At 39.5% G+C, this 60,948-nt stretch overlaps 4 protein-coding genes across 4 annotated transcripts; 2 read left to right on the forward strand and 2 right to left on the reverse strand.

The window, feature by feature from the left end:
* Nucleotides 1-5,942: 5,942 nt before the first annotated feature.
* On the forward strand, nt 5,943-15,088 carry siae (sialic acid acetylesterase). Its single transcript, XM_073482873.1, has 10 exons — nt 5,943-6,156; nt 6,365-6,526; nt 9,927-10,081; nt 10,782-10,920; nt 11,114-11,282; nt 11,398-11,483; nt 11,831-11,964; nt 12,071-12,225; nt 13,312-13,498; nt 13,689-15,088. The coding sequence occupies exons 1-10, from the start codon at nt 6,045-6,047 to the stop codon at nt 13,953-13,955; spliced, it is 1,566 nt and encodes a 521-aa protein (XP_073338974.1). The 5' UTR covers nt 5,943-6,044; the 3' UTR covers nt 13,956-15,088.
* Nucleotides 14,966-40,075, reverse strand: tbrg1 (transforming growth factor beta regulator 1). Its single transcript, XM_073482863.1, is given in 33 exon segments — nt 14,966-15,616; nt 16,657-16,802; nt 17,327-17,437; nt 17,627-17,724; nt 18,662-18,808; nt 19,005-19,141; nt 19,241-19,482; nt 19,618-19,688; nt 19,780-20,016; nt 21,515-21,551; nt 21,749-21,831; nt 21,926-21,971; nt 22,437-22,595; nt 27,438-27,465; nt 30,319-30,422; nt 30,576-30,741; nt 30,837-30,961; nt 31,049-31,241; nt 31,562-31,723; nt 32,265-32,390; nt 32,566-32,714; nt 32,816-32,943; nt 33,057-33,173; nt 33,384-33,433; nt 35,142-35,245; nt 36,293-36,449; nt 36,669-36,811; nt 36,894-37,005; nt 37,099-37,260; nt 37,963-38,088; nt 38,234-38,382; nt 38,562-38,809; nt 39,956-40,075. Coding segments are annotated over 33 exon segments (4,272 nt in total). The 3' UTR covers nt 14,966-15,527.
* Nucleotides 40,076-40,666: 591 nt separating this feature from the next.
* Nucleotides 40,667-47,067, reverse strand: LOC141010080 (matrix metalloproteinase-20-like). Its single transcript, XM_073482886.1, has 10 exons — nt 46,933-47,067; nt 46,052-46,290; nt 45,251-45,399; nt 44,815-44,940; nt 44,579-44,737; nt 44,329-44,479; nt 43,190-43,323; nt 42,332-42,488; nt 41,641-41,744; nt 40,667-40,767 (listed from the first exon to the last, which is right to left on the reverse strand). The coding sequence occupies exons 1-10, from the start codon at nt 47,065-47,067 to the stop codon at nt 40,667-40,669; spliced, it is 1,455 nt and encodes a 484-aa protein (XP_073338987.1).
* Nucleotides 47,068-55,460: 8,393 nt separating this feature from the next.
* On the forward strand, nt 55,461-59,837 carry mmp13b (matrix metallopeptidase 13b). Its single transcript, XM_073488757.1, has 11 exons — nt 55,461-55,544; nt 55,705-55,815; nt 56,682-56,809; nt 56,899-57,047; nt 57,196-57,321; nt 57,409-57,564; nt 57,670-57,790; nt 58,509-58,642; nt 58,733-58,892; nt 59,503-59,606; nt 59,737-59,837. Exons 1-11 carry the CDS (start codon nt 55,461-55,463, stop codon nt 59,835-59,837), a joined length of 1,374 nt encoding a protein of 457 aa, XP_073344858.1.
* The last annotated feature ends 1,111 nt before the right edge of the window (nt 59,838-60,948 follow it).

Here is a 60,948-nt window from a genome sequence, read left to right on the forward strand (position 1 = left end):
GAAATTAGCTGTAAAATGTGATGGAACAGAGCAGAGCCCATTCCACGGATCACTAGAGGAGGGATAGGCATTTTCAACCCAATTTCTGCAATCTAATTTGAGGACTGGCTCGGACTCTGAAGTGGAGTGGTAATGTTGATGCATTACTCACATGGAAGTGCACTGTCACATCAGGTCGATGCCGTCTTGGTCGGCATGTACAGAAACAAGATAAGTAAATTACAGATGTGGAGGAGCTGATGATGACAAATTATTCCATTTTTGTTTCTCATTTTAGAGAGAAACTCGGAAATGTGTGTATCTCTATTGATCTATTGTGTGTGTATGTGTTCACTGGAAAAAGTTTGCATGCCTCTGTAATTGGTGAAGCGCTTGGCAAGGTATTGTTCTCTTTCAGTAACTCCGTCAGGAAATACAGGTAGCAGCCGTATGTGGAGGAAACAATGTTTTCTGTATTCCTTATGCCATTTGTCTTCTTGATGTGTGATATTACTTAGCAACCGTATTGAAGTGCAAGTGTTGCCCCGTATCGATGTTGATGTATCAGCTGCAAGTTATGTTTTATTGTGAAATGAGATTTTGTTGTTGTTGTTTTCACATGAAACAAAAATCTCCAAAACATCTGATCTCCTTTAACTTGTCCATAACACTTTCCAAATTATATTATTGATTCTTTTTGATTTTATTGTCTTGTTTCTGTGAAATACCTCTATTTTTACAGTTTTAAACAATGAGGCTGTTATATAACATGTTACTATTTACAGTTTCCCTACTGTCAATCAAATCCTAAATGAATGCTTGTATATTCGACCCCATGCAGGCCTACGTGAGAGGAAAAAGTCAAAGAAGAAGAGGAATGGATCATTTGGCATGGTAACTTTTGAGAGCAAAACCTTTGCTTTGCAATTGTGTGCACTTTTACAAAATTGTCTTCGCCTTTATAAATTATTTGAGATTCTATTTGTGTGCAATCGGAAAAATAATTAGAGTTTATTTGCAAAGTTTTAAGTTTGAATGCCTATTAAAAAAGACTGGAACGTTTTATAATCGCACAGAATGAATTCCAAAAATTTCCGAAAAATATTTCATTTATAATGCCTCTCTGCATTTACAAATTGCCTCAGCATGATTAGTTATTTTATGTTAATTCAAATTTTGACTTAATTCAGCTCACCTTCCCTCTGCAGGATGGTTCTTCTGAAACCGTTCAAGCTTAATGGACAGTGTGCCCTTTGTTTACAGAAATCATTGTAGAAAAGGAGGGGCGGCTGTAGCTCAGTGGGTAGAGCAGGTGACCAGTGACCAGAAGGCCACTGGCTCAAATCCCGGCTCCCCTGGGCGGAACCGAGCCACGTGCCGAAGCATCCTTGAGCAAGATACTGAACCCCGAAATTGCTCCTGACGCGCAGTTGGCACCTTGTGTGGCAGCCTCTGCCGTCAGAGGGCCCTGCGATGAGCTGGCGACTCGTCCAGGGATATACCCTGGCCTCCGCCCATAAGAAAACTGGATTTGGCCCCAGTAACCCCCACAACCCCCTGAAAGGGGGGGATAAAGCGGTAACATCTCCGCGACCCTCACGGACAAAGCGGTCAAGAAAATGAACTGAACTGAATTGTAGAAAAGAAAAGAAAAGAATCGGCCAATAACAGTTTTAATAGTACATGTAAAGTGCCTATGAGGTTTCCAAAAGGAAGAAAGATATTATTCTTGTTGAATTCAGTAAATGACTTTGGTAACTCACAGCAGCATTCAGTCAGAGTCAGTGAAGTTGATGTAGCCAACAGGAACAACATCATGTGCATTGTCCTCTGTCTCAATTATCTTAAACAGTCTTGGAGAGGGGCTTTGTAATATTTGTTGATCTGAAAGCCTCAGAGTTTAAGATCCGAATTTTAAAAATTGAATTACTCGTTTGAAAAATATGTTTTTGTGGAGCTGTAGGTCTCAATTGTGAAGGAGATAATGTAGTAAAATCTAAAATAATAAAGTCTGAAACTTACATAACATGATTTATGTTTGAGTTGTTGAAATGAAATGAAAGAAACCCTACAAGATTTATTTCCACATGAGTGTTTATGATTAAAGCAGTCAAGGTGTTTGTGTGGATACTAAAATGTAATTGCATATAAAAGGACTACAATCCCTATTTTACATCCTGAAGTGTAATTTTCAGACATATGCCTCCCAAACAGTCAGATCAGAGGCATAACTCCCATTCTGTTTCTTCCTCATCATGTCGAAAGTGGCATATAATTAACTACCCCTGAGCCTGGGGTTCATATTAAGATAAATGGGCAATTTCAATGCAATTTCAACTTTCAAATATTGTTACTGACCTTTGAAGGAGTCTGTAATTGACACAGTAGGTGCACACTGGCACTAATGCAAAGAGGAAATAATGTCATGAACCCCTTTGATTGTGGTATTGAAGCTACCCTACATCTCACTATAAATACACTCCACAAATACATTTCAATTCCTCACTTTGCAGTTCTCTCATTACCTTATGCTCCAACAGCTTTCTCATTCTCCTGCCCAGATCCATCACTTATCTCCACATAAGTGCTGAACGTTTGTGTTAAATAGCATGCCAACAGAACACAGCATGTTCATTTGTCTCTACTAAAGAAAAAAAAACACGTAAAATGCTTCAGTAAATAAACACCTGGCTGGTAAACTGTTGGATAATTAATGTTACACCTGATTTCATTTTTCATGCTGTTGTTTTAGTCCATAGATGTTAATTACTTTGGGCTCTCATAAGGATTCACCTCACAGTGGGAGGCTGCTTTTAAAGTTTCACAAGCACCCACTTTACTGTTCATTAAATGTGGGTGTGAGGAGAGAGGGAGTCGTGATACTGTTTGCTCTACAGGTCGTTAAAGCTCTTTGAAGATAATTTGTGATTTGGTGTTATATAAGTAGAAATGTACTTGGTTTGTTTTGTTTACCTTATCGTTGGTGTTTCCCCGAGTCTTATTCATTATGTGACTGACAGCGTAACATGGGCTTGCAGTTGAGCAGGTCGCTAAATTTGGAAAGTTTGTCCAATGAGTTTTATTTATTCAAAGTACATTTCAGAGAGTGTGCCAACATCTGACGTTGTTTGTGTTTGAGAGGATGACTCACTCAGATTAAAACAGAGACTTAAAAAAAGAGAAAAAGAAAAAAGCCCACAGTGGTTTACGGTAGAGGATGGTAACTCTTGAATAGCCGTTGCAACTGCTATTCTGGTACAGGACCTCACACAGCATTATAAGCATTTCTAATTACTAATAATTAATTACTTTCGGTTTGAGGGTAATCAAAATGTTCTCTGATTCTAGTTTAGCAGATTTTTTAAATCGGTTGAAGGACCATTTTTAACTAACACAATACTGTCTCCAGATTTTAGCTTTTTTTATAATAAAGGAAACCTGTTGTGCTTTTTCCATTTGTTTTCCCTTTTCTTCTGTGTTTTATACAGGCTCCTGTGCATGTAAAAGATCTTGAAAGTAGAAAAGGTCCACACCAACAGAAGCTCCTCTCTCCCACAGAAAATACTGCTCCTGAAACGCCTCATCTGTAGCCTCACCCATAATTCTGTGACTTTGTGACATCACACTATGTTACTCTGTCACACATTTGCATAATTAATGCCTAGGCTGGTTTGGTAAGTAAGAATTGATTTAGCACAGCTGCTCTGTAGTTCTTAGCGGGCATGTGTGAGCTGACCAATCAGAGGAGGCTGGATATTCAGGAGGGGGGACCTTAAAGAGACAGGATCTAAAACAGAGCGTTTCAGACAGAGGTTGAATACAGTGTTGCAGCACTGGACAGTATGAGAAAACTGATGTGTTTTTTGAGCACTAAAGCATTTAAACCTATTCTAGCAGTAACCCAAAATAAAATTACGAACCTAAAAATGAGCATAACTTGTCTCCTTTAAAAGTCTTGTTCTTAATTATGCATTGTTGGCCACTAGGACAGGAGGAACAGCGAACAACTTGATGTAATTACTATGTTTAATTACCTGACTACTACAGTTTGTGCTGTTGATGATGTCTACATTATGAAGTGATTTGTTTTACAACATTTGTAATTGTGTTAATGTCACTTGTGTATTTTTTGATTTAATGTTTTTTTCACTTTTTTAGAAAATCAACATCCCTCAACAATTGCGCTTTTTTTAATCATGAGTGCATGAGAAATGAATGCAGACAATTAAATTAAAGTCTTATTTTCACCTAATTAACAACAATGACTGCTTTGCCAAACCCTGCGGCCACAGTATCAGCATGCTGTCATGAGACAAGAATTAAATATATTGGGCTCCAGTACCTAAAGCAGTAATCACTGAACAGCAGAAGCGCCAAGAACAGCAGTATCTGCAGCATGCACTACTAGTTTCAGTTCAGTAACTGCAGGACAACACAACACAGAGGCGTTGTCACACTATAAAACATTTGTATTCATTAAAAAGGAAAATTCTCTTATATTCATACAAACGACATTAGGCACATTTCTTTTACCTTAAAGCTCCAACAATACATATTTTTTTATATAAACATTGAAATGACGACGGTGACATGAAAGGTGTCACTAGCCCTCAGTGTTATATTACAACTCTTTTGGCCTCAACACTGTCAGCCGCCTTGTTTACAGGAACAACGCATCAAAAACAATGACCGTACACTACCTGCTCAGCACCAAAAGGCAAAAAGATATTAACTGTAGTGAAAAAGTAGAACTTCAAGCAAGCTAGTGATTCAAATTTGGGAATTTGAGCTGCAAATGGAAGCTCATGTGGCGCTTACTGAGTTAAAAATTCTCTTTGTCTGTCTGTCATGTTGTTGTGGAGTTCTTCTGCCTCCAGGTGGTAACAAATAAATTCATGTCCCTTTAAAGAACAGGTTGGTTGATCCCATGTGAGGAGATTTTTTTTCTACCTCTGCTAATAACTCTTGAAATATATGTGCATGTGAGTATTTTTTGAATCCCTCGCCACTTCCACCTGCCAGCCCTCCATCCAATAGAATCGCCTCACCTGCTCACACTCTCCACTCACCTCCTTCCCATCACCTTATTAGCAATTCAGTGGATTTTTGCCTTAGCCTTACATGTTTTGTGTACCCTGCCTGGATTTTGGTATCCTTAGGCCTTTTCTCAAGGAAAGATTCTGAATCATTATCTCTGCCTCCATTATTATTATTGTTTTTGTAAGATTTAAGTGTATTCCCTTCAATATGACAGTGGCCCAGACACAGATATCTTTGATTAAATATTTTGTTATATTGTGAGGAGAGCCCAGACCAGCCCTGTGAGGAGTCAAATCTTATCACACTATCACAAACCAAAGCTTGCACCAGAATCTCGGACGCTCTTCCTCTTGGTATTCAATTCTGACCAGAAATTCGCTCTGGTCAAAAATAATTCTACAGCCTTGTTGTGATTTTCTGTCTACGCTGCACAGAGAATAAAACTTATCCCAACAATCCACAGAACTGGACCTGATTCCCCCCATGTTGTCATTAATTAAAAGTAAATTTACAGTTAATTAAACTTTAGTTAATCGTTATTTCACTGATAACATACAATGGGATTCTTAATGAAGCAATTGTTTATTGTAAAGTTGCAACTGATGCTTATAATATTGTGCAAACCATTACTGTGTAGTTCATGTGTAAACATTATTTGGATGATAAAGTTGCAACTGACGTTTATAAACCTTTACAATCGCTCAATTTGTAAAGCATTTCATTGTTTGTTAACCAAAGTTTAATTAACCATACATTTACCTGTTTTTAACAGCAGTTAATAGTTATTGTTTTTTTCAGTGTGATTAATAAGAGCCATCATTTGATTAGACACTTTTTTAGGATTTCTACCATTTTTGACACGCTTGCGCTTTTGTGCTTTTATTTTGAAGGCCCGCAGTCAGCTCATCTACTGGATGACGTCAGAGGAACAGTCGAAGTCCTCGGTTCTTCCTCGAGGTCGTGGAAATCCCGGCCAGCCGCTCAGCTGTGACATGGCCTGTCCCTGAGGAGTCACATTGCCTCTCATGACTTTGTCCGCCAGGGCTCTCCAGCTGTGTGTTCATGTGGGCTGTCTTCTCGTCATGGCGGTGACTCTGTGTGTTCTTCTCATACTTGTTGCCTCTGTTCAGTACTCTGGTGAGTAGGCTGCACTCAACTGTAACGGACACCAAAAGCCGCTCATGCATCTACTTTCAGTTCCCTGTTACACATTTTATGCTTTGAACATTGAATGGGACTTTCAAAATAATGGTTGCATGTTATAGAAGCACTGGGTCAATAGTAAAACTGTGTGTGTGTGTGTGTGTGTGTGTGTGTGTGTGTGTGTGTGTGTGTGTGTGTGTAGATGGGACCCTGCACTTCGCCTCCTACTACAGAGACCACATGGTGCTGCAGAAGTCTCCAGAGAAAGCTGTGCTGTGGGGCTACGGACCCGAGGGTGCTCAGGTCACCCTCCTCCTGTCAGGACCCATCAACCAGAGTAGCTCACCGGTCACTGTGACAAAAGGTGAGTGCAGCCAGGTGGGAAGTTTACTGCTGACATCAACAGGGTCCCTGAATGGAGGCAGAGGCCACACGGAGTGAATCCATACAGCGGCAGATATGGCAGGGACCCTTTTTGTGTATGGGAGCTTTTGCTTTGTGACCACTGTTTGAACACAGAATCAGCTTCTCAAACATTTTTCTTAATAGATTATAATTATGCATTATATTTACAAGCTACATGTTTCTGTGACACCACAGAATATGTTACTGTTTTGATTATGTAACACAAAGATGTCATAAATCTGTGTCAGTCAAGTCAGGTCCATTTTGTTTATACAGCCCAAAATCACAAATTTGCCCTGAAGGGGATTTATAGTCCGTACACACTTCACGCCCTGGTAGGGTTGCAGCGGTATTGTTACTGTTGTTAATGAGACTCGCCCATACGAACAGTACTTGAGTTAAATGTACTGTATCAAAAGTACTTTTCTGGTAGATAATTGTACTTATAATATCAAAAGTACAAGGCAAGGCAAGATATACGGTGGATATAAAAAGTCTACACACCCCTGTTAAAGTGACAGGTTTTTGTGATGTAAAAAAAATGAGACCAAGATAAATCAGAACTTTTTCCACCTTTAACGTGACCTGTAACCTGTACAACTCAATTGAAAAACAAACTGAAATCTTTTAGGGGGAAAAATAAAAACTAAAATAATGTGGTTGCATAAGTGTGCGCACCCTTAAACTAATACTTTGTTGAAGCACCAGCAGATTGTATTACAGCACTCAGTCTTTTTGGGTAGGAGTCTATCAGCATGGCACATCTTGACTTGGCAATATTTGCCCACTCCTGTTTGCAAAAACGCTCCAAATCCGTCAGACTGCGAGGGCATCTCCTGCGCACAGCCCTCTTCAGATCACCCCACAGATTTTCAATCGGATTCAGGTCTGGGCTCTGGCTGGGCCGTTCCAAAACTTTAATCTTCTTTTGGTGAAGCCATTCTTTTGTTGATTTGGATGTATGCTTTGGGTCGTTGTCGTGCTGAAAGATGAAGTTCCTCTTCTTCTTCAGCTTTCTAGCAGAAGCCTGAAGGTTTTGTGCCAACATTGATTGGTATTTGGAACTGTTCATAATTCCCTCCACCTTGACTAAGGCCCCAGTTCCAGCTGAAGAAAAACAGCCCTAAAGCATGATGCTGCCACCACCATGCTTCACTGTGGGTATGGTGTTCTTTTGGTGATATGCAGTGTTGTTTTTGTGCCAAACATACCTTTTGGAAATATGGCCAAAAAGGTCAGCCTTAGTCTCATCAGACCACAACACATTTTCCCACATGCTTTTGGGAGACTTCAAATGTGTTTTTGCTAAATTTAGCCGGGCTTGGATGTTTTTCTTCGTAAGAAAAGGCTTCTGTTTTGCCACCCTACCCCATAGCCCAGACGTATGAAGAATACGGGAGATTGTTGTCACATGTACTACACAGCCAGTACTTGCCAGAAATTCCTGCAGCTCTTTTAATGTTGCTGTAGGCCTCTCGGCAGCCTCCCTGACCAGTTTTCCTCTCGTCTTTTCATCAATTTTGGGGGGACGTCCTGTTCTTGGTATTGTCACTGTTGCGCCATATTTTCTCCACTTGATGATGACTGTCTTCACTGTGTTTCATGGTATATCTAATGACTTGGAAATTCTTTTGTACCCTACCCCTGACTGATACCTTTTGACAATGAGATCCCTCTGATGCTTTGGAAGCTCTCTGTGGACCATGGCTTTTGCTGTAAGATGCGACTAAGAAAATGTCAGGAAAAGCCTACTAGAGCAGCTGAACTTTATTTGGGGTTAATCAGAGGCACTTTAAATGATGGCAGGTGTGTACTGACTCCTATTTAACTTTGTTTGAATGTGATTGGTTAATTCTGAACACAGCCACATCCCCAGTTATAAGAGGGTGTGCACACTTGTGCAACCACATTATTTTAGTTTTCTATTTTTTAGTTTTCCCCCTAAAAGATTTTAGTTTGTTTTTCAATTGAGTTGTACAGGTTACAGGTCACATTAAAGGTGGAAAAAGTTCTGAAATGATTTATCTTGGTCTCATTTTAACAGGGGTGTGTAGACTTTTTATATCCACTGTACCTTTGTATATCTGATCAAGTACTGTACTTAAGTACAATTTCGTGCTGCTTGTACTCTACCTGAGTATTTCCATTTTCTGCTTCTTTGCTTACTTCCACTCCACTACATTTTGGAGGCAAAAATTGTACTTTTTACTCACTACACTAGATTACATTAGTTACTTTGCAGATTACATGTTGCATCAGAGCCAAAGCAGCACATTTTTAATTTAATTTATTTTATCGAAGGTCATATAAAAAACACACTGATAATGCTAATCACAAAAATGATGATTATCGGATCCCATAATTAGTCAGACCAATAATCAGTCGACCCATAGTATACAGTATATACATACATTTATATACAGTATACTACGGGTCGTATAAGTAAGTAAAGTAAAAGTACATTGTATGTGTTTACTTTTACGTGTACTTTTGACACTTCAGTACATTTAATAACAGATACTATTCGTATGGTTGCCTTACATCTTCCCCAAATAAATATTTTAACATAATATCTTTACTTCTACTCAAGAATGACATTTGGGTAGTTTATACAACACTGTGTATATATATTGTATATTATGGGTCGACTGTTTATCAGCCTGGCTGATAATCAGATCAGACATTATTGGAATCAGTAGTATTTCTTTTTTTTCTTTTTTATCCGATTGCCATCAAATAAAATCATTAAAAAATGCTCTGCTTTGGCTTTGATGCAGCATCTGGAAAGTAATGAGTACCTTAAGTTATCAAATAAATGTTGTGGAGTAAAGTCCAATATTTGCCTCTAAAATGCAGTGGGTTCGATGTGTAAAGTATGGCAGAAAATGGAAATACTCATGCAAAGAACCTCAAAATTGTACTTAAGTACAGTACTTGAGTAAATGTACTTAGTTACATTCCATCACTGGAATCCGTGGTATAAGAATTTGATGGTGATCATACCAGATACATTTACTTATCTACAGTATTGAATTCTATGGTTTAAGTGCAGTTAAAATATATATATTTCAAGTTTATAACAGTTTCATGTCTATCAGGACTTAATATCTTGTAAAAACCTTAATAAAGCATTTGTTCAACCAAAAAAACAATTCTGTTTATATTCCTTTAAGGGTCATTTTAACTGGTAATAATAACAACAATAATAATTGTGTTATATTGTGATACCATGATATATTCTGAGATAATTATCTTATTGTGAAAATCACATACCGTTTGCAAACCTAGTCCTCAGTCAAAAGCGCACAAATGAGATTAAAGTCTGTCTAAAGTCCATTTTTCAAACACTAACTTTCCAGGTATCTGGCGTGCCACTCTTGACCCTGTTGAAGCCGGCGGTCCCTACACTGTCACAGCGCTCATCCAGGGCGACAAAGCCACTCTGACAGATGTGCTGTTTGGAGATGTTTGGCTGTGTGGAGGGCAGAGCAACATGTACTTTAAAACATCTCAGGTAGGCCGAGCCAGGTGAACACCAGTCCATCTTTCTGATGAGCTCATATATGTTGTGTGCTGTATAGGGCTGCATAATTAATCATTAATATTATCTAAATCACAATATGGCCAAGTGCAATATTCAATCAGTGTAATCAATCAATGCAGAAAGGACCATATGGTGCAGCCATAATACTGTTCATACAAAATACTATATCTTAGCAAATTCATACATTATGTTCAGTACTGTGCAGTAGTGTTGCAACGGTATGAGATTTTGATGGTACAATATCTCAGAAAATATCACAGTCTCAGAGTATCACAGTATACATTACACAATTATTATAATTATTTTTATCGATTACAATGACCCATAACAAAATAAATACAAAAATATTTTTGGGGGTGAAGAAACATTTTTTTTAGAATTTCAAAAATATAATGTCCTCCTGACAGACACAAACTTGAACTTAATATGAACTTGAACTATTATTTTTCTAATCAAACTAATACACTATAAGTCAATACCGAACATAAGCAACTGAACACAGTATAACCATTGTCAATCTTCATACCACGGTATGCCTTGAAAACATTATATCACTGCACTATGAAGCATCCTATACAAAAAGACAATTTTTTTGCTGTGTATTTTTCTTTTTTTAAAGTTTATTGTTTAATGAATGCTCTTTATTTATGATTTATACATTCTCCAACAGATTTTCAATGCATTAGAGGAGCTGGCCCTCGCAGCAAAGTATCCTCATGTGAGGACTTTTATGGTGGCCTTGAACCAGAGTGAAACTGAGCTGACTGATTTGATTCAAGTGGAACTCCCTTGGTCTGTGCCTACAGCAAGTAAGTCAAGGTTTTATTTACTCAGAGTTATTTAAGGACTTTAAAGTTTGCAGCTAAATGTGTTGGTTTGGGGTATTGAACTGCAACTGAGATGTTATAAATGTACATATAGCATTATGCTGTTTGTTTATGGGCGTACTACCATCTATTTGCATGGTGCTGATGACTGATTAACAGACAGGTGTATTTCCAGGACATGTGGCAGGCTTCTCTGCAGTGTGCTGGCTCTTTGGACGTTACATGTACGAGAACCTGAAGTACCCCATAGGACTGGTGGAGTCCTGTTGGGGAGGCACCCCTGTCGAAGCCTGGTCATCTTCCAGGGCACTGCAGCAGTGTGGTCTAGAGCCAAGTCAAGACAGGTAAAGATAGTTGAGCTAAGCTGCAGCCTGATATGTATGGTAACTGATTTAGGGCACTTAACAATAACAATAACAAAAAAAACTTGGCATGCACTAACTGTGAACATCTTATCAGCCCTAAAGAGAGAAATTCTGTCTTGTGGAATGCGATGATCCACCCGCTGCTCAACATGACCATCAAAGGAGCCATCTGGTACCAAGGTAAGACTACCTGCACAGGTAGCAGATGTTTGGTATACCATGGATCCAAGTACCTTTTGTTCTTTTGAATTTCTTTTTAGAAACACGTATTAAAAACAAAACAAAAAAAAGAAGTAGGGCGCCCATTAGCTCAGTTGGTAGAGCGGGCGTCCCATGTACAGAGGCTTTGTCCTCAAGAGGTGGGGGCTTAACCGCACTTTAACCCAGGCTTAAGCAGCACCGTCTGGCAAACCTACATCTGACGGTCTTGTCTTGTAAATGACCACATCCGGTCAACAGACCAGGGGATCAAATGACTAAAAGATACACTGACCATCATGCATCTATAACTCTTGTCTCTCCTCCAGGTGAGGCAAATACAGTTTATCATCAAGATACATACAACTGCTCCTTCCCCACTATGATTGATGACTGGAGGATGGCGTTTCACCAGGGCTCAGGGTGGCAGACTGCTCACGACTTCCCCTTTGGATTTGTCCAGGTATGTTGGTATTATAGTTAAAATTTGCATAATGGAAAGAAGTACTGACAAAGAACTATCATTTGCAGTATTGTAGATGTAATCCATGATTTCCTTGTACTCGTAGCTGTCTACTTACAAAAAAGACTCCACAGACGACGGCTTTCCGAACATCCGCTGGCACCAGACAGCAGACATCGGCTTTGTCCCAAATCCCCGCATGCAGAAAACTTTCATGGCTGTGGCTATGGATTTACCAGATGAATCCTCCCCCTATGGCTCGTAAGGATCGTGTTTATGCATTCCTAACATTTGACCTCAATTTACGTAATTAACTATAACAATGTTAGGGCTCAAAAACAGATTGGTGTCTATTGTGGTAATATAAATGTCATTTTTGGCGATGCTGGATTGCTGCCAGACCGCCCGTTAATACTCGTTCATACCTACCTTTGTGAGCCGCAAGCAGGACAGAAAACTTTTTTTTGACCTCAGTGAAAAAGTCATTTTTTAAAAGGAGAAACACCAACCAATAACACCAACAATGCTCTGGAGTTCTTGGAAATGTCTAATTCTACATATAGTATAATACTGATGTCAGTGTAGCCTAATCTTTATATATAATACAGGTTAAAACAGAATGAATAGACGCACAAGAGAAAACTAACTGCGCAGCATTTGTGATTCCAATGGCACCGTTATGAATAAGCTTCAGACTGTACGATACAGCCGTGTGTTCAGGACATTCAGGTATAATGTGGGGGCACAATTTATACTGAGATACTGTGTGAAATAAACATTCAAATTACTGCTGTGCAACTCCTTCATGTAGATTTGATCAAGAATTCTTACATGTCAGAAGTCCATGTAAAACTAACTTTTATCTTGAGTGTTGCGGTGCAGGAAGCCAGTGCTATTTTTGACGACCGTGACAGGTTTGACCTGATTCCATTTATGTTGAGTATGTTTATAAAGAGTTTTGCCGGAAGACTTTTAATGGGAGCAAAGAGCTCAAATCACACCTGTTCAAATCTTTCTCGCTCTGGCTTCCAGTTAGTCTTTGGATGGATTTTAAGATCCTTATAAACATCCATAAAACTTTTTAATGGACTTGTGCCTGATATGCTGCCAAGGCACAGTAAGTCTCTGGCATAATTCTCATATCTACAGACTTCCTTAATGTACTGAAAGCTGAAAGACCAGCAGGGAAACAGCTTTCTGCTGTTTTTGTCTTTATTACATCTGATTATGTGATTATTTTCATTTCTAAGTGATAAGCTCTTTTTATTTTTTACTGTATTGACTTTCAACCTCCCTATCTGGTCTCACCATCTGTCTCATCATGGAGTGATTTTATTTTTCTTTCAGGATCCACCCCAGAGACAAGCAGGATGTAGCCCACAGACTGACACTAGGAGCTCGGGCAGTGGCCTATAATGAGCCGGACGTGCCCTTCCTTGGACCTTTCCCCAACCTCATCCTGTCCACTCCAGTGTATGTCAACATCACCTACGATCAGACCGTCTCTGTTACACCGTCTAAAGACATCTTTGAGGTAAGGCTGGTTAGTCAGTGCCAGTTGTGTCCCATATTAACGCACTGGCTTTGTTAACAAATGCTAACAGAAAACCACTATCAGATAACAGTTAGATGTAGTTGATGTTCGGTCTGATGATCAATAAACTAATTTCTTGCTAAACAAACAACACAAAACATCTATTTGTCTTTTGTCTTCTTTTAATAAGATCTGTTGCTCGAGGATTAAGGCTCCATGTGGGCGTAAATCTCGCTGGATTGAAGTTCCCATCATGCAGTGGGGTCGGACCACTGTCCAAGTATCTGCCAAAGTGTGTGAGCTTACTGATGAAGTAGCTGCCATCAGATATGCATGGAGAGACTGGCCCTGCAAGTTTAAAGCCTGTCCAATCTACAGCTCCAGTGGGATTTTACCTGCACCTCCTTTCATTATCAACCGCTACCCACCCAACGGAAACGTTTGGATAAGTTACTGAACCAGCAACTGTAAGAAGACAAATTGACAAAAGCAAGTGCCTTTTTTTTCTTCTTGAGATGGAAATACGCTGCTTGGATGGATGTCGCCAGATTTAAGACAATTGATGACAATGTAAAAGTGATGGTGAGATAACTAATGTTTGTGGGGTTTTTATTAATTCAACAGTTTGTTTTGGCTCCTGCATTGTCTTGAAAGTTTAACCACTCGGTTTTTAGTAATTACTAAATAAGTGTTACCAATCAGTCTCTGAGGAAACTATTTTTTCAAGATCAGCAGAGGTGGAAGTAACTAACTACAGCTACTCAAATTACTGTAAGTCATTTTTTAGGGCACTTGTATTGTGGAGTATTGTTTCAAGTCTGTGATTTTTAATCATACTTAAGTATGCATTACACCATGTAATCTACTTAGTTACTTTTATAATCAAAATTGAGTGCTGAGTATGATTTGAATTGATATCTAAACCTTTCATATACATTTTGTACCCAATAAGACTATCCAATCACAAACGGGCCAATGAAAACCCTGACATGCGGACAAAATAAACAAAACTGTGCAGCAGGCGCAGGTCCGAAGAGGTGACCATGACCACCGAGCAGAACAGAGCAGGAGTTGGGAGGAAGATTTAGAGAAACAGAAACCCTTTTGATTGACTGCTGCTATTGATAATGCATTAAACATCAACAGTTTAAAGTAACTAATACTCTGAGTAGCGTTTGAGAAGAATACTTTGCACTTTTACTCGAGTATTATTTTAATACCAGTAGTTAATAATTACCCTTTATTTGTAATTGAGTAATAATTCAGGAATGTAACTGTACTTGTACTTGAATACAGATTTTCAGTAATCTTTCATCCACTTATCATCAGTCTGCCTGGTACAACACAAAGCTTAATGGAGCTTAGAAAGGCAGATAGGTCTGTATATATAATTTTGGTTTCATGTGTTTATCCTGTATACAATCAGTGCTGTTACAACCACTGCTAATAATTGCTGGACTTCATGAATGTAGATAATTGTGACAAATGTGTTTTTATTTAAATGAAACTGTGGATTTTGAATTTTACAACACAAATGAGCCTTGAGTACAATTTTGCACAAATAAATGACAAAAGCAGCTGCTAAGTTTATGTGGGTGTGTTACATTCAAAGCTGATGCTTTTTATTTCAAAATAAAACAGATGGAAATGCGATGAAGTTATTATTAATCCACAATAATCTACTTGTTTCAACAACTGCAGCTTTAAATACCAACAGGATTACAGTGTGCCATGTACTGACACACCAATTAGTAAAAAATATTATACTAATTACATTTCAAACGTAATGTCACCCGACACAGGTGTTGGGTTTATGTTGCTATTGGCACATTAAGCACAAAGCTAACTAACCAACCACATCCAGTATATTAGCATCAACCATGCTAGCACATATCCCCGGTAATACAGTCTGGGATCGCTTGAAGATGACATACTGAGTTATTGAGCCAGGCAGGGAAAGGGGGGAAAAAACAACATTGTAAAAAAGAATGAAAGTTCACGAGGGTTGTGATCATGTTTGACCTCGATTTCAGCTGCTGTAATATGAGGTAGAGGGCTTCATGGTCGGGGAGGTCAGGTGGTGCTGATGAGAGGAGCTGGGAGACTGTGGTGTCTGTCCTGAGGAAAGACAGACGGATAAACAAGAGAAGACGAGTCACTAGCTGCATTTACATGAACCCTGATATAATATTCCACTAACAATCAGTAAAAATGGCTCATGATCAATCAGAAGAGACTGGTCCAATCCCCCCTGATGAGAATTAATTTTCAATCGAGCATCGAGGTTGAAACAAAGATACTGTTTGTGAACAGGTTTGCCCCAAGTGGGGGTGATATGAAAGAGTTCCTGGTATTTGCTGAATTTACAAGAATTCTGTGCTGAACTGTGAGTCATGTCACTGATGTGTACACTTACTGATAAGCAAAAAAATATAAAATGAAGATTTAAATGGGCACTTAGTGTGTCCCCTTGAAAAAGAACAAACCAAATTCCATTCAAAAATCTCGTCACTTTAAAGGTGGGTGTGTCTTGTCAGCAGATTAGATGCTTCAGAACATGTCAAAAACTTACATTGTGATAAAATGCTTTAGGGCATGTAAACACACATCTCGTCAGATCACTTATCATATTGCATTTAAACAGAGTCAGAATGATTTCAGTCTGGTTGAGGAAATACTGTCCATGCAGCTACTTTCAATGCTGTGGGATCATCATGTCAGAACTAGAAAATGCAAGAGATATCAAAAATGACAGAACTATGAAAGGTTTGGCAGTATGGCCACACTTTTGCTTTGAAATCCTCATGGCCTGATACTCTTGTAAGAGGAGTGCACTTACAGTTTTCAGCTAACCTAGACACTTTCATTTATGATATGTTATTTACAGCAAAGGCCTGGAGGAGCAGTTGCTGGGGTAAGGAAGGTAATTCACACACACTTGAGCAGAGAAAAGTATAACTGAGCAGCTTCACTTCGCTCACACATTTTGACAGCAGTTATCGAGGAACAAAACAGTTTTTACTTGTTTCCCCACCACGAGAACTCTTACCCAGCTGTTCAACCTAAGGCTCCACTGGTTTCTAAATGTTTGACACATTGATAAACAGTACCGCAAAGCTAGAAACATCTCCAGTATGGAAGAGTGATATTTAACCAACCTGTTATGTGCTCCGTCTTGATGTTCTCATCAAAGCCCTGGTGTCTCTGGTAGGCCTCAAAGTTGACTGAGGCATCGTCCTCCGATAGGCTGTGAGGAACCTGGCCGTCACCAGGGCGACACACCTCGAAACGTATCCATCGGTAGCTAAGGCAACAAAGTAAAAAAAGAAAAATCCCTGTTAATTTGATGCAATGTCAAAAAAGAAATTGAATTAATTGCAAAACTGTTTGAATATTTTTTTCTTTCTGCTTCAGTTTACTGCATAGAACTGGTTCAATACACACTAGATAGATCAGGTCATAACAAAATAAAATAGTGAAGTTCTAAATTATTTCATATTGTGGTATTATTGTCCATATCACCGAGAAATAACAAAATTTTATTCATCATCTGGGAACAACAGTTTGCAAAAATTGTCACAGTCTATAATAATTAATCCCTCATAGCTTAATGGTTACCACACTACCTACAGTAGCTTCTTGTTTAAATAATGTAAACTTTACATTACTAAGCACAGTAAGTCATCTGCTTTTCAAAATAAACAGTCCAAAAATCTAAAATGTTGTAAAAACATGGAAATACATCTCCTTCTTAATCTCAGAAGATTCTTAAAAGTCAGAAAAGTTGTGAAGTGCATGTCGTGTACTCAGTGAGAGCGGTGAATTTACTTGCTGCATTTGCGGGCTCCAGGACAACTCTGGATGAGATTCTGGATGGTTGGGTGTGAGAAGCCAAAGAAGTCAGCTCCTGACGGCACGATGGGCACCACAGACTTTGAACTAAGAGAAGGACGCATCAAAAGAGTTTTTCAAAGTGATCAAATACAGTTGACTTGGCTTTTATGAATTAGTCTGATAGTGGACTAACATCAAACCCTGAAGCACAAAGCCTTTTTGTTGTTTGTTAATTAAAACCAAATACCCCAATCAAACACAACCAATCCAAGCCTTTGTGGTGAACTTTGGTACCTGACAGATGCAATGGCCTTCAGTAGATTGGAGTGGCACGTCAGGGCAGAGGAGGCCACAATGGCATTCTGAGGATCGTCTTCAGGCACAATCTCGAACTGGAGGAATATTATAGAATAGCATGTTTAGTAAAGTTTACTCAAAACCATCGACTTTCAGTTTTCCTGCACCTTCCAACCTGTTTTGTGTCACTACAATGTTGGTAGAAAATGCAAATTAACAATTGTGAACCTGTGTCCATTTCGCCTGTACCCAGAACCCCCACTCTTCTGCCAGCAAAAATCTCTGGTTTTCTCTGGTCATGTGACACCAAGTTTAAAATATCTGCATCTTTCTACTGCATAGACAGCCCCGTTTGATGCAAGGGCCATCTTTCCAGTCGTTAAATACTTCTTTAAACATTGAATTCAAGGACTTTCCATGCCCAATTCCACCATATTCAAGGACCCAACACAGCATAGTTTGAGACACAGATCAAGGTTGATTAGTGTTGTTACAACACAGATGTTTTATAATTAATTAATAAAACCAGCAGGCTCTACAGAAGCTCTCAGACAAAACTTAAAAAGAGAGAGAGGGTGTGTGAATAGGTGAACATTTCTCAGTTGTGTTGCTGTGTTACAGTGACGGCAGAAAACAGTGGGAGACACACACAGACAGCGGGACATGACCTGTGCTAACATTAAGGTTAAAAAAGTACATCAAAAGAACTTAAACTCTATTCCTGCACAAAATATACAATTCAGGCACCAATGCAAGCATCAAATAACCATGTCTCTTCATATCTATTTTCAAATACTTTCAAGGCCTTGATTTTTTCCCCCCCTTCAAATTTACAAACTTGAAGGATTTCAAAAACCTGTGGGAATCCTGTCAATCACAGCATTACAAACTGAACCAAACTTAAACAACGAGGTTGAACACGGTACTTAAGTTGTGTTCACTTGTCAGAGAGGAGAATGATTTGGCAAACATGACTTCCACAAACAGTGTGTGTGTGTGTGTGTGTGTGTGTGTGTGTGTGTGTGTGTGTACCTGTGGACCTGTTCCCCCATCCTTGATTTGGCAGGTGTAGAGGCACTGCTGGTCGGGGTTTTTCATGCTGGCAAAGACTCGTGTGCTGCAGAATCCCACTGGGTAGATGGCACACTCATCGTGGAACAACATCCTGTCTGTGATGATCTGGAGATCAGACAAAAGGTTGCATTCAGCTCTCTATCAACATTTTGTTGTGTTACAGACTCCATATTTATTTATTGAACCACCACCTGATGGACAGTTTGACTTGTCACAGCATGACAAGAGCATGTGTGCCTGACAATATAAGTAACCATTTTGATAATAAAGCTACAACAAGTGAGTGAAGCCACACACTGACCTCTCCCAGACTGTAGACTGTTAAACCTCCTAGTACGATGGGGAAGACGGGACGACCAGACGAGTCCAGAGGTATTGGCTGCACCAGCTTCCGAGACCCGTCTGCCAACTTTCTCTTCTTAGACATCTTCTTTGGAACTGAGCAAACACAAGACAATAAAATAAAATAAATAATAATTGTACTCATGGCTTGTAAAATTAATTTCATGTTTCATGTTATCTTATTCCAGCACTCACGTTCCTCTTTTCCATTTTCCCTGCCTCGCTCTTTCCTTTCCTTCTTTGGTTTTTTAAGCGGTCCGTCTTCCCCTGTTGACACCATTGACACCAGGTTGTGCCCCCCGGACAGGCCCGAAGCCCCTGCAGGACCTGAGGTCAATGCCACAGGTGGCACAGGCGGATGGGAGCTCGAGCTAGGCGTTGGCAGTATCTCACCCTCTGACAACGACTGGTACTGCAACAGTGACTTCAGTAAAAACCTGCAAATGAAAAGGAATATTAATGTGATTCAATCATTTGGTTTTTGTGCAAAAAAACAGGCTAAAGTTGGATGAATGTGAAAGTCCTTGCTGGACACACCAGTTGTCCAATACCATTTTTACACGTCTACTCACCTCCGCTCCTCTTTCGCTCTTAGAAACTTTTCCTCTAAGTGGGCAACTTCATCACAGAGAGCTGCATTTTCCTGTGGGTATCAATCAATCTTTACAATATCACACTGAGTGAACCTACAAAAAAACTAGTCATAGCTTTAACAGAATGAATAGTTTGCTCACAAATATCATGGCCCGGGCAGTTTTGCGCAGTCTAAGGTACTTGAGTCTGTACTTTTCGTTCTGGTTTTTTCGCGGACCTCTCTTCATGTTGGTCTTACGCTCGGAGGAACTGGCGGGGGATGGGAAGGCAGGGGCCGAGGCACCTGAGCCAGAACTAGAGATGGTGTTCTGCTGCGGCGATCCGAGGAAAGACTGGGCGGTGAAGGCCTGCAGGGCCTGCTGCCTTTCCTCATCAGTCTGTGAGGGAACAGAGGAGCAGAGAAAGACAGAGATCTGTTCTTGGGTGCAACCACTGGAACCTGAGGCTAATGCTTGTGTTGCCTTCAGGATGATGGATGAGAATATACAGAACAAAATAACACTGATGGAGCTTACACTTAAACTGCTGTATGACAAACAGTGAAAGTTACGGAAAACAAAATGTGCACGAGGTCTTCAAAATGAAAGAAAATGAAATAAAGTAATTATTTGTGCACTGAATGTATCTATAGTAGGATTCCCTTTTTATCATCTTTTCAAACTGAAACACAGATCCACGAAAAAAATGTTGAATCCAGGTATGCATTAGTCAAAATGAGTCGTCTGATATGGCTCCAAGATCCCGCTGCTGACCAACATTTAACACAGGCCCGACACCAATCAACTATGAGCTCAGCTTTGATGGTGTAAAAGTAGTAAGATGTGTAGTGGTTATTCTAATTAGATATAAGGAGTGATAAATGATGTTGAAATCTAATTTTCTACATATATTGTGTCTTTTCTGATTAAACCAGGCAGTGATGTGTATCAAACTGCAGTTCCTGTGTGAATAGCAAAAGAGAAAAACAATTCTTGACTCTTAGATGCATTGTGATTCTCTTTTGAAAGATTATTTCTTCTTCTGCAAAACTGGGCTGAACGTTCCTCACAGTTGAACCAACTGGATGGTGAAACGTAACGGACATAAACATGTGCGTCATGTTTTTGTTGTAAGCTCGGCGACTTCTTGAGTTTAGGTGAGGATGGCTGATCGTGAGCAAAGATAATGGAAGTAATTTCATCTGTTTATTTTACATACGGATCATTACAAATATGTTTTTAAAGTAACAAGTGGTCATACCGTGAGGAAACAAATTTATTTTTTAATGTAATTTAAAAAATTCTGAAAGTTTTGATGCATCAATAGCCATATCAGAAGTGCATTGTAGCCCTCTAAATCAAATCATAATGTGCTGAGAAATTCCCACCCCTACCAGAATCCATGACCAGTAGTCAAATGCATTTTCAGTACTATATTCAGGTTTTGTGTGAAATTGGCATTAGTGTCCCATATAACTCACCAGCAGTGCAAAGACTCCGTTTCTGTTCTCAATCCTCTTGAATCTCCTGCTGCCTTTTTGTGTCTGAAACATAATGTGAGACTGATGCCAATGCATGGGCCTGGAAAAGCCAAATTTGACTGCCAAAAGCTGGGGGGAGTCAATTTAAATGAATTCTACTATTATCAGATATAGCAGCTATAAGGCCTCTGCGCCTGGGCACAGAGCAATCCTTTGTTGTGTCTCTTTTTAAAAATGTGAAATGAAGTCAAAGAAGCAGGATGGAAAACATGGAGAAAGAAAAGTAGTAAACAGAAATACAGATGAATGCATGTCCTGTGGCAACCTAACTCAACGCATGTGCGAAATGGAGATGCAGGCTTTTAAACTCAACAGCAGAGGTTGCTGTTAGACTGAGTCTTAAACATCCTCCTTACCTCACGGTACATGACAGCCTCCAGGCTTGACTTTGCACTGCCAATGAGAGAACAGCAAGATGAGCAAGGTATAAATGTAGATTCAGGAGTAAGTTTGCAGTCTACTTCAGAATTGAGACAAAACTGAGCCTTCAGCGAACACTTAGAAAATCCATCCTGACTGCTTCATAACCTGGCTTAACAAGTGAGCACACGAGCTCTTAGATGTATCGTAAACTGAGAGATTTGCTGTACTTCGACTGAACAAGTCCCCTGTCGATGATTCTCTGTTTTATCTCCTTTATGTGCATGGGACGTCCAGCTTCTTCCAACACAATCTGCATAAAAATAAGGAGAATAACACACACACTAAAAAACTTATTTTATGATAAACGGTAAATGTTATTAATAACACCAGAGTATGGCGGATACCTGTGCAGCATCGAGCCATGTGAGGTTGGGCTTCTCTGCAATTTCACTCTGTGGCTCACTGCAAATAGAAAGGATTTGTATAATCCAGTGTAACATTGATTTCCTACTTTTAGAGAACATATTCATCCATATTTTAGTAGTAAAACTGTACCAGGAAACTAAGAATGGCATGCAAATGAAACGTGGAAGGTATTGTGTTTATCGTTTGATACCAAATTGATCTTTAGTCACAAAAACATTAATGATAGAGTCCAGAATCGCCAAGAACTTTGCCACTGTTGATTAGGAGTGACATTTAATCATAGTATTAAATATGAGTTGCATTATAATTTCATTTCCTGTAAGCACTGTAAACACTACACCCATTGACAGAGATTTTCATTTGGGCACGTACAGATAGGATGTTCTTCTCTGTAGCAATCACACTCTGTAATCTAAATGAGTCATGGATTAAATCTTGCACAGTTTTCTATATATAAGCAGTGAGTGTACGCTTTCTAAAGTATGACACAGTAATAACATGTTTTAAAATGACAACCTCTCCAGAGTTTCAGCAGTCCCAGACAGACTTGCAATGCTGTCCAGAGCAGGAAACAGAGAGTAGTTCCCCTGCCCATCAGCCTCCATCTCAGACTCAAACGTGTTGAGTGACTCCATAGGAGACAGAGACCTGCAGAGAAACAGCAACAAAACATGTATTATCTTCTGCCTTCAAGAACCTCATACACTGAGCTACAATAACACCAGCAACGTGAGGCAACACACGCACGGATATCTGAATATTGTGTTATGGTGTAGTTAGCTAACACTTGCTAACTGTTAATAGCAGCTAAGACGTAATATATAAGAGTAACGTTTAGCTAGAAGCAAATACTTACACCTCAGTAAAACTGCAACAAACCAGCAACCCCACTTCTTCAGGTCGTGCTCCGGATTGTTTATTTCCGTGAGTCAACCGGAACCTTCGGTCGTCTTAATCGCATTGTTTACATACCGAGTGGCTAAATGCTAATGTTAACCACCAAGCAGCAGCCATGTCTGCGTTGAGCTATACTGTGGAGCTGTATACACAAAACAGGTAAGAAATATGGTTCAAAATGTGAGTTTCGACGGGAGAAATATACATGTATGTAAAAATAAATATAGACGATAAAGGAGATCGGTAAAGGAAGTGGTCGGACATTATAACTGAGCGCACCTTCAGCGGATATCTACGGAAGCCCTAAAGGGCCATGCATTCATACATTTTATTTCCTCCGTTTTCCCGTGATAACGAGTTAATTTCATTTGTTTTCTCGCGATCTCGAGTTATTATCTCGAAATAACAACTGCCGTTTTCCAGAGATAACAGGATCATTTTCTCGAGATCTCGAGATAACGAAACTTTGTTTTCCCGAGATAACGATATAATTAATTCGAGATCTTGAGAAAAACAAAACGATAGTGTAGTATATTAAATCATTGCAGGGAACATCATTCAGTGTAGCAATGTCAGAGGAGCAGGAGCATATCGATCACCGCGTCACATATCATTTCAATCAAGGCCTGACACAGGCTGAAATAGCATTATGCCTTGCTATTACAGATAATTATAATAATAATAATAATAATAAGATAATACAGATAATAATACAGATAATTAATAATATCTTATCTCTTATTATATTGTTTATTTTTTACTTTTTATTATTGTTTAAGTGTGACACTGTCCTTTGGCTGCTGTGACTAAGAAATTTCCCCATTTGCGGGACAAATAAAGGAATTCTGATTCTGATTCTGATTCTAATATACACATTAGTGTGCGTAATCTAAAAAGACGGTTGGCAAGGCTTCAGCTATATCGGCGGCTCAATCTAAGCCTGATGTCGTCGTTAACTACATAGCTGACCAGCTACGAGGTCCTGGGCGTCTCCATAATCTCAGGCCTATCATATCACAGTCATTATCTCGAGATCTCAAATTAATTATATCGTTATCTCGAGAAAATTATCCCATTATCTCGGCAAAATGGCAGTTGTTATTTCGAGATAATAACTCGAGATCGCGAGAAAACAAATGAAATTAACTTGTTATCACGGAAAACGGAGGAAATAAAATATATGAATGCATGGCCCTTTAGGGCTTCCATAAATGACTGCAATGATTTAATATAGTACACTATCGTTTTGTTTTCTCAAGATCTCGAATAAATTACATCGTTATCTCGGGAAAACAAAGTTTCGTTATCTCGAGATCTCGAGAAAATTATCCCGTTATCACGGGAAAACGGAGGAAATAAAATGTATGAATGCATGGCTCTTTAGGGCTTCCGTGGGATATCCGGTTTAGTTTGTTTTATTTTTGTATTTTTTTGTATTTCTTTTTTTTGTAACTTTATTGAACATTGAATTTTGAAGTGGTTTAAAGTTGTATTTGCCTTAAGTTTAGTCCCTGGTTTGGTCTCATTCGCTGACTTCCCTATCCATCCAACATCTGTTAAATAATAAGATATTATGTAAAAGGTAAAGTATATACAACTGTCAGAGTGGTTTCAGGAGAGGAAACACACTGTGGATCCAGCTTTGTGTTTAAAACATGAAATAAGGAAAACACAGATAAACAAAGAAAATGAAGTGGCCGTCTTTTTTGATATAGAGAAGGTGTATGAAATGATGTGGGGAGAAGGATTATTAGTCTGACTCAGTAAATAAGGTGTCAAAGGTTGAATATTTGGATGGATTAAGGACTTTTTACACAGGAGAGTAATACAAGTTAGAATGGGAAATGACCATTCAGAAAAATGTGGTGTTGAAAATTGAACACATCAGGGAAGCATAATCAACCCTTTATTATTTCACATAATGATAAATGATGTATTTATGGAAATGGAGTGTGGATGATTTAGAGAAATCTTTAATTTATTGTAAAGAAACTGCAGGGTGCCATTATGAAAACTGAGGAATGGTCGTATAAATGGGGTTTTAAATTTCCTGTTGACAAGACAAAGACAATATTCTTTACAAGCAAAAGAAGCGGAAATAACATAAAACCAAAGTTATATAATCAAGACACTAAAAGTTTTTGGGGTTGTGGTTTGATGAGAAAATTATATGGGCTATACATGTTCAGAAGGTGGTCGACAAGTTCATGAAAGTATTCAATTTAATGAGATTTCTTGTTGGAAGTGAACGGGGGACAGACAGAGCTGATCAACACAAGATTATGGCTGTGTGGTATATGGGTCAGCAGCAAGCACAACACTCAAAAAGTTGGAAACGAAACGTGTAAGTATCATAAACTTGTGTTTTCCACAGAGCTTATTTCTGCAATAATCCAAAATCCAATTCAAAGATCACATAAGCTTTTCATTAAGGGAACCAGAGCGATGCTAACTTCCAGATTACCCTACAAAATACATCATCCCCACAGCACTCTATTAGGGTTTATCGGGGACAGTTCTTACAGTTTTTAAGTCCCAAGAGGCAAGTGAGAAACAAAAATTTCTAAATAAGATTTTCTAAATCTGATCTTAATTGTTTTCTCTCCTGTGTTTTTGACTTAAGAGCGAATGAAAAGAAAGTTTGGCCAGGATAATCTTTCGAAATTCCTTCATTTTTTTTAAAAAAACAGGCCCGGTGAACAGAAAAGTTTTGCTGTATAATTGCAATAGTCAATAAACATTATCCAATTCTATATGATAGTTATGAATAATAACCATATTAAATTAAATTGACAAAGTCAAAATGTATTCCAAGTGCTTATTCTGTTTTGTATAGCTATCATTACATGTACCACATTATCCTATTCCCTTAGCAAGTATCCAAATATGCAAACATATTGTATTACAGTCATATCAGCATTCACCTAAACATGAACCCTTATTACGATGGACTCATAGCTGAAAATGTTTGAAATGAAAGACGCATGTACATAAACTTTCTCCAGGTCATGTGTATGATGTGGAAGCCAGGTGTCCAGTAATGCAGCTCAACATCTCTTGTGTCATTGATTTGTGCAATTTGAGATGTTACAATTGCCCTTGTAGGCACCAGTTTGTAACTTATGTGTAGTTAGTTTTACATTTGAGACTTTTGCATTGATCCAGTCACAAATCCAGCAATTTAATCAAAAATACAAGTAATCTTATAAACCTGGCACAGTGTCTGACAGACTCAAAGAACCCTCTGTTGCCAAAACAAATGTCTGTCAAGTGTAATGCAAATTTTCAGTTTTCACAAATATGTTTTGACCTGTTTCTTAAACCAAATGTAGATGGCAATGAGAAATTAGGTCAGTGCATATGGATGGGGTGATAATAGAGGCAGTTTGTATTTAGTCTCTTTTCTTCTCAGACAGTTAAAAGTAATTTATGGGAGGATTCTAGTGGTGGTTTTGAGAAAAAATGTAAATATTTGACATAAGAGAAAATAAGAGTGTGTTTTTCTGAGCTGGATGTTCGCTTGGATTTATCAAGAGGGCTAGTGCTGAACTCCAACACCGCCGAACAGGTAACGATGATGTTCAGTCAATAAAAGGCAGCTTACAGCTTACAGCTCTGTTTTCTGGATATACACTGATCCTAGAGCATCGATTTGAGCATATAGAAATCAGCCTGTCAAATGTACAAGACCTGCAGTCATTTGAGACCAGACAGTGAAAACACCTGTTTTCCACCAGTTAAAAAATTGGAAAATAAGCTGAAATAGAAGGTTAGGTTTAAAGGAGACAAGACTGAAGAGTAAAAGCATCATTGCTTCAATGAAAGGCAGTGGCAAACAGAAAGGTCTTCAGCCTTGATCTGAAAGAGGTGAGAGTTGGGGCAGACCTGCAGTTTTCTGGGAGTTTGTTCGAGATATGTGGTGCATAATAACTGAACGCTGCTTCTCCATGTTTAGTTTTGACTCTAGGGACTGAAAACAGACCTGTACCTGACGACCTCAGAGGTCTGGATGGTTCATAATGTAGCAGCAGATCAGAAATGTATTTTGGCCCAAAACCATTCAGTGCTTTATAAACCAACAGCAGGATTTTGAAATCTATTCTTTGACAGACAGGAAGCCTTCCAGTAGTGGTTGTAGCCATTTCATTGCTGTTGTCCACTGCTCTCTTTAAGTAAATGAATCGTTCCTCTTCAGATACCTGGAGTCAGAGCGCTTTAACAGTTCCTCTGAATTCTCTGTCATTCAGGTCACAGGATATCTGGAGGTACTAAGTACTAGCTCACACTTGTATAGACGGCTTCTGCCTCAGCAGTTGTTAACATAACTTGGTTTCCTGGAAAACTCTTTAGGGCTAAGATTACTGGGATCACATTCTGATTTTATTAGATCTTCTTTATTCCAAATGATATCTTTTCTCATCACTCATCATTGCAAAATGATTGACAGTATGTGGTACAGACCTAAAATGTTTGCGTGGTTGTTTTACGTGCAGAGAACAAAATAAGTTTACAAGGACATCTTGAGGAGCACAAATATGCCACACCTACAACCACAGCGCAACAAAAAGTCCTCTAAATTCATGGGTGACTGACAGAAATGAGGTCAAACTGATCTCATTGGCTGTTAACTGGAATGTCAACATCTGCAAACTAAATTACACTTGAGTTACTGCCTGATTTCTGTCACTTTGACGTGTTAGCAGGCAATAGAAGGTCTAGCCCTCCCTTCAATTTGATTTAAGCAGTTATCTCTTCTAATCAGTATTAAGACCACCAAAATGACTAAATAAAGGGTTGGTTCACCCAAATTACAATAAAGTATTTTCTCACTTACTCCTTGTGGTAAATAGCCATGCAGATAGTGTTGGTTGGTTGGTTTTCTCTGCTGACGTTGAGATTTCTGCCTCTTACAATGGAGGTGTAACTTTGTGAATTGTGTGGACAGTTTTCCACTGGAGTAATAGTCACAAAAACAAATGCTGACAGTGTGTTCTGGCTATTATCTGGAGTATGGGGACACATTCGGTAAAGAGATTTCGCTGTTGTGTAATCCTGCGACGATGACACTAATAAAGTCCTGTCACCTCCATTGTATTCAGGTAGAAGCAGAAATTCTAGTGATCGATATTTTAATACCTCAGTAAATAAAAACGAAATAATTGGATACCATTACAGGTAAGAGATGAAGTTAATTTGGCTGTAATTTGGGTGAACCAGCCCTTCAAAGCTCCCCTTTTCTTGTTCACCTCCTTGGTTTGTTTTGTGCCTCATCCGGGACTGTACTGCCTGGACGCATGCATCACTAAACTATAAAATCCTTATTTTAGCCACATTCATGAAAACAGTAGTGACTCAGCTCTCTTTCTTTATCGAGTCACCGCTCATGTGGCCAAAGTTGACCTAAAAAGCCCTGTGGTACTAGTTCTAAAATTGCAGCACCCACACAAAACACAGGAGTACTTCTGAACATAACAGAGACATGATGAAAAACAAATGATGGTGTAAATTGTTTGCTTTTTTTCATTGTAACACAAGTTGTTTTCGCTTAAGAATTAAAGACGATGGAGAAATTGTATGGTAGCTCTTGCATAAGTCTTTTTTCACATTTATTTGCCAGCCCGGGACGTGTTCAGAGGACCCCTCATATTACACTCAAAATTGTGCAATTTATCATCACTGAAATGACTCAACATCTCAAATACATTCACCATCAGTACATTATTTTGCAATTTCCATACAGAAAAAACATTTTACAGAAACATTTTTAAGCAGGTCAAGGATTATTTACAGAATTGATCGAAAGATAATCACTCACTGACCTTTGCCTTCTAGAGTATTTGCAATATGCGTCAGCAGCTGCAGTAAGACTTGCAGAACAACATCTGTCATTGAGAACTGTTCCCCACATCATAAGAATATATTACTCGTGATTTACTTCATGATATGCTAACTGCGGTCACATCTGGATGTAGACAGCTGTGTCGTCGTGCCTGCCGCAGAGTTCTCAGTAACAGTTGAGCCAGCCGTAGTTGAGCAGCACACGCACCACGCTCTTGTATGCCAGGTTGTACTCAGTCTGTCTGGGACCAGATGAGAAATATAGATATCCTGTGGGAGGAGAGATTCATTTTATATGCAATCATGCAGTATTAAGTGATTAGTTGGCCACTCAAAGTTCTTCTGGTGAACGTGTCAGCAAACTGTTGCTTTTTTATATGTCCAGCCGATTAAAGGGACAGTTCACCCCAAAATCAACAAATATTTTTCCTCTTACTTGCAGTGCTTTTTATCCATCTGGATTGTTCTGGTGTGAGTTCTCATGTTTCTAATGTGTGTCGTAAAGGTGTCTGCCCTCTCTGGAATGTAATGAAACTAGATTGCACTCTCAGCTTTTGGTGCTTCGAAAGTGTCAAAAGAAAATATTTGAAAAAAAAATAGGCTATGTATTTTTGATTTTGGAGTGAACAGTCTCTTATAGAAACCAACATTATGATTAATTTAGAGTCATGTTTCCTGCCACCTAAATGAATGTACGTTGAATATTAACTCTCCTTTTCGCTCTGTTTTTGGTCTCCACCAACTGTCTTTAGCTGCTAACTGCTCCACTGTGGTCACCAGCTAATCACTAACTGTGTCTGTCTGCTGTTTGGTGTTAGACATAGGGCGCAGTGGGTTTATTGGAGCTTTTTTTTTTTTTTTAAAAACAGCAGCCAGTTGCTGGAAACTAGGTTAACGGTGGCGGTGTGAGTGAACTAAAACTTTAAAGTTGTGGCCCATAAAACCCAAAATACACTTCTAGACTTTATATGGCAGGAATTCTCTGTGGGTTTGTCAATGTGAGACCTTTCACATATTGTCATTTGAGCAATTTTTTAAGTTTGAGGAAATAGTCTACCCTATAACCTCTCTTTAATCAATGACTGGTTAAAATTACCAACAGAATATGAAGAAATAACAGTTTTGACATAATGCCAAAGAAGACTAAGTATTGCGTTCCAGAGGTGTGTACTTAAGTTAGCATGCTAACCAGCTAACACTGGACCATCCTGTCTTATAATACCATTCTGAGCTCCCAGTCAGGACCACTGCTGTTAACTGTTGCTGCCGTTAGCTAGTTAGCTCAGTTAGCCATGCAACTAGTGGTTACATGGCTAACTGAGTATAATATAATATGTTGTCTGGTATTTGTTTGGAGTATGAATTCAAAAGATGGCCAAATCTTACATATTGCACCTTCAATCTAAGTTAAGCTAACCAACTCCTGGCTGTAGCTTCATATCTAACGAGCAGACCCATGTCTGGTGGTCACTATTTTTCTCATCTAATTCTCAGCAAGAAAGCAGGTAAGTGAAACTGTCAAGCTGTTCTTTTGATAGCTGTAAAAATACTGATTACGGTGATAATGTTCTGTCCTTACAGAAACTACAGGTGACTTGACTTGGGTTAAACAAGTAAAGTGAATAACGTCTCTCACCGTAATTCGCAAATGCGGCATCCACTTTGGAGCCTATGCCAGGGAAATCCCAAGTGATGTATCGTGGGTATCCGATGTCCATTTGGTTTCTGCGGTCATCATAACTGCAAGAGAAACAAATAGAAACTATCACAAAAGCTTTGTATGTGTGTAGTTGTACGCAATAAATATATCACTGATTCATTTTTACATTTTATCTACTACAGAGTATGTGCCTTGTTAAAAAACATAAAGACCTGTTCATGACCAAAACTCACCTCCAGTACTGGCTTTTCACAAAAATGAGTGTTTTTCCAGTACTTGGCACGTAGACGGCTGCATCTACCTTTCTGACTGAAGAGGGCAGACCGAGGGCCGTGAGAGACTTTGGATAGCCTGGGATTATTGTCTTTGCATAAGCTCTTATGCCCCAGTATTGATTACCTGCAGAGAATCAGTTGGTTGGAGGATATCACCTGTTTCACAGTATTCATTGAATTGAGTTTTCAACATCCATAACCAAAGCATTTGAAACTTACCTTCAAACAGATGGACCAAATCTTTGCTTGGGACTTCATAGGCAGCATCAACATAGTCGATTCGTGACCATTTCGTGTTCACTTTAATTAAACGGAGTCCTGATGAACCCTTCCTCCAGTAGTATCTAGTAACGATTTGAAATGAAAATGTCACAAGATTATTACATATTACAATATTTGTCACACATGAACAAGATGATTATCAAATGTACCCGTTTTTGAAGAAGTACAGGTCTCCCCTGATGGAGGTGGCAGCGTCAAACACCAGACTGCGGCTGCACTGCTCATCTTTGGGGTTGGGACCTATGTTTGGATCCTCTGTTGGGTCCTCTGGCTCTGGTTCTGGTTCAGGCTCTGGTCGAGGAGGTGGTTTAGGTTTTGGTGTGGGCACTGCTTGGCGGCTGCCTGAAAGATGGATTAGCAAGAAAGATTGTCACCATAAATAACTACAAGATGCACTTTTGTTAATGCTTGGGCCTTAAACTCATGTTTAAATCAGTTAAATCTGTCAGGGATATGAACCACATTAATATAAACTGGATCCAGTTTAATTGATGTGGTCGAATGGAAGATTCTGTCATAAGCCAAATATGAAGTAAAAAAATTCAGCTTGGCTTTCGCCCTGCATATCTGGACTGATTGTTTTAGCAGAAGAATGTCTCACCATAATTTAATAATCCAACATTAATGTGAGTCATTACATGGAACGTGCTGTCCTTGCTCACCATAAAGGGCTTGAACCCCACGCCTGTCATCGTCTGGCAGCCTGTATCCATTTGTGTTGACGTATTGGTAAGTGGGGAACATTAGTGCTCGCCTGTCCCTGGAGTGATCCAGGCCCAGAGCATGGCCGAACTCGTGGGCCGCCACCAGCAGGAGATTCACACCTCAACACAACAATTACATGAATCTAGTCAGACATATAAATATATACTTTATCTGCAGTACATCTGTTCTGTAACAGAGAAAAAACTTATTATAAAACTATTGTGAAAATTGTGCTGAAAATATAGACTGTAAAAGTAGGTGAGGAAACTCCTAATTTCAAGGAAACTGTCTTGGAGCCTTGAGATTGAGCATTTTTATTTTCAGTTGCAGCCGTTTCATTTTCAAGCACCCAAATAATGACAAATTAGGTTCACAGGTTCTCACCTTTTTGCTTCTAAAACTCACAGATTCATTTTTTTCTTAAGAAGAAAAGTAAATTATCTTAAAAGATTCTAGGATGTTTATTTGGCTTATTTCGAAAGAGTCAAGGCTGTTTCTTGAGTGAAGACAGTTGCCTTAAAATAGTTTTAGTGTTAGAAGTTGTTTTTTTCCAGCTGTGGGCTTTATTTTTTCCTCATGCACTGAACAACTAAACTGCTATAAAGGGATCTGTACAGATGATATTGTTTTTCCCCAGTGGACGGAGCAGAGTATATTTACCTCTTCGGGTAAGAGTCCAGGTTTCATCATCATCAAAGTGCGTGTCCCCTCCCTGATTCTGACCAGGAGAGTTAGCATGAGCCAAAACACCACCCGCCCCATCAAAAGGGTAAAAGTCCCCGTGATCTACAATGGGACAAAGAAGATAATGTAATCTATAGTTTTCAGAGTCTATAATTGTATGCAAGGATAACAAGGATTCCTGTAAAGATCAGCTGGGGACACTGACAAGAACAAAGGGGGGCAAAGGTTATTTTTATCAAGGCTGTGTTTAAAAAGCTCTTGTCTAATCCAGACTCACATCCACCCTTGAAGAGGATCATGATGTCCGCAGTGCCACGGTTGATCTGTGTAAAATCCAGTGGGATGACATCGCTGTAGAGCTGGAAGGCCTGAGCAATGGTTGCGTCCACCTGACTCCTGCTCAGATCTGGAGTATACTGAGTGATCCTGTTCGAATCATATTATACGTCATCATGACTATCACATTTCTGTTTATACTGTAAAAATGCAATCATGTGACTGAGGCGTTGCATGTAACTTCCAGTCACCTGTATGTGATTAGCCTTTTTCTCCATCTGGGCTTCCCGGAGAAGTGTCCGTATCGGCTGATGTCTGACACACCACAGCGAGGTGCCTTCATCACCTCAACAGTCTCGTTATTCAAGACACCAGTCACCTAAGTGAGGTTTGAAAAGTGTTAACATTTTGCTGTATGTTATCTCGTATGAATCCTTTTCGTTGATTACAAGAGGGCAAACATAAGTAAAATCTGTCATTCATTGCGAATACCTCCAGGCCAAAGAAAGCCTGCATGGCCTGTAGGTCCTCAGTGAAGTTTGAGATAGAGAGGCTTCTAGCTGAGGAGTTTGTCATCCCAACGTCAGAGTAGAAGCCAAAAAGGTATGCCTAACATCAGCACAAGAGAGATGATTTTATTGCATATGACTCATGTTTCATCAAATCTATGACAGAGCTTAATTCCAAGAATTTCAAGACTCATTTTGCAGCCTCTGACATATTTAGTTTTCAGAGTGGTTTAAACACAACATGTTGTCACCTAGTTAATCCAGACAGTTTTTCATTGCTTATATTTCTGCAGACTATTTGCTGCCTTACCTGAGCCAGGTCTTCATCCTCTGGTGAAACCGTTGGAGCAGTGGTAGGTGCTGCACGACACACGGCTAAACAAGCCAGCAGCACCAAAATCCCCAAATCAGCTGGAGACATCTTGTTAAAACGTTGTCTTCTTCCCATCCACTCTCCTCTTATAAACACAGCTTTGACAGCCTGATGAAAGCTGAATAAGAGAACGCAGTGTCCTCTTGCACATTCAGTGAAAATGTACAGACAAGCACCTATACCAGAGGGGGGAGGGGACTAAATAGTTGTTTTCAGTGTTCTCTTGTACTTTTTGATAACAGTTGTACAGTGACCACAGTCCAGTTTGGTGGGTAAACATGAGCATGATGTGCAGTTAACTCACGTCACATGATTTCTAGGCACTGAAGTCCCCTGCAACTACCTCTCACTGCCATTTGGGGACGCCAAAGTTGCCAAAACTTTCTTGCTCGGATTTCAATGACACAGGGGCACTTCAGTTCATGTAACTGACCGAGTGGTCAGAAACTGATTATCTGCATCTACTTGCCTACTCTTACATCTGTTTGTGTAATATAAAAATCAAGTGTACAAGTGTACTTATTGTGAATACAAGTCGGAGGCAATTTAAGTATTCTTTTCCTTTTATGCTTCTTAATACAAGTACTTCCTTACATCTCAGAAATATTGTATGTTTTACTCGACTGCATTTATTCCGTAACTGTATTGGTTATTTGCAGATTAAGACCTTCAGAACCCAGCATGAGCATCTTTTACTCAAGTTATGAAGTAAGTATGTTTAAACTGGTGTATTGTTGCTTTTATTGACTCTAAGTATGGAATATGAATACGTGCACCTCTGCCTTGAAAGGGCAAAGATGAAACAACTGTGTTGTACAAAAGCATTTTCAGATTTATCAACCAAAATGACATTTCAATTTATTAAGACACATCCTGTTTTTTACTTATTCAGGCTCACAACATAGTCAAAGTTATGTTAACTGTGACATCCTACACAGTACATTTGGGTTATAAACAAAGTAAGCTAAATTAAATGTACATTTTGAATGTACAGCTTAATACAAACGATATTTAAAGAAATGATACACAGTGCACTTGATATTCACATTATAAGACCTCTGTACTTGTACATCCTTGCACATAAGGGCTATTGTGCTCAGCAGGGCATCATAGATGTCATTTACATACAGGTATACACATTTAGCTAATTCAAATACATAATGGTTTTTATCTCAGTCTAACAATATGACCTTTCTTTTCTCATTATTTCTCATTATGGAGTTCCATATAATGAATGTATTCCCAGTGACTCGCCCACCACTGTATCCACTGTATCAACATCCTAGCCAGGAATTTGCCGAGATCACGTTCACCACCCGGTTTTGTCTGAAGTCGTACTGGTAGGATTTTGCCCCACTGAAGAGGAAGATGCTACCTGTCAACAGAACATCATACAAAAAATGTCTCATGTCCTCATGTTGTTTCAAAGCAAATCAGATGAAATGTGCACATGAAAGTCTAGCTGTTAACAGAGGAGTTATACTTGGGTAACACATTGTTCTAAAAATGGGCCGAATGGTGTTTTCAGTATAAAAGTGTGTCCAGTGCGGTAAACCCCACCCGTCTGCCACCTAAACACGGTAAAAAGAAGAAATTACAACTTCTATTTCAGCTGTTTTCTATTTGTGTCCAGCTCCTTAGGTCCACATTATACAAAGTTCATGACCATAAACTGTTACTGTTTTCCCTCTTTACCATGTAACTTGAAGGCGGCGTCGACCCTTTTCGGGACTCCGGGCCAGTCTGACTGAATGAGTCTGGGGAAGCCTGGGTCCATCCTTCTGCTGCGCTCATCATACCTGAGAGTGGATCGTTCAAATAAACTAATTTTCAGTGTGGAAATGTCAGTAAAGAGAACACTGTTGTTCAATGTTGTTCATCCAGTTAAATCTTTTAAAAGGATTTTTCCAGATCAGACTTAATTTGCTCTTTGGGTGAAGGGACAGTACATGCTGATTTACTTTGAACGGACAGTACATATACATAATAATGGATTTATTAATAAATTTAGTTTTCCATTGTGTTTTCTTTCATGTAAAAATATATGATCAAAACAGAAAATCATTTTAAAGGGACAGTTTACCCTCAAATCAAAAATACTTATTTCTTTCTTACCTGTAAAGCTATTTTACATCTAGACTGTTTTCGTGTGAGTTGCAGAGTTTTGGAGATATCGGCCATAGAGACATCTTCCATATCGCGAATATACTGGAACTACATCTTGTGCTGGGCAGTTTAGGGATCATTGTCTATCTACCAAACTACCATAAACACATCACCGCACAGAGGAAAATATGCATCAGCTCATGGACGAGAGGCTCGTGTTTGTGACAGTGCGGGATGTCCTCCTCAGATGAGATGTAACATAAGCGTGCTTGGTAAGCTTAGATAGCTAGCCTTGTCCATGAGTAGATGCAGTTTCTGTCTGTGTGGTGATACGGTTGGCGGGTGCAGTTTGGCAGAAAGAAATTAGAACCTACAGGAAACAAACCTCACAACGAGGTCTGCGCAACTGCATCTGCTCATGGACGAGAGGCTAACTAAGCAAGCTAATGTTACAGCTCATCCGAGGACACCGTTAATGTCGCACACAATCATTAGCCTCAAGTCCATGAGTGGTGATATGGTATACTTTGGTAGAAAGAAAATAATCTCTACATAAAACTGCTCACAACAAGGTCTAGTTCCATTATATTTGAGAGAAGGTAGACATCCCTACAGCCGATGTCTCCAAGACTCGGCTACTCACACCAAAACATTTTAGGCACGAGGCATAATATGTATCTTTCATTTTGGGGTGAACTGTCCCTTTAAATGTGAAACAAGTTGGCACCAAAAGAAGTTACCTGTAATAAAGCTCTCCTATGAAGAAGACTGTTTTCCCATATTCACTGACATGCACAGCAGCGTCAACCTGCTTGACTCTGGAAGAGAAGCCGTACTCAGAGATGGAGCCAGTATGACTTTTCATCTTAAGCTGTTGAACCACCCAGTACTTATGACCTGGAAAAACACAGCCGTGTCACTACATTTTTGGACACTATGAAAAACAGAAACATACCACAAGTGCTGCCAAACTCAATGAGCCTCTTGCATGAACTGCAACACTTAAGTTGCACAAGGCTGTAATTTGGGTGCGACGTTGTGTTCCCCGGCTGGAAATCGAGCCATGTCATGCTGACAAGACCTAAGTGATGCTTTGCAGACTGCCCATTACTCTACCAGTGAATATGTACGCCACGCCTTTGGCAGGGATGTCATAAGCGGCATCAACATGAGAGCTGATGCTCGGTAAATATGTGCTGCTGAGGCTCTCTCTCAGGCGATTCCAGTACGTTGTCTGTGTTGTTCTCATCCACATGTGCCTATAGGTTGACATAGTAAGCAGACTCAGTTGCAGCTCAAACATACTGAAGCTCTTGTGCAGTCATTTAAAACACGTCGTACCTGTCTTTAAAGAAAACAATCTCATTTCCGATCATAACTGCTGCATCGAAGGAAAAGTTGGGGTCACACTTTTTGGGGGCTGGTTGTGTTTCCACTTTTCCTATAGGTTTTCCTAGGAAACATTGAAACATGCATTTAATATAACATTGCGCATAATGGTGCACTATTCTTCAGTCATTTTATATCCAATTTTTAAGTTCCTCACCGTACAGTGTTTGGATCCCGAGCACATCATCTTTGGATAGAGAGTACTGAGTACTGCTGCGATGCCTGTAATTAGGGTACATGATGGCGGAGGGGTCTTTTGAGTGAGTCAAACCCAGCGAGTGGCCAAGCTCATGAGCCGCAACAGCGAACAGACTGTAACCTGAAATGCAGGAACAGAAAATATCCTGTTAGACCATTTGACAGGTAAATTGACTGAAACTTCCAGAAATGTTGCACTTTTGGCCACACCCCTCTGATGATGTCATAGGAGTGTTTTCAATCAGTTGACATGAGACACCTGGGGCAAGTTCAATCTGAAAATGGTGTGGATTGTTTTGCTATGGTTTCTGGTTTGAGCAACATGTTTCCTGTGGTGTGCAACAGGTTTACACACATTTGAAGCAGCAGCAACATGCATTTAAACCCCGCCACAAAAGGCAGAGTGTACAAAGGACAACAGGATTTTCTTCCTAAATATACATACTATGACACATTTTGCACCTGTGACACTGATTGGGGTGTAGTTTGAAGGGGTTTAGAGGAGACCTATTATGCTTTTTCAATTTGTCCTTAACTCAAAGTTCACATCAACAGAAGCTCCTCTCTCCCACAGGAAACACTGCTCTTCAAACGACTCGTCAGTAGTCTCGCCTTTAATTCAGTGACTTTGTGACATCACACGATGTCACAGAGTCACACATTTGCATGATTTATGCCTTGCGGCTAGTTTGGCTGGAAATAATTAATTTAGCACAGCTGATATGTTGTTGTTAGTGTTGCTGGGCCCGGCATGTGTGAGCTGACCAATCAGAGGAGACTGGGTATTCAGGAGGGGGATAAAAACAGAGTGTTTGTTACAAACCTTGCCTCCCCGCTGTCCATGTTTCATCCTCATCAAAGTGCACGTCTCCTCCTAAGCCCTCTCCTGGCTGAAAGGCATGAGCCAGCACACCCCGGGGTCCATCAAAGGGAAAGAAATCTCCATGGGCTGCAGAAGAAAAGACACTTCTTCACACTACGATTAAGACAGGATTTACAAAGAATCTATTTTACACTAATTACTAATCAGGAATTCTATGTTGAGCGTATCTTAACCATCATATTAATTGTTCAGAAGTGGTTTTCAGATTTACTTCTGCGAGCGAAGGAGAAGACTATATCAGCTTTGCCATGGTTGACTTTGATGAACCTCAGCGGTGCTGCGTCACTCCACAGCTTCAGGGCTGAACGAAGTGACTTTTCTACATCCTCTCTCTTCATGTCTGGGGTGTATTTGGCAATCCTGCCCGCATGGACACACAAACACAACATAGTGTGAGCAACGAGCTCCACGGCAGCAGCAACAGTAACATTTAAAATGAAATCTAAAAATAAAAAAAATAATCAACATGTTTTTGTTTATATTCATCGTTTTACAATATGACAACAAGCTTTTTTCTGAGATACCATGAAACATCTCACATGTATGTGATGGTGGGGTTCTTCCATTTAGGCTTTCCTGGGTAAAAGCTGAAGTTTTCCACATCTGGAACACCACACCTGGGCTCCCTCATCACATCCAGGGTGTGATGGTCCAGACGACCTGTCTCTCTCAGACCAAAGAAGTTCTGCATCTCTCTGATCTTCTCCTCCACGGCTGACGTGGACCTGATACTTCTTCCCGACACTCTGCCTCTGGGGTTCAGGTTGTAAAACCTCCTGAGGTAGCCCTGTTGTTGAGAGGATACTCAGGTCAAGAGGCACAGGTCTCGACAAGACGTCGAAAATGCATCTGCAAATAGTGTTTTCTGTTGTTTTTTTTCTCTAACAGTATTGGAATATGATGATGTGAGGTTAAAGCTATTGTTTTTTTCTTCCAGATGCACTTTATATTAGTTATACAAATCCTTTCCCCCTGAATTACCACAACTAAATTGTGTTGCCACCAGGGCAGATTTCTCTCTTTCAGTTCAATTCATGAAGGAGACAGATGAAGAGTCAGGATTATCCCTCATTGATCCGACTTATTAAATGTACAGTCAATCAACAGTGAAGAGGGAGACAGATTAGAAAAGGATTTCAAGATAATTGAGCAGTGGATTAATGAAAGGAGCTGTAATTAAGAGCTAGAGGGATGCTCACATATTTAGTTTTTATGTCATGCCAGTAATGTTGAGGTTAATTCAGAGAAATTGTATTAGCACTAATTCTGGTTGCTTTGCATATAGAGCTGCAACGATTAGTCGATACATTACATTTTCAAGCAAAAATGTCAAACATTTGCTGGTTCCAGCTTTTTAAATGTGAAGAGCAAATCTTCATGATGTTAATGAAGAGGCTTTGGGTTTTGGACTGCTGTTTGGACAAAAGAAGCAATTAAAAGACATCACTATGGGTTGTAGACAACTGGAATGAGCATTTTTCACAATTTTTTCACATTTTATTATTGAGGGATCAATTGATTAATTTCTAAAAATTATCGGCAGATTATTTGATAATGAAAATAATTGTTACTTGCAGCCCCAATTGCATATTCTTCTTATCATGTTATACTTAAAGAATCTGCTTTTTTTTTGTGGAAAACAATTGATCTATGCATAAACTGTTATTTGTGATATAGGTAAGAAACCGCCTGCATTATGTTGTAGATACCACTTTGTAACTGATTCCATTAAAATCAAATACCCACAATATTATTCCTTTTTAACTGAAAGGATATTATAAACTTTATTTTACAGTCTGGACTAGGTAAACTAATTGAACTGAACAATAAAAGAGACATTCATTATCATGTAATTAAATATGTTTTAGCACAACATTTCTGTGTATCATATAATTTCCTATTTCGGTATAAAGACAGTCGTCCACCCACAAACCTCAGCCAGCTCCACATCCTCAGGCCTCAGCCACTGGTCCTGATCAATGGGTAGAGTCCACACAATTTCCGCTAACATCAGAGAGCCCAGAACAGGTATCCACAGCCAGAACAAGTCCATGTTTAAATGCACATTTCCACCAGGCTTCACATTTTTTATATGGGAGGATTCCCATGGATGTTGGGCAATCACATGCCACAAAAGCACACGATCCTGGTAGTTACAGCCAGGTCTACCTGCCCCAATTTTCTGGAGGTTTTGTGGTTCAAACCTCCCAATGAAATGTCTACATACTATGTCTACATACTTTCTGTCTGTAATGGTGAAATATGTGTTTGTGCGCTGTGTTTTGTTGTATAGAAACCAGAAGCCAAATGTGTTGTTGTGTAAATTCTGCAGATTCTACTCAGTCAAGTCAGAACCTGCAGCCATTAAACTCATCACATCAATCTCCACCACAGGGATGTGCAGAGCTATTAAAAAAAGATTCAAACTAAACAAACCATTAAATGCTTGGTGCATTTTTCTATGGAGTACAGAAAACCCACACTGATCATTAGGTTTAAGTTCTTTATTCTGACAAAATAAGATAAATAAAACTCCACTGAGACGTGAAGGTGTACAGTGTTTATTTTTTCTTCTTCTCGTGGTTTAATTTAATCAAGGTTTCCAGGTAATTTCCTTGTTGCATGTTGGGAGATTTACATCATTTCAACATCCCAGCCAGGAATTTGCTTTCTCAACCCCGACGACATGTTTCTGGGTGTAGTCGAATTTGAAGACTTGTGATCCGACAAAGAAATGGATGAAACCTGAGTGAGAAAAAGGAGCAAACACAGTGGTTCATATATTTAACATTTATCATCGAGTAGTCGAGTAGTCTCCTTTGTTTATGTTTTTGATGATGATGATGATGATGATGATGATGAGCATCTATCTGAACTTAAATATCCATGCAATTAAATGTGTATCACATGAGAGGCTGGTGGTGGGTAAATTATATGGTTTAAATCATAGAGGGGAACCACATGCTCTGCAAAAACTTCGCTCAGCTGATGTTGCATGTAAATTAACATTCCTGTGCTACTAATAACAACACAACTTGTGAAAGCTCCCTTTAGTTACAGACAGAAGTATACTGCCTGCTATAGACAAGATTACTGCACTTCACATCACTTAGTTTGCCTACTGTTTACATGTACAGTGTCTTATGTGGTTTGCTGTGGAACATTTTTAGACTTGAGTAAGATTTAAAGGGGCACTATGTAGTTTTGGAGAAGAAATTCAAACTCAGAATTTTAATATTTACCATATCACTGAGGTAATAATACAAACTCAGAAATATTTTTTTTCCCATAACTGAATAAACATGCTGTTCTCAGAGGAAAATAAGGTCACCAGAACACTGTTTGAAGCTAGCAAGGTGGCAGGGTCCGCCAAATATAAACAAAGTAAAACAATATGAAATTGTGTTGTCCTTGTCAATTTGTTTATTCAGTTTATTCAGTCATGAAAACAAAGAGAGTTTGTTTTTTAGTTTGTTTAGGCATAAAAAGAATCTGTTAATGAAGATCTTTCTCTTCTGATTAACATTTCTTCCCCCAAACTACAAGGTGCTCCTTTAAGTAAACAAAAATCAGTGCAATCATACATTACAGCGGGTAATAATAATCACTCTGGCTCACCGTCTTTATACAAAGCTGCATTTATTGTGGTGTTGACTCCGGGAAAGTCCTCGCTGATGTACTTCGGGTAACCGAAATCCATAACCCTTCGATTTTCATTGTAACTGGAGAAAAAAAATCACATAAACTATGTTTTTCAGAAGTCATGACTCACGATCAACTGTCCTTCTTTTAAATCTGAGACAAAACACATTTGTTCGTGGTTGCTACTGGTCCGGTCACGTCATCAGACCTCAGAGTCCACACTGAGCCCTTTGCTCTGTGTGTGAGGTCCAAATGACCAATGAAACCTTTCAGTCTGATCTGAGTCAACTCTTTTAACGAGCAAGTCCCTCTCAACCAGTGCTTTGTGATTTGTCTCGGTTATGCCACTACACGTTCATTTAATTTAACACAATAACAAAAAAGTAGTTAATTTAGACTAAAAACAGTACAGTATAATTGTGTTTAATTTAATATGTAGTGCACATAGACAGAAATCTTTTATGTTCAATAATGCATGAAAATGGACTCTCACATGAGCATTCTGGTACTTGAGACTGTTTGCTAAAATAACCTCTAACGATTGAAAAGAAGAAGAAACTAGTGCAATCCAATTTGAGTCACAAGTCTATAAAGGACTAGCTTGTCTTAACTGATGTATAAGAACAGTGGGGATATTGTTTAACTGATTGGATTCATGTTGCCATACCTCCAGTAAATATCATGCATAAAGAAGAGGGTGCGTCCTGTTTTCACTACGTGCACTGCTGCATCAACGTCCTGGACCCAGGCTGGAAACCCAAAGTGACTGAGTGCTCGTGGCTTTCCCTTCACAAGAGAGCCTTTCACTGTCCAGAACATGGATTCTGTCGCCACACAGGAAGAGAAAAATCACTGGGTTTGTTTTTTATGTGAAATAAAGGTAAAATTGCTTAATTGTTGACTAACAGCTTTATTACTGGTCAGTGGCCTTGCGCTTCTTAAGTATGATGCTGCAGTTACACACGCAGCATCATCTCTAGACATGCCCCTCTGGTGTAGTAATATGAAGAGTGAGAGTGAGATCAGTACTAGTCAGGAGGTGGTTGGGATTGGATGGATCACTTACGGGACTTTCACCAGGAGAGCCCCAGCACCCTGTGTGACCCAGTGTCAATGTAAGGACAGTAAGGACATTTATGTAAATTATTAAATATATGTTATGTAAATGATGTGACCAAACTTATGTGAGTAAGTTATTTTAACACAAACAATGATGTTTTTCTAAACTTAATCGAAACGTGCAAACCGCGACCGTTTCACATCACGCACAAAATTGTTAATATGTCAAAGTATGTTAAATGTTTGTCGGCAAGCTTTATTTTGAAAGTCTAACCACACATTGCATATTAATGCTAACTTCAAACACTGACACTAGAGGGGTAGGTAGAGCATCACAGTTCAAAGCTTGAGGCCACTGACCAAGCTGCTGTATTTGACAAGTTGCTGTGGCATCAAGAGATGCGGTGGCATCAAGGAAACCTATGCTGCAGTGCACTTGCAACACTGAATTACTGAAGACATTTACCATGAATGAGATAAGCGGTGGATCTGCGAGGCACCCAGAAGGCAGCATCAATGCTGGTTTCAATCTTAGGCATAAAGTTGGTGATGGGACCTTCTTTGATGTCGTATTGCTCATTATGTTTAATCCAGAGATATCTGGTGAGCAAGAAAAAAACGGGAAAGACAGAATATTAATTACCAATTACTGTTGGATGCAACTGATAATATAATCAAGATTTCTTAAAGGTCCAGTGTGTAGGGTTTAGTTGCATCTAGCTGTTAGGTTACAGATTGCAAGCAGGTGAACACCCCTCGTCTCACCCTCCCCTCTGGTGGCCGCTAAAAATGTGAAAAATGCAAAGGTATTGCCGTTTTGAGTGCGTTGGTTTTGGTTTTGTCCATTATAGGCTACTGTAGAAACATGGCGGACTCCCTAGAAGAGGACCTACTGCCTCGATAGATATAAAAGGACAACAATTCTTCATTTCAGCACTAATGAAAACATAGATATGAATATTGTATTTAATTTCTGCCCTACACAAATCCTCATCACTGGACCTTTAATGCAATCTGGAAGAGACTGTATTATTCATGAAATGTAGATATGATTATAAAATGACATATCCAAACCATATGAATTTATTAATACGATTACATACCAAAAACTAGATAATACTCAGTTTTTCTTGAATGGTAAAAACTAAAACACTTTTACATGGCAAACCATCAACTCCTACGATCAATCAACTGTATAAGACACAATTATTCAGTGATACAATAAGCTGTTGTCTGACTTTTTGCTTGTTCTGAAGTTAAAATATATCTTTTCATTTATAAAAGTTGTGAATTAAAGGAGCAGCTCAACAAGAAATGAGAATTCAGTCTTTATCTACACTTTTAGTTTAGCAGCTACAGTGAAGATTTTGGCTTTGGAAAAGTGTAAATAACAAGTATAATAAGTATAATAAGTCATTTTATGTTTTTTCTTCCGATTGTTTGTTTACATTTAAAACATTCAATCTACTTCAGTTGTTTAGGAGAATGCTGTTGTGCTGTGAAGCTCCAGAAATGTTTCATGGACTACGAATCCTTACCTGACTTTCCATCCAACTGTTTATTAAAAGGAAGAAAAAGATTATAAATAATGATAAATATTCATACCTATCTCTGAAAAAGAAGGTTGCATCCCCAAGGGTGGATATGGCGTCAAAAGTCAGGTCTGCATCACATTTGTTCTGCATGAGTCGAGGGAACAGTGATCTTGACACCCAGGGATTATACTGAGAGCCGTACCTCGAACCTCTGACTGGACCTGACACACAACAGCACACACCAAAGGATCAGGCTCCACGTAAGCAAAAAAGTGTACTGTACTTCAAGTATTAATCATTTTAGGTAGATATAAATTTACTGTAAAGTGCGTTGATATTTGCTACATCTTCTCTTGATAATATGTTGGCTGGACGGGAGGATTTGTAGGTTGGATACATCAGTGACTCTGGGTTTGTGGAGTGCTTCAGGCCCAAAGCATGACCGAATTCATGTGCAGCTACAACAAACAGATTAAAACCTGCAACAGGAGAGGGAGAAATAAGTGATAGTCTTTTATGTGTATCTATTGACTTCATTCCTCCTTCAATTCAGCACCTGTTTCTCCTGCTGTCCAGTGCTCATCGTCGTCAAAGTGCGTGTCCCCTCCAACGCCCAAACCTGGACCGAAAGCATGAGCCAGTGTGCCTCTGGGTCCATCAAATGGATACAAGTCTCCATGTTCTTCATGATATAGTCCCGGCAAAACATGAAAGAGAAACCGCAGAGAGAACAATTTTGTTTCACGCCAGAAGAAAATTACAGGCCTCTGTTCACCTCACCTAAATGAGTCTGACGAGTTCAGCAGCCAGTGTGTGATGACACTGCCTTGTTTAGCAGTTAAATGACTACTGAAGCAATGGTATTGTGTTTTACATTATACACCCTATATCAGTGAAAAGTGTTTTCACTCTGTGAGCATGACATAAGCTGTTCAGTCCACATCTAAATATCATCCATCCCTGTCTTGCGTGAAACAAAAAGACAAACTCACGATTGGTTACAAACTCCAGCATGATGTCAGCGCTGCGGGTGTGTGACCTGACAAATGTCAGACCGCTGGCTCGGGCCCAAACGCTGAAAGCTGAGTCAACCAGAGAGTCCACAGTGTAGCGGGGTAAATCTCTGGTGTACCTGCCAATGCTGCAACAGCAGTGAATGCATGTCATGTTGTTGATTAAAGATCAAGACGTAGGATGCCCTCAATGTAAATATAAATCTCATCACTGTGAGGAAATTATTGATACTGATACTTTTGAGAAAAAAGTAGATATCAATAGTCCAACGATGCCAAAACATGTACTAGATGGTTAAACAGCCTTTTGGAAATGCTCCCTACATTGTAAAAACAATGGCAGGAGCTGCCTTTCATATTTTATCTTTAATTATACATTCGTTCCACATCTAACCCAGCAGGCATGCCTCGAGCAGAACTCACAATGAACTGCAAAAGGACATTTCAGACGGTGTTACATAAGTTCAGGCATGTATGGTGAACTTGGCACTTTCACAAGCCCACAATAACTCCCAGAGGCAGGAATCCCAAACCCAAATACTCTGTTAACCATAATGATTTGTGACAGTTGCTATTCCGTCTTTCTGCCAAAGGTTTTATTGTCCGCTGGCTCAAAATGTTTCCCACGTACTGGCGGGGTTTGCAGTTTAGGGACAACCAGACTGGTCTATTTTTTGCAAGCTCAGTCTTGGTCAGACATGCCTATATCTGTCCTATACAGACTGTAATTCTACTCCATTAAAAAGTACATTGATACACCATTAAAGACCGCATAAATACCTGTAGGTTATGACATTCTTGTTCCATCGTGTCCCTTGGATGACGCTGAGCTCCTCCACATCTGGGACGCCACACCGAGGGGTACTCATCACCTCCAGGGTGTCTGAGTCCAGAGCACCTGTTGCGTTGAGCCCAAAGAATATCTGCATGTCCTTCACCTTGGAGGTGAAGGTGGGCGAGCTCCGCTTTATGCGCCCCATGGGCTCTTTTTGCAGGTTGTAGTATTGTTGAAGGTATTCCTATGAGTAGATTCGAAAGCAGCATCAGATCTTGTTGCACTGTAGAGCCAGGTAAATGAACTGGTCCTGCACCATTCAATCAATGTCAAGGACGGTCTGCTTTTTTGCGGCATGCATGATAGTAGTGTCCATCTTTTGTAGCATCCATCCAATTGCACATTATTTCAAATCATGACCTCCACATAAACATACTGATCTACACCGACAGATGATCAGATTTACAGCATCACACCTTCTCTCATTACAGCTAAAATCCTTCACAATCAACTGGATAAAAACGTTCCAAGCATTTAGTCCCCATGCAGATTGTCTTTCCAAACAATTCCTTCTAAAATAAAACAAGAACACCTCCACGAAAGGGCATGACGATGCTGAAAGAATCTGCTAAAGCATGCGATACAACAGCCACTCGGACTCCGAGGGCAGTGCAGTGACTTACCTCCGCCCCCCACCCACACAAAAACAAAAGAAATAAAAACATAATGACAAATTCTCAACACAGGCGAGACCGGATCCTTGCAATAACCCTCAATAAAAAACACTTCTAAATTGTAACATTTCTGGCATTGTACAGAAGATAAAAAGTCACATGCAGTCCATTCTCCAACATTTGTAATGCAGCTCATGCAATTATGCACTTACAGTGGCCAGCTTCAAGTCAACCTGTGGTTCTGTGGAAGGAGAGATCTCTCCCTCCGGCATAAATGTGGGTGCCGTAAAACACGGACCGGGCATAAGCAAGATCAAGAAGCAGCAGGAGAGCAGCATGACATGCATTTCACAGACTTAACACTACATGAACTGTAGTGGCCTAGTTTAAAAACACCTGGAGATGGAAGTTCTGGTTAATGAGAAAGCCTTTTAAATGGTTATTGTGACTCATACCGCTTGCAAATCCAAAGGGTAGCCTCAGACAGTACTATGGAATTAGGGAGGGGTTTGGAGAGAGCCAAGGACAGCAAAAGAAAAAAGATAGAAATGACATTTCAACATTTTTTTGTCACGTGACTTGTTTGCTCCAATGACGATTAAAATGGATGCAGTGTATGGTTTCGATTTCAACATTTTATTCAAATTCAATGCAAATTTAGGGGTGGAACTGATTGCTTCAATAAGGATGAGAGTGACGTGAATTAGACAAAGATGCAAAATTTACACTGGGAGTTCAGGAGTGCAATGTGTTGACTCACAGATAATCCCAAACAAGTGGTGAAACTGAAATATGAGGCAACAAGTAGCATAGAAAAAGATTATTTCTGTGAGATGTGCTCATTACTGCAACTGTAAGTTTATTTGGCATAAACATGTTGATCAAAAACCTCTGATATTGAGTCAATGACTCCCTCAGCAGAGCTCCAGTGAAGGAACCTCAAGACTGATGCAACACAGTGAGCTGGGTGGCACTGCTCAGTCCCACGCATTCTGCAAGGGCTCCCGAAATAACCCCATCAAAGACCATTCTCGTACCGTTATAGCAGCAGATGCATGTAAGACCTTTCAATGAGAGAGTTTGCTGAAAGGGGGCTGAAATTGCAGGGGTGGATTTAAGGCCTTCGAAAAAGAAAATGGCCACCAGCCAGGCCGCCTAGACTGGCAAGGGTGGTGCCGCGGTAAATTCAGGCTACAATTACGGTTGATTGGTCATTGTGGAGGTTTATGGGACCAACAGCATTCCTCTGCAGGGCAACATAAGCTAAGTTTTCCAGAGGACGCCACGATCTTTTTGCAAGAGGACTTGCAAGAGGACTCGCTATGGTTTTATGGTCTAAGTACAGACAAGGTAATGAAGTCATTTTAGGCAGAGGTGATGACTGAGAGTGGAGTTTGGAGCTCTAAGGTTACAAGCTGGGAGAGACCGCTGGGGTAATTAGAACGGTAGAAACAACTCTGTTTTGCCCCAAACATACACTTTCAGACTGATGAGGTGCCGGAGATGTTAGAACAAGTAGCTGAGATGACAAATATTTTGGAAAGCATCTTTTTTTAAATCTGTAATGATAAGAACTGAGAGTGGCACGGTGGTTAGCACAGTTGCCTCAGAACAAGAAGCTTTGTGGAGTTTGCATGTTCTCGTCATGTCTGCATGGGTTTCCTCCAGGTACTCTGGCTTCCTTCCACAGTCTAAAAACATGCAGGTTAATTGATCACTCTAAATTGCCTGTAGGTGTGAATGTGAGTGAGGAATGGTTGTTTTGTCTCTGTGTCAGCCGTGAGATAAGTCGGTAAAATGTCCAGGTTGCACCCCGCCTCTCGCCCAATCTCAGCTGAGATTGGCTCCAGCCTCCCACGACCCAAAAAAGAATAAGTAGTTACAGATAATGGATGAATGAATGATAAGTACTGAAAATTTGATCTGTGTTTTTCATCATCGAATGACTAAAACGGGAACTGAGAGTCAGAATGACATGACAAAGCTTTCAACGCAATGACAAGTGACTTTATTAATAATGCAGATGTTTTTAAACAATACTCAAACTGGTTCCTTCCCTTTATGGTTCATTCTCCATCACTCAGGAAAAGTCAAACCCGACTCCCATCGAACCTGAAAATTAATTCTTTCATGTTGCGTCAAGTTTCCAATCACACAGAATCACACCATGTTCTGCATGTGTGAATGAGTCTTTGAAAACTTATCACGCCACTATTTATATTTCAAATATGCAACATAAATGCAGTTTTGTTTTAAAATGGCACCATCAAATCCATTGTGTGAAGCAGGCACTGAAACAAATGATGTGCCTTTTAAGCCGCAACGTGTAGACTATGAGTCTGGCTTTGGCTCCCCCTGGTGGTACTATCGGAAAAAGTAAATGTGGCGGATTGCGCACCCCCCCCCCCCCCCCCCCCCCCACACACACACACACACACACACACACACATCCAAACCGATATGAGTGGGTTAAATCAACACTGTAGTGCTGAAATAAGTTCAACTAGGATTTTCTCATTTTTTCTACAAGAGTAACATGACTACACACTCTAGTGATGACTACATGATATTGTTTGGTTCCTCTAAGAGCTTTCACAATCTGTAGCCAGAGGCCAAGTAAGCCATAAAGGTCATGTAAGACTTGTTAGTGTACATGCAGCTTATTGCACAATCTGGGGCAATCTGCACAATCGGTCCAGCCCATATTTTGTTCAAACAACTAAATGTGCTTGCCATCAATATAAAATGGTCCAAAAGCCACATATCAGAAAAAAAATAATAAATTAGTTAACAATAGTGCTGATATTTATGGTTGAAATGTGTTTTTACAGGCTCTTTCGATGATGGACAGCAAAATGTTTGTGCTCTATCTATTTCAATTTAACCTCTGTTGACCTTTAACGCGCCATGAGGTGGTGGTAACATCTGGGGCGTGATAAGTAACACACAGAGGACCAGAGGCACAAGAGCCATCAGTCTGCTGCTCCAGTCTCTGCTGCCCTCCTCTGGTGTCTCTTCAGTACATATAGTTTCTACATTTTGCTAAATAAGCCTGACCTTAAACCACAGCAGTCACTGTGGTTTGAATCCTAGCTGTTGCTCAGCAATTGGAGACGCTCAGCATTTTAATTTAAGCCCTATTTATGTATTTTTATTGTGGGCTGGCAATGTGTGAAGATGAAATTACAGCTTCAATAGAGTACTGTATGATTTCTCATTCTGCTGTGTAATCTAAATCCTCTCTTTACTGAGGGCTTCAGCTGGTTCATATTGTGGCTCACTGAATTGTCATTATATTACATTGTGTTTATTTGGCAGATGTTTTTGTCCAAACAGATTTAGGCTACAATACATGTTCCATATTTTTCCATGGTTGTATAATGCTATTGCATTTTCCCAGTCTGTTGCCAATAAATGTGTCGTGACATGCAGTATGTCAGGCTTTAGTGTACTGTTTAAAGGTCTGTGCTTGTTCTGCTTCAGACCTTTATCTTACAAAAAGATAACCACAGAAGACACAGTTTGGCTTCTCCTGCTCCTCTACCTCAAGAAATATGGTATGCGACTACACACCACAATGTACAGAGTCTCCAAGTTTACTTTCTAAGTTAATGGCTAACATGGTACCTAACAAATTAACCAAAATAACCAATAGACCACATTCACTCAGCAGCCATTTCCTGTTTGGGGTGGGAAGCTAGGACCTCGTACTGCTGTGTTCTGGGTTGCAAGTCGTATTAATGTAGGGAATCTGACAAAACAACACAACGCATACATATCCTGCTTATAATGCTTCTCCTGGAGGACTTCTATTGTGAAGCTTGTGTGATGCAGCTGCAGGCACACATTACACATTGAGTGAGTAAATTATTAAAAATTATTAAAAATGTCAAATTTCACAGTGATTTCATGGCGATTTTGGAGGTGGATCAAAAGGAGAAAAGTGTCATTACAGCTCCACAAATCCAGGTTGTTTTTTTTGTTTTTTTTACTATACAGGATATACACACATACATCCGACTGTAGAATCTGCTAAATTTAGGCGCAGCAAAATAAATGTACAGGCTCTCACTCAAACCATGGCCATCCACATATTCAGTAAACTCACTGACTGAAGCAACAGTACAGTTCACGACTTATCTGCTAGAGAAATTAAGGAAAATGCTTTATTAAGCCTTACGTGGGCAATGACATACTGTAAAATCTTCTACGACATCAGCTGTTTTTTTATTACTGCCTGCTGTATCTGAAGGGACAGCAGGAGTACACACTGCTGTAAGATGTTATGATGCTGAAGTCTTTCAAACTATTTTTTCAAACAATTTTTTGGTCTCAGCACATAATTTCAAACACAACAATTAATAACTGATTTACACGATGAAACACTGGACACATCAGAGTGAAACTAAAACCAGCATCTTATGTGAAAGTGTACGGTAGTTCCAGGTAAGAATGAGTCCTCAGTTTATCACAGGGTGGTTGATTTATCACACTAGGGGAAGGCCATACCATAGACTTTAGTTTCAATCTGATACCAAGTAATACGAGGGCCAGGATCATAAATATCTATACCGATAACAATATTTTAAATTGATTGTGCTATTAATATGCTACCTCTAAACATATGTTAATGACCACCAAACGGACATGAGGTGTTTATTGTTACTATTCTGTGTTAAAGACTTAATAACATTAATGTTTAAACAGCCTCCCCTGTGTCACACCACGTCATACCTGATCAACCTTATTGCAGGTTCCATGCCAAAATATAATGGCGAAGTGGTATAATAGTGACATTTAACGTGTGAATTTCACTGACATGATGAGTGTCATTCCAGTTGCAAAACCAGTAAAGTAATCCAATACACCAATTCAGAGTAAATGTCCATAATGTACAATTTTGCAAACCACGGATTTATGTTGTGACAACACTGTCCTTATGGTCTGGTTCGATTTAGGCACAAAAACCCCTTGGATATTGTTTGGAAAAGATCATGTTTTGGCTATAAATATCTGGTTTGGTCACTACAAGGCATTCCGAACATGTCACGATGCCTCTCTGTTCTGTCCCCTCAAATCCAGCTAGAAATTGTCCTAAGGTGTCTTAAAAGTATCCAGTGGTGTCGCGTCTCCAACTGTGGTCAGTGGCTTGGAAGCCTTGTCGACTTGTACTTTCCACCTCCAGCCAGCTGAATTCCAAGCACTGACATAACAAAATGTCCAATAACAAAACCTAAGAGGCTTTGGATCGATTATTACCAAAGTGTTGATTAATCCTGAGAAGGAGCAAAAAGGGTTTCAATTGGGAATGAAGGCAAAAAACAGAGTCATGCGACCAAAGCCTGCAACTGACGTGAGGCACAGTGGCATCGACCAGTTCGTCGTTGTTTCAGAGAAAGGTTGATGCAGGATGATAAGCGACCAGATGAAGTAGTGACTCTCATTTAATGTTTCATTTGTCACATTCTCTGTTTCCAACCAGCAGCCCATAATGTCAATCTGCAGATTTGTCTCTTGGTATGACAGGATGTTAGAGAAGCGCCTGAAATGTACAAAATCACTCAGTGTGGAGAGGATAAAAAAACATGGGGTTTCCTCTGTCTCCATTATCGGGCAATAATTAAACTTTTTACTCCACAAGTGGTAACAATCAGCATCTGACAAAAGACTTTTCTGCTGCGGAATGAGAATTACAGCCTCATGGGACTGCTGACATGGCTGTAGACTTATTGCTCCTCTGAGACAAGTAAGAGCATCTCAGAGAAAGAATGACAAACAAGCTGACAATGCTGCTTACCACAGCACCTGGAATTATTTTCTTATCTCTGTAACAGGGATATCATTGAGTGTACCATGCAGTATGCCATTTGTGTGCTTTATAGGTTTGAGTCCTCAGTCCTGCCGCCACAATATAGGTCATAGGGCACCATTTTTTTCACATCTCTGTACTGTAACTATCTTTGAACGCAACCAGAGCCTCACAACACAGATCAGGAGTGTGTGTGCTTCCATATTTTTGTGTGTGTTCAGTGTGTATGTCAGTGACATTTTAAAATAACAGCAAAAATCCCCCTTGCCGCCAACTTCCCCTGGAATGAGTCAGGAGCACTCTGTTAGCCACCGTCTAAACAGTGATGTTACTCCAAAAATATTTGTCTCCACAGGATGCTGAGGTGTTTGGATACAGTGTTTGTTACACATCACACATGATATCACTAACGGGATACAGATGAACACTACTTTTATTCTGTGATCTGCGTATTACCCTCATAATGCAATAATTACCATACTTTAAATCTTTTTTTAAGAAATGTAATTAAAAGCATCAGAATTTATCTTGAAGTCTCACAAGTCACTGCCACTATAACTATTGCTCCAGCTGTGACGCCAGCTGTTTGTAATCTGTATGTGTATGAGGTTTGGTTTGCTCTGACAGCGCAGCGGCTGGACTGCAAGACTTGACGTACTGTCTCATACACAGCAAAACATTGTCATTAAAGGAAATTTCCCGAAAGTATGTTGACAATGACTGGGATTGTTAGGCATCCTTCGGTCCAGCACTTTAAGTTGTACAGAATTCTTTGAATGCCTAACTCACTGAAAAAGTGATTTATTTTTTTTCTATCCAGAAGTGAATAGATCACATGGTAAACACTGCCATTTTTTTAAATTAATTGATTTAGAAAAGTGTAACCTCTTACAAATGTTTTAATTCGTGTGGTCTTCTCTCTTATGTAGAAGTGAAGGAATTCCATTGTTGTGGCAGGAGGAAATAATTATACACCTCTGTCGTCTCGCACTGACAGTGGAAGCAGTAAAAAGCAGCATGTTGCTACCTGCCCTGACTCCAGAGGCCTACCGGATACTTTTACAGTTTTATTTTTCCATTGTCATACCCTGAGTCCTGGTACAACAATGCTTTTATTGTCTTTCATAGCCAGACATCATTTGACATCATCACTACTGCAGTGCCAAACAGAAGTTAAAGTCAGGGCTTTGAAAATAACGTAAAATAATTTCTATTCTACTTTCTGTGAGAAGCATTGTTGATAACCATAAAAACAATCCAGGTGTTACGGCTGCCATCTCCTTCAACCTTGCGTATGAGACCTAAACCCTCCCTAGTGTAAGCAGTCTACAGCCATGCTAGAGGCTCTTGAGGCTTTACTGATGCACAGCAGTGCATTAAGATGTGCTAATATTAGCAATGCTAACGTGCGTACATGGAATTGATAACATGCTGACGTTCAGGAGGTATTATGCTCCCCATGCTCACCATCTTAATTGAACAAGTTAGCATGCTTATGTTAATTAGCAATAAACACAATGTACAGCTGAGGTTGATGGGAATGTCCTTGATATTTCAGCTTCTTGGTTGTAAATTAAAGCGTTAGAGAAATTCCTATTGTTATTCAATGATGGCAAAAACTGGAAAGTTAAGGGATCAACACAGTAAGTAGGATTCATAATCTGGGCACAGGGTAGCAGTATTTCCCTGGATGAGTGAAAACATTGACCTGCTGTTGGTGCCAAATCAAAAGTTAAGGGATCAACAGAGGCGTTGGGATTTATCCTGAGGGCTCCATAGATTAATACACTAAATTTCAAAATGCTGTGCTCATGCTCTGGTTAGATTAAGGCACAAAAAACACTTGTTAGGATGAGGAAAACATCATGGTTTGACTCTTTTCGTTGCCTCAAACACGGCTTTTTCTTTGTGTTTCTATGTATGTAAACTATGCTGTAATAAGCGATTATTCAGAATGTAAAATTTCATTGTTTTTGTAGTGCGTCACCATGGTTTCTACACTGTAATCAAAACTTTTACAGAAAACAGATCCCCATAATTGACAACACCGGGGTCATTTACGCATTAAATTAGTCATTGCTGTTCTGTGTAATACTGCTGACTCTGAATCACACACTACTGTAAGGAGTAATGTTGGGACACACCTAAATTAGAAAGAGCTGTTGCCAATTACGAAACACATGCAGAACATTTGTTTGAATCAACTCAATGTCAGTATGAGAGTGCTCACTTTATGTTAAATAAAGTTGTAACTGTAAATGTTTCAAGTTTAAATGTCAATGCTTCATCACTTATTTATTTATTTATCTATTTTTATGTATTTATTAAATTTGACGTGTGTTTGTTAGTCACATATTCCTATACGTCTTCACCTAAAATAACAAGACGCAGACTATCATGAGACCAGCTGCAGCATGAAAGAATTCCTGAAATTCCCTACTTTTTATAGTAGCACGTTTACTTTTTTTTCCAACTGTACAAGATACAGATAACCGGTAATAACTGATGCTGTGACATCCTTATTAAAGGAAAAAAAGCAAAACCCTTCTGCCAAAAGGTCATCTCTTCTAAATCTGCCAACAAGCAAAGGATAAGACGTGTTGGTTCTTGTGTTTGAAAGAAGAAAGAAAGAAAAGTGCATCATTTTGCCTCGTGAGCATTTTCAGGGAATCTATCGGCAAACTCCTTAAGTCATGGCGATTATGGGAAATGGGATATGTTTTATCAAAGCACTTTAGGTAGGTTCAAAGGAGTACACCCAAACCACAGTCACTGTACAAGCACATTCTCAACAGACAGAGGAGGAAGTGGCGAGGTGCTTTTACATGATTCACTTGGGCACTTTGAAAAAAACTGGACTCAAACAGTATAAATACCCCGTAGAGCTCTGTGACCCCAATGACTGGTTAGGACAACACAGAGACAACAACAATGATAGCTTTGCTGCTGCTGGGACTGGTCGCTCACTCCTTTGCTCTGCCTGTGCCGTCAGGGGACAACTGGCTTTTAGCTGAGGTAAGATCTGAAGTCCCTCATTCAGACATGATTTAGTCCTGTACTTCTGGCCTCAAATGGCTGTTTTTGTTTTATCCACATAGTGTTAGAATGGAGTAATCTATGGCTATTTTCTCATATTATTATGATTGCCATTCCGTTGTTCTCTTTCAATGAGCAGAAGTACCTCCGACGGTTCTATGGCCTTCCAGCTGGTCTCCAAGGAAGACAGAGGACGTCAGATGCCTTTCAGGACAAGATCAAGGACATGCAGAAATTCTTCAACCTCAAGGTGACCAGATCTGCGATGTAGTTATTAATTCTGCTGATACAAATGAAGAAGGCTATTGGTGCTTTTGTAAATATTCTTTGAAGTTGATCTCTGAATTATTCACAGTTCAAGTGAGAATAGTGAGACAGCCTATAGACCTTCAACATAGATTTTGATTTACATTAAAACTGAGTTGTAGGAAAGAAGTTAGATTGCATTGAGTTGCCTTTACTGCTGTGACAAAACTTAGTTAGGAACTCGCCTTGTTGAGCTCATAGTGCAGGACAAACAGGACAACATTCAAAACCGCGTACAAATAATGAAAACAATTATTTAAAGATGCGATTTAAACGACTACAACTTTTCTTTTTGTTGAGCTGTGTACGTACATTATCCTAAATGTTTCCAACAGTGTTTAAACAAACCTGTAATCTTATTAAAGGTAACGGTGCGACATTTGGATGCCTGACGCTATAACTTCTGACACAGTCACAGAACAAGGAAGTCCAAGAACGAGACTGAACATGGCGTGAATAAAAAAAACTTTAATACATTACCTTGTCCGTGAGCAACAAATAGTTTTTTCACCAGCAACGGTAATGAAAGATGGAGGTTTAACATTGGAGACAACAACACCCATTAGACTTCAGTCTTTCAGTGAGTTGGAAATGACTTACTGTGCTTTTAAATAAAAAAATTGAACCAATTGAAAATACACAGCGATTTTATGAAATTTGACCTCAAAACAAATATATATCTTAAAGAGTCAAAGCTTCAGCATTCAAGACAACCACACAGGAAGGGTAATGTCTTGATGAAATGTATTAGTACTCTTATTGACTGTACCTATGTAACATATTTTCTTTTTACCTCCTCTGCCTCTGCAGGTGACAGGAAATCTGGATGAAAACACTCTGGAGGTGATGAATCAGGCCAGATGTGGCGTCCCAGACATCGGGGAGTACAACCACTTCCCACGACACCTCAAATGGCAAAATAACAATGTCACATTCAGGTATGCATTATAAAGACACTTGTGAATATAATGTCAGTTGAACTATTCAGAAAGCGAACACTAAAGTCTCCTATCCCCTGATGTTTCAGAATAGTGAATTATACACCAGATCTGCAGAAGTCTGATGTGGACAGAGCCATCCGCAATGCACTCAACGTCTGGGCAGATGTCACCCCTCTGACCTTTAAGAAGCTGCACCGGGGCATAGCTGACATTATGATCAGTTTCGGATCAAAAGGTGCAACAAGCGTTCATCCTGATGCACTGCACAACCTCTGAAAATAGTTTTTTATACACCGCAGCTGCTTTGGCTTTACAGAACAGATATTATGCAAGTGCACATTCTGCTCAAGGTATTTATGAATTGTCTGTCCTTTACTCTGCAGAGCATGGAGACTACAACCCTTTTGACGGGCCTAATGGATTGCTGGCTCACGCCTACCCGCCCGGCCAAGGAATCGGAGGAGACACACACTTTGATGAGGACGAACACTGGAGCAAAGATTCATCAGGTACCAGTCATGTTCAACATAATACAATAAACTCTACCCTAATGATTAATCTGAGCAGTATTTTGACTGAGCATCCTTTCTCTCCAGCTTACAACCTGTTTATAGTGGCGGCCCATGAGTTGGGCCACGCCCTCGGTATGGGCCATTCCTCAGACGCCGGCGCCCTGATGTACCCCATCTACTCGTTCACTACAGGCTACCCGCTGGCTGAAGATGACATCAAAGGCATTCAAGCTCTCTACGGTGGGTAAATACACAATCTGTGTTTTTATGGCTCAAAACAGGTGTTATTTCTATTAAGGGAAATATTATGTGAACAGTACATTAATGCCAGATATTCAATCACAGGCCCAAACCCGGACTCAAGGAAAGTGAAGCCCAAACCTGATGCGCCAAACAAATGTGACCCCATGTTGACTTTTGATGCCGTCACAGAGCTCAGAGGGGAAACCATCATCTTCAAAGACAGGTACAGTAAGAAGCACGATGGTGCTTACCAAGATGGTGAAACATAAACTCTAGAGCTTGATCACCATGGACTACACTGGTAACCTGTAACCAGCAGAGGGCGTCTCAGGGAAGAGCTGATTATTCTGTGAAAGCAATAATGTTTACTGTATTGAGATTTTCTTATTGTATATTTTAACTATAAACTCACATAATCACTCTCAGAATAGGTTGTCGCTCCACATTAATCAGAACTGAATTAGGGGGAAAAATAAATTCTCGTATAGTCCACCCTATACATGTATTAATCTGCAAAAGGCCTTATATGTGGACTCTGCTACCTTAGGGTCAGGGTTGCTGTGATGCTTTTATCTATACTGTAATTTCATCTGAATTATTCTTACTCTCATTCTATTTTATACTTCATTGTATTTATTTATTTACTGCAATGCATGTTTATTCTCCTGCATTTTAAAGGGGCAATATGAAATAATTTTAGTTGAACACATTAAAATATAAAGTAGAAATATCAACAAAATAAAAAGAAAATAGCAGTTTTGACATGATCACGTTGACGTACACTGTTGCAGTGATATCTACTGATGTTAGCATGCTAACCAGTTAGCCTGCACCGAATCAAGCATTTTTTTTACATCTCAACACCACTTTAAATGAGGATACCTCCTTAGCGGTTATGATGGTGATAAGTTTCTTCTCCTATATTTTGCACTTTGTTGCAGATTCTACTGGCGTCTCCATCCTCAGATGCCCGAGCCTGAGCAGACACTGATCAAGTCCACGTGGCCCTCCATCCCCAACAAGGTGGACGCAGCGTACGAGAACCAAGAGAAGGATCTCGTCATCATATTCAGTGGTAGGATATATATGTAGATACTCACTGATGTTACATTTTTTTTATTGTTTCTGAGACACTAGATACAAACTGTGCTCTGTGTTTCAACAGGGATCCGAATGTGGGCTTTGAACGGATACAGCCTCGTGGACGGTTATCCAAAGTACATCCACAAACTCGGACTTCCCAAGACAGTAAGGAAGATAGATGCTGCTGTGCACATCAGTGACACCGGGAAAACTCTTCTCTTCTCTGATGAGGACTATTGGAGGTATGTGGTGAATGATCCGCTTATGTTTCTGTACATACGCTAACATGTGGAAATCCACATCGCTTCAGAAAGTCTACCTCTCTTTAACAATTTAAACATTTACACAGATATTTCCTTAATTTGAATCAAAATAATTATTGCTAATGTTGCAACTATCAACCTGGATCTCTGTGTTATTTATCTACATACATTTATAATCTGTTTACTTTTGTTATTGCTGCTTAACACTGTATTCTTATATGGGATTTCTTTTGTAAATTGCTATGTCTGAGCCTATATATATGAAAAAAATCCTGGGTAAGCTAGTTAACTTTTATCATTTGCTTGTACTATTCATACTTTTATTGCTTTTGTCCTCACTGCAGTAAAAAGCAGTTTTTAATGCTTCTTATACTGCAGACCCACAGCTGGCAATGGTTTTTCATCTTTCTGTTGTTTATTTCCTGCTGAAAATAAAAATAAATTAAATTAAATTGAGAAAGTATTACATGTCTCAGTGTAAAACGTCTTTCAAGCTGCAAAAAAACAGATTATTGAGGAACTCTTGAGTCATTCTTGTTGTATGTAATTGTGTATTTCATCAACGTCGTTATTTTTTTATCCCCCATAGCTATGATGAAGCAACAAGCACCATGGATACTGGCTACCCACGATCCATTGAGGACGACTTCCCAGGGATGGATGACGAAATTGACGCTGCTGCCTATCACTATGGTATTGTGAAGCCTCAAATGACACATTTTCAGTGTTTTCAGTGTAGTTTAACTATACAAAAGTCGGATTATTATATTATATTGTTATTAGACTGTTTTCCTAACTGTTATCCCGCTCTGTTCTCTTTCAGGATACTTGTATTTCTTCCATGAACAAATGCAGTACGAGTACAGTTACAACGCAAGGAAGGTCATTCGCATCATGAGGACCAACTCCATTCTCAACTGCTGAGGCGGTGCTCTGCAACTGTTGGCAACGGCTTCACCATATACACAGAATATGCACAAACACACATGTAAGAAATGAGACATAGGAAGATGCAGGTCACTGAGTGAGCATGGAAATGGAGACAAGCAGACTACACTTGAGTTCCTGTTGAATAGGTTTTTGTCAAGTTAAGAAATAATGTTTATTTTTACTCGTGCTGGACACCTGTAGGTCTTATGATTTGTCAGACACAGGATGCTGGAGAATTCCTCAGGAATATGTTTCCTTAGATTATTGCTATTTATTTTACATCTCTATATTTGTACTTCAAGTTTCACTACTGACAGCAAGATTCTTAGCAGGTTAAGTGTCTTGTCAGTCTCATTATTTGACTTGTTTCACTAACTTTGGTGTTTCATCAAAGAGCTTAGAAGTTTAATATATTCTGTGTTTGTCCTCCCATTTTTGTAAGTTTTGTGAATTACAATAAAAAGCAAAGAAATCAAAGCTGGTGTGATGATCTTGTTGTTAATGAGCTCAATATAAATAATGTTGTCCTATTTAGTGACAACTTGAGGGAATTCCAACATTCAAGATTGCATTTCAAGTGTCATCCTCAACATTGCAGACCTGACTCTGCAAAAATGTTACATATGTGTACATATTGAGTATGGCAAAGATGAATCTTAACACTTCAATGGAGTCGTGTCTGAAAGCTCCCGTTATTCAGGCCAGATTTCTCAACATACTGCTTTTTCCAAATGTGGTTCAGCACTGAAGATATGTGACATATTTGAATTTTTGTTAATATTTTTGAACAATTTGGCAAATGATTCATTAAATAAAATGCAAGTATGCTATGGCAGTCAGTAACTCAATCACCCAGTGGTGTACTCGGGATGTTTGAGGGGCAGAGGTGAAAAAAATAAAAAGGGCACCACATATATGCAGGGAGGGGAGTCATGATGTATTTATAGTGAAGAGAGGGCACTTCACCATGTTTTCTACACTTGAAGGACGCCTTAGAGGGCACTTAATCGAGTTTTATGGCATCCCCGAGTCCACCAGTGCAATCGCCAAAGTTAATGTTGGCATTGTACATATCTGCAAACCACAGATAAGTGTAACCTTTACA

This window comes from Pagrus major, chromosome 2, assembly GCF_040436345.1.
Source record: "Pagrus major chromosome 2, Pma_NU_1.0".
Classification (NCBI taxonomy): Eukaryota; Metazoa; Chordata; class Actinopteri; order Spariformes; family Sparidae; genus Pagrus; species Pagrus major.

Coding starts and splice junctions, on each gene's coding strand:
- LOC141010080 (XM_073482886.1), bottom strand. CDS start 47,067: ATGCATGTCATGCTGCTCTCCTGCTGCTTCTTGATCTTGCTTATGCCC. Junction 45,400..46,051: donor AAGAATGTCATAACCTACAG/GTATTTATGCGG, acceptor CTGCTGTTGCAG/CATTGGCAGGTACACCAGAG. Junction 44,480..44,578: donor AAATATCAACGCACTTTACA/GTAAATTTATAT, acceptor GTTGTGTGTCAG/GTCCAGTCAGAGGTTCGAGG.
- siae (XM_073482873.1), top strand. CDS start 6,045: ATGACTTTGTCCGCCAGGGCTCTCCAGCTGTGTGTTCATGTGGGCTGT. Junction 6,527..9,926: donor ACCGGTCACTGTGACAAAAG/GTGAGTGCAGCC, acceptor CTAACTTTCCAG/GTATCTGGCGTGCCACTCTT. Junction 13,499..13,688: donor CGTCTAAAGACATCTTTGAG/GTAAGGCTGGTT, acceptor TCTTTTAATAAG/ATCTGTTGCTCGAGGATTAA.
- mmp13b (XM_073488757.1), top strand. CDS start 55,461: ATGATAGCTTTGCTGCTGCTGGGACTGGTCGCTCACTCCTTTGCTCTG. Junction 55,816..56,681: donor AGAAATTCTTCAACCTCAAG/GTGACCAGATCT, acceptor CTGCCTCTGCAG/GTGACAGGAAATCTGGATGA. Junction 58,643..58,732: donor TCTCGTCATCATATTCAGTG/GTAGGATATATA, acceptor GTGTTTCAACAG/GGATCCGAATGTGGGCTTTG.